The sequence below is a fragment of the Oryctolagus cuniculus genome, chromosome 13 (assembly GCF_051225735.1).
Source record: "Oryctolagus cuniculus isolate XC-2025 breed Fujian yellow rabbit chromosome 13, ASM5122573v1, whole genome shotgun sequence".
In the NCBI taxonomy this organism is placed as follows: Eukaryota; Metazoa; Chordata; class Mammalia; order Lagomorpha; family Leporidae; genus Oryctolagus; species Oryctolagus cuniculus.
This window is the reverse complement of record NC_142879.1, coordinates 79,118,055-79,190,143: the sequence shown is the minus strand read 5'-3', so window position 1 is coordinate 79,190,143 and position 72,089 is coordinate 79,118,055. Positions and strand designations below refer to the sequence as shown.

The 72,089-nt window shown below is 37.4% G+C and overlaps 1 protein-coding gene and 1 pseudogene across 3 annotated transcripts; both read left to right on the top strand.

Moving 5' to 3' along the window:
* Nucleotides 1-26,102: 26,102 nt before the first annotated feature.
* LOC103345171 (aldo-keto reductase family 1 member C1) lies at nt 26,103-47,927 on the top strand. Of its 2 annotated transcripts, XM_089312388.1 has the most exons (9): nt 26,103-26,243; nt 28,274-28,441; nt 29,271-29,387; nt 32,944-33,021; nt 33,416-33,538; nt 38,566-38,675; nt 39,437-39,602; nt 43,323-43,405; nt 45,324-47,927. In XM_089312388.1, the coding sequence occupies exons 1-9, from the start codon at nt 26,160-26,162 to the stop codon at nt 45,364-45,366; spliced, it is 972 nt and encodes a 323-aa protein (XP_089168514.1). In that variant the 5' UTR covers nt 26,103-26,159; the 3' UTR covers nt 45,367-47,927. The 2 variants fall into 2 exon arrangements, with proteins under 2 accessions (XP_089168514.1, XP_089168515.1); XM_089312389.1 differs by lacking the exon at nt 43,323-43,405.
* A 13,460-nt stretch (nt 47,928-61,387) lies between these two features.
* Nucleotides 61,388-70,657, top strand: LOC149122689 (aldo-keto reductase family 1 member C1-like; annotated as a pseudogene). Its single transcript, XR_016218794.1, has 4 exons — nt 61,388-61,435; nt 67,746-67,855; nt 68,114-68,279; nt 70,571-70,657. The product of XR_016218794.1 is annotated as an aldo-keto reductase family 1 member C1-like (transcript).
* The last annotated feature ends 1,432 nt before the right edge of the window (nt 70,658-72,089 follow it).

Genomic DNA, 72,089 nt, shown 5'->3' with positions numbered 1-72,089 from the left:
CTTTTGTGGACTCTTCTGGATACCTTCCATTTGCCAGCTTATACTCCACTGTTCTCTAGTTGTTTTGTGTTCCTGGAATAACCTATTTCCATAGTTTTCCTTGCCTTCCAGTTTCTGGGTGGGTCCATTAATGGAAAGAATGGGCAGATTTGTAATGTGGAAGGACACAGACGTATACCACTTGAAATGACCATCAGGAGCTGGGGTGAATGGGCACAGCAGTAATCTACTAGAATATGATAATTCCATATAACCTGGGTCCAGTCTGTTTTGAAAGGCACAAGTAAACAACATAAATAAGTGGTTCAGATTTCAGTGCTACTTGCTCTCCTGATTTGCTTCTCATTTAACCTACATATATAACTCCCTGGAAAATTCCATATGATTTCACATCGAAGAGTGTAATTCTGAATTATTCCTGTGTAGTTTTTACCCTTTATGGAATTTTTATATCATTTCTGTGTTTCCTTTGTTCAGGGAAAACTGCAGTGGAAGAGGCATCACTGTTCATCTTTGTGAACCTCAAAGAATTTTCTACACTAGCGAATATGTCTGTGCCTCGACTGTGAGCTTCTCAGCCTCCAGAACTGTGAGAAGTAAATTTCTGTTGTTTATAAAAAGAAGAAGGAACTGTGCCTGAATGTGGCCTCCGTGGCAGGAAGAGAAAACGGAGATGCTTTTGGACTCTGCCTGTTCTGCATTATTTGTTTTTTCTTATCAATCTGTACAGAGGTCAGTCCTTAGATCCACCAGAGTTCATGCTCTAAGGGTCATTTCCATAGATCATGAATGTTCCTGAAGAGGTGCAAAACACAGAGCTGGGTGGGGAGGGGATTTGTTGTTCAGAAGAAAGTATTAACCTTGATGGTTGTTTCGGTTAGGGTAGAATCAAGTGAAAAAAATCTATATTCAAATTAGCTTAAACCTCATGAAGTATTTACCACTGTGGTCTGAGTTACAAATAAACCTAGTTGAGAACAACAACAACAAAAAAAGAATTTCCTTTATTTAGAGCTGAAGATTACAATCCTGTATACACAGAAGTCAAGCAAACTTGAAAATATCTGCTAAAGTTTTATCAATACTGACTGGACTCCTAGCCCTAAATACAAGTGTGTGGTGCTGGTGGTGAATTACTCTCCAGTTTTCAGTAATTATGACTGATGCGGAAAATATTCCTTGCTCATGGGTCCAAAGAATCAATATCATTAAAATGCCTAACTACCTAAACAATCTATGGATTCAATGCAATTCCTGTCAAAATACCAATGGCATTCTTTACAGAGTAAGAAGAACAATTGTAAAATTCATGTGGAATCACAGAAGACCCCAGTAGCCTAAGCGATCCTGAATAAGAGAAACCAAGATGTAGGCATCACAATACCTGACTTCAAAGCATACTGCAAAGCTATAGTAATTAAAATAACTTGGTACTGGGATAAAAACTGATACATGGATCAATGGAACAGAATAGAGAGCCCAGAAACAAATCCATGTACTTACAGTCTACTGATTTTTGACAAAAGTGTTCAGACCATACAGTGGAATAAGAATAATACCTTCAACAAATTATGCTGGAAAAACTGGGTGTATATATGTAGAAGAATGAAACCATATCTCTTACCGTATACAAAAATCAACTCAAGATGGATCGAAGACCTAAATTTAAGATATGAGACTATAAAGTTGATGAAGGAAAATCCAGGGGGAACACTCCACAACATTGATGAAGGCAACAACTTCTTGGATAGGACCCCCAAAGCACAGGCAACAAAAACAAAACTAAATAAATGGGGCTATAACAATCTCATAAGCTTTTGCACAGCAAAGGAAATAATCAGTGAGTTGAGACATCTGATAGAAGGAGAAATAATATTAGCAAACTGACCATGTGACAAAAGATTAATATCCCAAAAATATCAGCAACTTAAAAAAGCTCAACAGCAAAAAGCCCCTAATACAGTTGAGAAATGTGAAAAGGACTCCAACAGACAGTTTCCAAAAGAAGATATACAAATGTCCAACAAATACTTGAAAAAATATTTGACATCACTAGCCATTAAGGAAATACAAATCAAAACCACAATGAAATTTCACCTCACCCCTGTCAGAATGGCTAAAACCCTAAAGCCAGAGTGTACCAAATGCTACCAGGATGTGGACAAAAGGGTACACTTATTCACTGTTGGTGAGAATGTAAATTAGCACAGCTGCTTTGGAAAGCAATGGGGAGATTCCTATAAAAAACAAGAAATAGACATGCCATATGATCCAGCAATCCCACTACTGGGTATATACCCAAAAAACTTGAACAAAAGGTACACATGTACAATCATTTTTATAACAGCACTGTTCACAATAGCCAAAATTTGGAACCAACCACAGTGTCCACCATCAGATGAATGGATAAAGAAAGTGTGGTATATATACACAATGAAATATTCAGTTAAGAGAAGAATGAAATTTATTTATTTATTTGAGAGGTAGAGTTACAAAGAAAGACAGAGAGAAAAGTCTTCCATGTGATAGTTAACTCCCCAAACGGCCACAATGGCTGGAGCTGAGCCAATCTGAAGCCAGGAGTCAGAAGTTTCTTTCAGGTCTCCTACACAGGTGCAGGGTTCCAAGAACTTGAGCCATCTTTTACTGCTTTCCCAGGCCATAGAAGACAGCTGGATTGTAAGAGGAGCAGCCATAACATTGAACCAGTGCCCATACCTGATGCTGGCAGAGCAGGCAGGGACTTAGCCTACTACACCACAGTGCCATCCCCAAAAAGAATGAAATTCTACCATTTGCAGCAAAATGGATGCAACTGGAGGACGTGATGTTGAGTGAAATAATCTGGACCCAAAAAGACAAACACCATGTTCTCCCTTATATGTGGGAGCTACAATTTAAAAACCAAGCCAGACCAAAGAAAAAGTCTGTGTATCAATATTGTTATGAATATAGTTTTAAACAGATTCATTTATTTGAAAGGCAGAATTTGTGGGGAACCGCAGACTGGCCACCTGTGGGAACTTCCTCACTTTGCTGTTTGCATGGCCTGTTGTAACAACTTGTGCAAAACAAGTTAAGGAAGTGCTGGCTGCTGAGCAAAACAAGTCAAGGAAGTGCTAACCACAGGATGTCCTGAAGACACACAAACAACCCCAATGGAGCAAGATGAACTTTCGTCCTGAGGCACTATGTGCCCTTCGACTTGATTGGACTGTGCCTGCATGGAGTGCATGTGAACAGACTTGCCATTGGCTGGGAGCATCCTGCTAAGGGAACCTTGGGTATATAATGGGGATAGTATTGTGTAGGAGAAAGAGGGCTTGGCTTCTTTTCTTTCATCTTGCATCTGGATGAATAAAGTTCCATGAGAACCGAGTAAGCAGTGATCGTGTCTTTACTATGCTGGACTCTCGCGGGCGAGCGTCCGGCAAGAATTACAGAAGCAGAGAGAGAGAGAGAGAGAGAGAGAGAGAGAGACAGAGAGACAGAGAGGGCTTCCATCTGCTGGTTAACTCCCCAAATGGCTCCAACGGCTGGAGCTGGGCTGATCTGAAGCCAGGAGCCAGGATCTTCTTCCAGGTCTCCCACATAGGTACAGGTCTCCCACGTGGGTGAGTCACTCTGTACTGCTTTTCCAGGCCAGGGAAGAAGCTGGATCGGAAGTGGAGCAGCTGGGACTCAAACCAGCACCCAGGTGGGATGCCGGCACTGCAGACAATGGCCTTACCTGCTATGCCACTGTGGCTGCCTCTGCAAATACAGTTTTTTAAAACTTTGTTTTGTACCTTTGTGAAACCAATGGTTAAGAATGTTACACTACTGAGTTTTAATGATCTGTGATTCCTTTAAATTATACTATGTATGAGTGAAATGGATATTCCCATCAAATTATTTTATGTGTATATTTTTACAGCTATAGACATCACATATTTCATAATTATAACTTTAGAAACATGGTGATTCTTCTCACCAGGCCTGCCCTCCCACCCACACTCACTCTTCTTTTTCCTCCCTCTCTTATTTCCACTCTTTTTTTTACTAAGATCTATTTTCAATAAACTTAGACACATATGATTAACTCTATGTTAAGTAAAGAGTTAAACAAGTAGCATGCCAAACAAAAACAAAAAAACAAAAAACCCAAAACTGTTCCTCAAAGGCAGATGTGTTTACTGCCTATTCTAAAAAAATTGGTGCCCTGACTGAATGATTCCTAGACTTCTACTCTTTGAATGTGAAAGTATCATCGCACTGATTCAATTCATCTTCTGGAAATTGATTCACAAGGATTAACACAGCAATATTACTTGGTTACAGATATTGTCATAAGTAATAAACTATTATTCCTTTGTCCAGACTTTTCATGACTTCTACCAGAATCCATGAAATTATGACAAGCTCTTCTGCTAAATGATAACTTGGGTAAAATCTTAATCATTCCATTTCATGATTTTTTCATTTTTTGATCTTGACATAAAGAAAAGCCAAGCAGCGAGGGATGATAACAGGTATGTTGGGGAAAATGGTGAGCCAAATTTTAAATAGGGTGATCATTGAGAGTAATTGAAAAATATGCAGTTATGATGAACAAAAAGTCTGTATTTACAACAGTGTCCTCACTTCTACCCTAGACTACGTACATGCAAACTCCTTGATCATGTGCAAAGTTCTTATACATGTAGAATCCCACACTCAGGTGTATGTAAGATAATAGTGTCAAGCAGTTTTATTTAGACTAAAGATTCTGAGTGAGTATAATTTTGTGATCAATTGAATCTCAGGTGTAGCTTGTGTCTTTAGATAATGGGAATGGTGAGAATGAGAACAATGCTACTCTTTTGCACTCATTTGATGAACATATTGAGCATTTTCAGTGATGAAGGGTCTCTTCATTAAAAGGATTCCAATCTATTGAGATGATAATATGCATCTCCAACAATCAGATGCTCCAAATATTTGTGGGTATTTGACCTATGAACTTTTTTTTTTTTTTGACAGGCAGAGTGGACAGTGAGAGAGAGAGACAGAGGGAAAGGTCTTCCTTTGCCATTGGTTCACCCTCCAATGGCCGCCGCAGCCGGTGCGCTGCGGCCGGCGCACCGCGTTGATCCGGTGGCAGGAGCCAGGTGCTTTTCCTGGTCTCCCATGGGGTGCAGTCCCAAGCACCTGGGCCATCCTCCACTGCCCTCCCTGGCCACAGCAGAGAGCTGGCCTGGAAGAGGGGCGACCGGGACAGAATCTGGCGCCCCAACCGGGACTAGAACCCGGTGTGCCGGCGCCGCTAGGCGGAGGATTACCCTAGTGAGCTGCGGCGCCGGCCCTGACCTATGGACTTTCACATTTTCTTTTCCTAGTTTTCTCAGTGTTTTTATTGTGGAAGAATTCTGAATTTTGTCAAATGCCTATTATGCATAAATAGAAATGGTCATGTGTCTTCTTCTCCACCTCATTCTTTAATGCAATGTATTATATTTATTGAATTTTATATATTAAAACACATTTGAAGTCAGAAAATAACTCAAACTTAGTATTGTGTATAATTTAAATATGTTCCTAAATGTAATGAGCTGGAATTTTCTTAAGGGTTTCCACATAAGTATTCATGCAGAATATTGGTCTGTAGTTTACATTTCTAGTAGAAATCTTTCACTTTAGTATCAGAACAATCTTGATCTCATAGAATGAGTTAGCCATTGTTTCCTTCCATTTCATTTTGGAAGTTATGGAGAGAATTGGCTTTATTTCTTAAATATTTAGTAGAATTTGCAGAAAAAGTACCTAGCCCAAGACTTTTCTTTGCTGAGATTTTGGTTACTAATTCAATCTCCTTTGTGTCACAGATCTATTCAGAAGACTCATTTTGCTGGAGCAAAGCCAAAAGCTTATGATAAAATAAAATGAGTTATACCCAAATTTCAGTACACATGAGTTACTGTCCTTTTGTTTTATGAATGCCAAATTTTTGTTCTGTGTTCTATCATCTTGCAATCTCTAAGTGCAAATTTTTATAGTGTGTAGAATATAGTAAGAGTCAGATGATGATAGTATTTTTTCTTTAAAAAATTATTTAAATATTTAAAATTTATTTAAATATTTAAATTTAAAATAAATTTATCATTTATTCATGTTTACTATTTTGGGAAATTGAAATAATTCTGTTTTAATTTTTTTGTCCTTCTATGTCCTTATTTAGACACAGAGATTCAAGGTAGGAATTGAAGAGCCAAAGTGACTCTATTTTGAAACAATAAAAAGCAGCCTCCGTTTCCCATAGCAGACCTGAGTCCTTGTAAAAGCAGGCATTCAGGCATTCCTGAGATATCAAAGCTTATCCAGGACAGCTAGCTCAGCAGACCAAGGGCAGCTGAGTAGAGATTACCAAATGAGGTAACTCCCTGAACCCAAGCCAAGCCAAACGGAGACCCCCCCCCAACACTGCCCTGCCCAATCACAAAAGGCCCCACACCCTAAGCCCTTGCTGAGGTATCTTCCCTTTAAAAGTGTCCTTGAACAAAGACCTGGTCCTTCCTCTGATCTCCACTGCATTGGCTGGTCAGATGAGGTCCCTGTCTCTGCTTGTACTTTTAAAATAATCCTTGCTTTTGCATTTCGGTGTGATCGGGTAGCTGATAGCTTCCTGGGGATCCACTTATCTGGGCATTATGAATCATTTGTGTTCTGCCTTGTGCCAACTTCACAGAGCTGGACTGATAATCATGAACATGCATAGTGAGTCTGAATGGACCAAATTAGGACAATAGGTGTTTCACTGAAAACAGAAACTGGGAATCATAGGGACCACTCAAGGCCTTCGTTCAATCTTTGAGAAAGTATATTCCTTTACTAATGTTTGCCACAAATGATCAATGTTAACATAATCCTAATAAGATCAAAATTAAGAAAATAAAGACTTGTGCTGACATCTTTTTTTCTTTTTAAAGATTTTTTTTCCTTTATCTGAGATGTAGAGTCACAGACAGAGAGAGGGAGAGACAGAAGGGTCTTCCATCTGCTGGTTCACTCCCCAAATGGCCAGAGCTAGGCCGATCTGGAGCCAGGAGCCAGGAGCCAAGAGCGTCCTCCGGGTCTCCCATGTGGGTGCAGGGGCTTAACCACTTGCACCATCTTCCATCTTTCCCAGGCTATAGCAGAAAGCTGGATTTGAAGAGGAGCAGTCAGGACAGGAACAGAGCCCATAAGGGATGCTAGTACAACAGAGACTTAGCCCACTATAACAAAGCATGGCCCCATGCTGACATCTTTCTCACTGAATTTGAAGTTAAAAATTCAGGAATGCATGGCATTGCCATTGTTGGCTCAGAGAGCTAACAACAGAGTGATTTTGTCCTGGACATGGTAAAATGGGTTCAACTGAAACAAGCTGGATGAATACCTGTACTTTTACACAGATGAGTTCTTTGGGATTTATGTGTTGAGAATGTGACAATTTTTTATAAAAATATGTAAGAAACACCTGTACAATAAAAGTGTTTATTTCTTGACAGAGCATTATATTTCTGGTATAATCTAAGGCATTTCCATTACTTTGATTTAACATTGTTTTGCCTACTTGTTCACTCCTCAAATGCCCACAATGTCCTGTACCTGGGTAGACTGAACTGGGAGCTGGGAAGTCAATCCGTCTCTCATGCAGATGACAGTGATCCATATTTGGGTCATCAACAGTTACTTTTTAGGGTCTGCAGTGGTAGCAGGTGCAACTGGAAGCTGGAGCTGGGACTCAAACCCAGGCACTCTAGTATGAAACACAGATGACATCACCTGTGGGCCAAATGCCTACCCATCAATTTCTTTTCTCCTAGATTTGCTACTAATCCTTTATCCCCATGATATCCAGACTTCTGCCAACTATTTTGGATTTCTCAGATAGTTGCACCTTACCTGATGGATTAAAAATATTTGCTAGTCATGTTTGTGGTAAAGGTGAATACAACGGAACTTCTAGCAAGTGCTTAACACCCTAAATATCATTTCAAGCTGCATAAGACAGTGCGTGGCTTCTTTAGATTTTTTATTTCTTCCATTGATAGTTAATTGATTGTTCCCTCTTTATTGATGAAATTTTGGATTATGGTATCTTCTGAGTTTACCTTGGTTTGTTTTCCTGATTTACTAATATTTTTCTTCTCTTTTGAATTTTGGATATTTCTGCTTGGATTTATGCCTTAAACTAACCTTGGTATCTGTCTATTGATCTATTTGGAACTTCTAGAATCTGTCACATTTACTGCTACATTAGCCTGGGTGCAAGAATATATAGGAGGCCTGTGCCGTGGATCAACAGGCTAATCCTCCACCTAGCGGCCCTGGCACACCAGGTTCTAGTCCCAGTCAGGGCGCCGGATTCTGTCCCGGTTGCCCCTCTTCCAGGCCAGCTCTCTGCTATGGCCCGGGAGTGCAGTGGAGGATGGCCCAAGTGCTTGGGCCCTGCACCCGCATGGGAGACCAGGAGAAGCACCTGGCTCCTGCCTTTGCATCAGCGTGGTGCACCGGCCGCATCGCGCCAGCCATGGCGGCCATTGGAGGGTGAACCAACGGCAAAAAGGAAGACCTTTCTCTCTGTCTCTCTCTCTCTCTCACTGTCCACTCTGTCTGTCAAAAAAGAAAAAGAAAAGAATATATAGGATTCCCTCACACCAAGATATCCAATACTAGTATAGTGACCTGCGTTTCTTCTGTATTTTTTATTTGATTTAAATTTTCTGTAGACAGCATAAAAAAACCTGAAAACATAGGCAGGATCATCCTTAATTCCATCTGAAGGTGATTTAGATGCTCTGATCACTTCCTCCATTTTCTGCTTCTATTCCTTCCCTGTTGTATTTCAGAGATATTAACAACATCCCTTTCTATGCCATTGTGCTCCAGGAGAAATCAATATTCATAGCAGCATGAATTTTTCCATGTTCACATGTACAGTGTTTGAGTGTTGGAGGGGAACCTGAAAACCTATTTGAGTCATATAATGAGTGAAAGCAACAGACAGCAAAATGAGTAAAATGTAAAGTCAATATAAAAATAACTTTATCATAAAATCAGCTTATATCAATCAATAAGAAATCTTTAGATTACACGAAAACTCAGAAGAGCCTTTCTTTGTAAACATGGGTTTCAATCATCTGCTGGAGATTTATCCCATTATTCCTCAATGAGTGCAATTTTACCATGTCCAGAAGTAAATGACTCCATTATTCTTGCTCTGATAATTAGAAAACTCCTCCATATCAAGTGTCAATAATTTCTATTAACCATCCACCAATTAAGATAGGTAAAAAGAAAAAAATGTTCTCTGTTTTCTTGAATTTATATCATCTGGACTAATTCAACATTGATCTTTCTTGGTGAATATTTATTGAAGAGTCTGGTACCTAACAGATACAGAATCATAGGCTTTTGTTTTCCCTCTGGTTGTCATTCTCTATTTATATGGAGATATTTATTTTCCCAAGTATTTCCTGGATTCAGGTCCACATACTCCAACTGTTCCTGAATGTCTGCTCAGCTTCAGAGGGAAAAAGTTGGCTTCTGCCATAAGGTGGCAAGGTCTAAATGGAGATATGGAAGAGCAACAATGAAGAAGACTACAAGTAATTTCTTATAAGAATGAGTGGTGGGTGCCAGGTTTTAGCTGTGTTTGACAAAGACTCTATCAAAGATTCTTTTATTATCCTCCAGGGTACTGGGATTTTCTCACTGACTGTCTCTGGAGTATTTCACCACATGACACCTGGATGAAGGGCTACTGCTCAAATGTACTAGAAGTTAGTGCAACCTAATTACATGATCACAAATTTGGAAAATGCCTTTTACTTGGGCCATAATTGCATTTTGTTCTGCCAGCAGAACCAAACCGAAACTTCATAGATAGCTGCCTAAAGTAGATAGTAAGTCTCCACGGGTCTGATAGAGACAGCTTGTAACTCACACTCCTGACAATTCTGAATTTCATGTCACATGAGTGTCACAACACGAAAAGAGAAGTGGTATTTTTTACATATATTAGAATTTATTTACCACAAAATCTTCATACATGATAGAAAAGAAGAAATAAATAAACTTTTCTCTTTTTTCCAGAAAATGATCAAAATAACAAATATTCCTTCCTAAAACATGGAACACTGACCATGGCTCAGGTTTGTGAAGATGTAAAGAAAATTTGTATTTTTCCAGTTAACATAAGGGGAATCAATTATGTTGATAGTGGCAATAGGAACAAATATAGCTAATAAATATTTTGAGTGATTTATGTGTATCAAGTAGAATTCTAAATCAATCCTCACAAGCAGTCATAAAATCTATCAAGTAGGTCAAGATTGGAGTACTGAGAGAACATTCAGGCCATACTGCATCATTTTGAAAATGGCGATGATGTTAGAAGTTGTATGAGAGGAGGCTTATGAAAGAAAGATATCCAAATAGCCAACAGACACATGAAAAAATCTTCAAGATCACTAGCAATCAGGGAAATGCAAATCAAAACCACAATGAGGTTTCACCTCACCCCGGTTAGAATGGCTCACACTCAGAAATGTACCAACAACAGATGCTGGAGAGGATGTGGGGAAAAAGGGACACTAACCCACTGTTGGTGCGAATGCAAGCTGGTTAAGCCACTATGGAAGTCATTCTGGAGATTCCTCAGAAACCTGAAGATAACCCTACCATTCAACCCAGCCATCCCACTCCTTGGAATTTACCCAAAGGAAATGAAATTGGCAAACAAACAAGCTGTCTGCACCTTAATGTTTATTGCAGCTCAATTCACAATAGCTAAGACCTGGAACCAACCCAAATGCCCATCAACTACTGTTGATGATGATACAGAAACTGGATAAAGAAATTATGGGACATGTACTCTATAGAATACTATACAGCAGTCAAAAACAATGAAATCCGGTCATTTGCAACAAGATGGAGGAATCTTTAAAACATTATGCTGAGTGAATTGAGCCAGTCCCAAAGGGACAAATATCATATGTTCTCCCTGATCGGTGACAACTAACTGAGCACCCAAGGGGAAACCTGTTGAAGTGAAATGGACACTATGAGAAACAGTGATTTGATCGGCTCTTGTCCTGACTGTTGATGTACAATGTAGTACTTTATCCATTTTAATATTTTCTCTTTGTTTTGTTCTAGTACTATTGGTTGAACTCTGTGATTAACACACAATTATTCTTCGGTGTTTAAATTTTAACTGAAAAGTGATCCCTGTTAAATATAAGAGTGGGAATAAGAGAGGGAGGAGATGTACAATTTGGGACATGCTCAATCGGGCTTGCCCCAAATGGTGGAGTTAGGAACGAGCCAGTGGATTCCAATACAGTCCCATCAAGGTGGCATGTACCAATGCCGTCTCACTAGTCCAAGTGATCATTCAGTTTACAACTGATCACACTGATAGGTCTAAGAGTCAAAGGGATCACACAAACAAGACTAGTTTCTGCTAATACTAGCTGATAGAATAAAAAAGGGAGAGAACGATCCATCATGGGAAGCGGGATACACAGAAGACTCATAGAATGACAGATGTACTAAATAGCACTCTGGCCTGAGAATCAGCCTTTAAGGCATTCAGATCTGGCTGAAGAGCCCATGAGAGTATTTCAGGCATGGAAAGCCAAGACACCCTGGTGGGCGGGGGCGGAAAGAAGACTTAAATGGAAGATCTCTGCGAGTGAGATACCAGTGGAAAGAACGGGGCCATCAAAGAAGGAGGTACTTTTCTCTGAAGGCAGGAGAGAACTTCTACTTTGACTATGACCCTGTCGGAATAAGATGGAAGTCAGCAAACTCAAAAGGCTTCCATAGCCTTGGCAACTCATGACTAGAGCCTAGGGTGATTACTGATGCCATAAACAAGAGTGTCAAATGGTTAAGTCAACAACAGGAGTCACTGTGTACTTACTTCTCATGTGGGATCTGTCCTTAATGTGTTGTCCAATGTGAAGTAATGCTATAACTAGTACTGAAATAGTATTTTACATTTTGTGTTTCTGTGTGGGTGCAAACTGATGAAATCTTTACTAAATATATACTGAATTGATCTTCTGTATATAAAGATAATTGAAAATGAATCTTGATGTGAATGGAATGGGAAAGGGAGCGGGAGATGGGAGGGATGTGAGTGGGAGGGAAATTATGGGGGGGGAAGCCATTGTAATCCATTAACTATACTTGAAAATTTATATTTACTAAATAAAAATAAATTATAAAAAAAGAAAGAAAAATATGAGATAAGGCATGTTGCAGTCCCAGGAGAAATTATGAGGAAAAATCAGAGATGTTTAGGGAAATTTTTTGAAGTTTCAATTATGGTGTTACATGACGTTTATAACCTAACAAAATTTTAAGTAAAACCTTCCTCATTCTCTATTGATTTAGGAGTACATTCTTCACAAAGTAGAAGCTGTCTCAATGTAGCCTCCACATGCAGGAGAAGACAATGGAAGCAATTTATAACTTTCCTGTCTCTTCTTCATTAGTTGCTTTTTCTTAGCACTAAATATGGTGGTCAGCCCTGAGATCCACTGGGACTCAAACTTTCATGAAATGCCACAGCATTTTTCATAGATTCTGAATATTCCTGAATAGGTGCAAAATGGATGAGGAGGTATTGTAAAGACAAAAATTATTAACTTTTTGGGTTGTTTTGGTTAGGATATACTCAGGTCAGACTACCTGTAATCAAATTAGCTCAAATACCATAAAATGGTTACTGCTGTAGACTGAATAAAAAGTCGAATTAATTGACAACAGATAAGAATTATGTTTATTTGGGGCTTATGATTACAATCCTGGAAACACAGAATTCAAGTAGCCCTGAAAATGATATTAATATTTTACAAAATAGTGGCTGGTTTCCTATCTCAAACAAAAGGGGGGTTAATTATATCTCCTATTTTTTTAATGTCTATTAATAAAAGAATAAATTTCATATATTTCATAGATATAATTCTAAGAAGATAACCATACTTTTCTTCCACAATACCCTCTCTTTTTCTCTTTTTCCTTTAATTTTTGAAGTCATATAATTTTTTTTAAACTTTTATTTAATGAATATAAATTTCCAAAGTACAGCTTATGGATTACAATGGCTTCCGCCCATAACGTCCGTCCAACCCGCAACCCTCCCCTTTCCCACTCCCTCTTCCCTTCCATTCACATCAAGATTCATTTTCGTTTCTTTTTATATACAGAAGATCAGTTTAGCATACATTAAGTAAAGATTTCAACAGTTTGCTCCCACACAGAGACATAAAGTGAAAAATACTGCTTGAGTACTAGTTATAGCATTAAATCTCAATGTACAGCACACTAAGGACAAAGATCCTACATGAGGAGTAAGTGCACAGTGACTCCTGCTGTTGACTTAACAAATTGACACTCTTGTTTATGGCATCAGTAATCACCCTAGGCTCTTGTCATGAGCTGCCAAGGCTATGGAAGCCCCTTGAGTTCACTGACTCTGATCATATTTAGACAAGGCCATGGTCAAAGTGGAAGTTCTCTCCTCCCTTCAGAGAAAGGTACCTCCTTCTTTGATGACCCATTCTTTCCACTGGGATCTCACTCGCAGAGATCTTTCATTTAGGGTTTTTTTTTTTTTTTCCCCAGAGTGTCTTGGCTTTCCATGCCTGAAATAGTCTCATGGGCTTTTCAGCTGGATCCGCATGCCTTAAGGGCTGATTCTGAGGCCAGAGTGCTGTTTAGGACATCTCCCATTCTATGGGTCTGCTGTTTATCTCACTTCCCATGTTGGATCATTCTCTCCCTTTTTGATTCTATCAGCTAGTATTTGCAGACACTATTTTTGTTTATGTGATCCCTTTGGTTCTTAGTCCTATCATTATGATCAATTGTGAACAGAAATTGATCACTGGGACTAGTGAGATGGCATTGGTACATGCCATCTTGATGGGATTGAATTGGAATCCCCTGGTATGTTTCTAACTCTACCATTTGAGGTAAGTCAGCTTGAGCATGTCCCGAATTGCACATCTCTTCCCTCTCTTATTCCCACTCTTAGATTTACCAGTGATCACTTTTCAGTTAAGTTTCAGCACTTAAGAAGAATTGTGTCTTGATTACAGTATTCAACCAAAAGTATTAAGTAGAACAAACAAAAAAAATACTAAGAGGGATAACATATCAAGTTGCTCATCAACAGTCAGGGTGAGGGCTGATCAAGTCACCGTTTCTCATAGTGTTCATTTCACTTTAACAGGTTTCCTTTTTGGTGCTCAGTTAGTTGTCACCTATCAAGGAGAACAAGTGGTATTTGTCCCTTTGGGATTGGCTTATTACACTCAGTATAATGTTTTCCAAATTCCTAACAGGGATCACTTTTCAGTTAAAATTTAAACACCTAAGAATAATTGGGTGTTAATTACAGAGTTCAACCAATAGTACTAGAACAAAAAAAATACTAAAATGGATAAAGTATTACATTGTACATCAACCGTCAGGACAAGAGCCGATCAAATCACTGTTTCTCATAGTGTCCATTTCCTTTCAACAAGTTTCCCCCTTGGTGCTCAGTTAGTAGTCGCTGATCAGGGAGAACATATGATATTTGTCCCTTTGGGACTGGCTCAATTCAATCAGCATGATGTTTTCCAGATTCCTCCATCTTGTTGCAAATGACCGGATTTCATTGTTTTTGACTGCTATATAGTATTCTATAGAGTACATATCCCATAATTTCTTTATCCAGTCTACTGTTGATGGGCATTTGGGTTGGTTCCAGGTCTTAGCTATTGTGAATTGAGCTGCAATAAACATTAAGGTGCAGACAGCTTGTTTGTTTGCCAATTTCATTTCCTTTGGGTAAATTCCAAGGAGTGGGATGGCTGGGTTGAATGGTAGGATTATCTTCAGGTTTCTGAGGAATCTCCAGAATGACTTCCATAGTGGCTTAACCAGTTTGCATTCCCACCAACAGTGGGTTAGTGTCCCTTTTCCCCCACATCCTCTCCAGCATCTGTTGTTGGTAGATTTCTGAATGTGAGCCATTCTAACCGGGGTGAGGTGAAACCTCATTGTGGTTTTGATTTGCATTTCCCTGATTGCTAGTGACCTTGAACATTTTTTCATGTGTCTGTTGGCCATTTGGATTTCCTCTTTGGAAAAATGTCTATTGAGGCCCTTGGCCCATCTCTTAAGTGGGTTGTTTGTTTTGACGTTGTGGAGTTTCTTGATTTCTTTGTAGATTCTGGTTATCAACCCTTTATCTGTTGCATAGTTTACAAATATTTTTTCCCATTCTGTTGGTTGCCTCTTCACTCTCCTGACTGTTTCTTTTGCAGCACAGAAACTTCTCAATTTAATGCAATCCCAAATGTTTATTTTGGCTTTGACTGCCTGTGCCTCCAGGGTCTTTTCTAGGAAGTCTTTACCGGTACCTATATCTTGCAGGGTTTCTCCAATGCTCTCTAATAATTTGATGGTGTCGGGTCCTAGATTTAAGTCTTTAATCCATGTTGAGTGAATTTTTGTGTAAGGTGAAAGGTAGGGGTCTTGCTTCATGATTCTGCACGTGGAAATCAAATTTTCCCAGCACCATTTATTGAATAGACTGTCCTTACTCCAGGGATTGGTTTTGGATCCTTGATCAAATATGAGTTGTCTGGAGATGTTTGGGTTGATTTCTGGTGTTTCGATTCTGTTCCATTGGTCTATCCATCTGTTTCTGTACCAGTACCATGCTGTTTTTTTTCAATTTTTTAAAGATTGTATTAATATATTTGAGAGGTAGAGTCACAGAGAGATGGACAGAGAGAGAGGTCTTCCATTTGCTATGCTTTTTTGATTACAACTGCCCTGTAGTATGTCCTGAAATCTGGTATTGTGATGCCTCTGGCTTTGTTTTTGTTGTACAGGATTGCTTTAGCTATTCGAGGTGTCCTGTGTCTCCATATGAATTTCAGCATCATTTTTTCCGGATATGAGAAGAAGGTCTTCGGTATCTTGATTGGTATTGCATTGAATCTATAAATTTCTTTTGGGAGAATGGACATTTTGATGATATTGATTCTTCCAATCCATGATCATGGAAGATTTTTCCATTTCTTGGTATCCTTTTCTATTTCTTTCTTTAAGGTTTTGTAATTTTCATCGTAGAGATCTTGAGCGTCCTTGGTTAAGTTTATTCCAAGGTATTTGATTGTTTTTGTAGCTATTGTGAATGGGATTCATCTTAGAAGTTCTTCCTCAGCCATGGCATTGCCTGTGTATACAAAAGCTGTTGATTTTATACCCTGCTACTTTGCCAAACTCTTCTATGAGTTCCAATAGTCTCTTAGTAGAGTTCTTTGGGTCCCCTAATAAAGAATCATATCATCTGCCAAGAGGGATAGTTTGAGTTCTTCCTTCCCAATTTGTATCCCTTTAATTTCTTTTTCTTGCCTAATTGCTCTGGCTAGAACTCCAGAATTATATTGAATAGCAGTGGTGAGTGGGCATCCCTGTCTGGTACCAGATCTCAGTGGAAATGCTTCCAACTTTTCCCCATTCAATAGGATGTTGGCTGTGGGTTTTTCATAGATTGCTTTGATAGTATCGAGGAATGTTCCTTCCAAACCCAGTTTGCTTAGAGTTTTCATCATGAAATGGTGTTGTGTTTTATCAAATGCTTTCTCGGTGTCTATTGAGATAATCATATGGTTTTTCTTCTGCAGTCTGTTAATGTGGTGTATCACATTGATTGTTTTGCGCACATTAAACCATCCCTGCATACCAGGGATAAATCCCACTTGGTCTGGGTGGATGATCTTTCTGATGTGTTGTTGCATTCTATTGGCAAGAATTTTATTGAGGATTTTTGCATCCATGTTCATCAGGGATATTGGTCTGTAATTCTCTTTCAATGCTGCATCATTTTTCTGGCTTAGGAATTAAGGTGATGCTGACTTCATAGAAAGAATTTGGGAGGACTCCCTCTTTTTCGATTGTTCTGAATAGTTTGAGAATAATTGGAGTTAGTTCTTCTTTAAATTTCTGGTAGAATTCAGCAGTGAATCCATCTGGTCCTGGGGTTTTCTTTGTTGGGAGGGCCTTGATTGCTTTTTCAATTTCTGCCTCAGTTATGGGTCTGTTTAGGTTTTCTATGTCTTCCTGGTTCAATTTCGGTAGGTTTTATGTGTCCAGGAATCTATCCATTTCTGATAGGTTTCCCTGTTTGCTGGCATACAAGTCCTTGTAGTAATTTCTGATGATTCTTTTTATTTCTGTGGTGTCAGTTGTTACGTTTCCTTTTTCATCTCTGATTTTATTGATTTGGGTTTTTCTCTTTTTTTTTAGTTAGTTGGTCCAATGGGGTGTCAATTTTGTTTATTTTTTCAAAAAACCAGCTCCTCGTTTGGCTGATTTTTTGTAATGTTTTTTGATTCAATCCTGTTGATTTCTTCTCTGATTTACATTATTTCTCTTCTCCTACTAGATTTGGGTGTGGTTTGCTGTAGGTTGTCTAAATCCTTGAGGTGAATTGAAAGCTCATCTATTTGGTGCCTTTCCAATTTCTTGATGTAGGCACCTATTGATATAAACTTTCTTCATAACACTGCTTTTGCTGCATCCCATAAGTTTTGGTATGTTGTGCTGTTATCCTCATTTCCTTCCAGAAAATTTTTGATTTCTTTTTTAATTTCTTCTATGACCCATTTTCATTAAGGAGCATGTTTTTCTATCTCCATGTGTTTGCATATGCTCTAGGGATTCCTGAGTTGCTAATTTCCAACTTCATTCCTTTATGGTCTGAGAAACTGCATGGTATGATTCTAATTCTTTTGAATTTGCTGAGACTTGCTTTATGGCCTAGTATGTGGTCAATCCTAGAGAAGGTTCCATGTACTACTGAGAAGAATGTAAAATCTTTAGCTGTAGGATTGAAAGTTCTGTATATATCTGTTAGATCCATTTGGGCTATAGTGTCATTTAAATCTACTGTATCCTTGTTGATCTTCTGTCCTGTTGATCTATTTCTGAAAGTGGAGTATTGAAGTCCCCCAGTACTATTGTATTGGAGTCTAAGTCTCCCTTTAAGTCCGTTAACAAATCTTTTAGATAAACCGGTGCCCTGTAGTTAGGTGCATATACATTGATAATTGTTATATCTTCCTGTTGAATTGATCCCATAATCATTATATAGTGTCCCTCTTTGTCTCTCTTAACAGTTTTTGTGGTAAAGTTTATGTTGTCTGATATTAAGATGGCTACGCCCGCTCTTTTTTCATTTCTGTTGGCATGTTATATAGTTTTCCAGCCTTTCACTTTCAGTCTGTATGGATCTTTGTTGGACAGATGTGTTTCTCATAAGCAGCAAATAAATGGGTTTTGTTCCTCAACCCAATCAGCCAATCGGTGTCTTTTAACTGGACATTTCAGGCCATTAATGTTCAATGTGCAAAGTGGTAACTTTGCCCTGCCATTTGCCAAAGATAAGTTCTAATATATGCTTTGAACTCCCTGTGATCTTTTGCTGTGAGGTTTCCTTCCTTTACCTTCTTTCATATTGATGACCGTGTTTCTGTGTTTCTGTGTGTAACACATCTTTAAGCATCTTTTGCAGGGCTGGAAGAGTGGCGACAAATTCTTTCAATTTCTGTTTTCTATGAAAAGTCATTATTTCACCTTCATTCACAAATGATAGCTTTGCAGGAAATAATATTCTGGGCTGGCAGTTGTTTTCTCTTAGTACCTGGGCTATATCTCGCCATTCCCTCCTAGCTTGTAGGGTTTCTGATGAGAAGTCTGCTGTGAGTCTGATTGGAGATCCTTTGAGAGTAATCTGACGTTTCTTTCTTGCACATTTTAGGATCTTTTCTTTATGTTTCACTGTGGAGAGCTTAATTACAACGTGTCGTGGTGAGGATCTCTTTTGGTCGTGTTTATTAGGGGTTCTGTGAGCTTTCTGTACTAGGATTTCTCTGTCCTTCTCCAAACCTGGGAAATTTTCTGCTAATATCTCACTAAAAAGGCCTTCTAATCCTTTCTCCTTCTCCATGCCTTCAGGAACTCCTAGAACCCTAATGTTGGGTTTTTTAATAGTATCCTGAAGATTCCCAATATTTTTTAGATTTCTAATTTCCTCTTCTTTTCTTTGGTTTGATTGTATATTTTCCTGTGCTCTGTCTTGTAAATCTGATATTCTCTCTTCTGCTTCACCCATTCTGTTTGTAAGGCTCTCTAATGTGTTTTTCATTTGATCTATTGAATTCTTCACTTCATTACAATTTCTCATCACTATCACAGTTTCCTGTTGTAGTAGTTGTTTCATTTCATTTTGATTCCTCCTTAATATTTCATTTTCATGAGAGAGATTTTCTATCTTGTCCATTAAGGATTTCTGTAGTTCAAGAATTTGTTTTTGAGAACTTCTTAATGTTCTTATCAATTTTATGAGATCTGCTTCTTGCATTTCTTCTATCTCATCATCTTCATAATCTTGAATTGGGGTGTCTTTTTCATTTGGGGGCTTCATAGTGACTTCCTTGTTTTATTATCTTGGTTTTTGCATTTGTTATTTGGCATATTGGAGATATTTGGTTTCTTCACTGTGGTGCTTTTTCTTGTTATACTATGACTCTAGATTAAGTGGACTCTCTGTTTTTGATGGAGCCTTGGAGGCTTGAGATGGGTGTGGCCTGAGAGCTCTGTTTGGTGTGCCAAAGGTGACACTCCCAGGTTAGGTGTGGTTGATCTCTCTCTCTTTCTTTCTTTCTTTTGATTCAAAAGGGAAGTAATTCCGCACAGCTGAACGAAGTTGGAGGTAGTTTATCAGGCAAATGATATACCCACAGTATCAGAGATCAGAAGCTCTTTCCCAAGGACCACACAGGGAATCTGTTCTGCCCTCAGAGTGGGCTCAAATTCTCCTTCAGTCTCCCACTGGATTGCCAAAGTTACGGAATTGTAGTGTCTCTGGAGAGTACTCACGTGAATTCTGTGAGTTCTCTCCCCCATCGTCTCTTTTTTCACAGTCTCAGTTCAGTAGCACCACAAATTTACTAGGTCCTAATCTCCTGTTAATTTGCCCCGCCCAGAGTCAGATTTTTCTGCTAGGCTCAGGGCTGGTGCAGACCTGAGGTCGCTCTGCTTATGACGTATGTCCAAGATGGCGCCTGCTCTTTGTCTTGCTCGCCCTTGAGAGGTGAGCGGAGAGAGGGAAACCCGTGTCCGTAGCAGTCACTTTCTCTCTCTCTCTCTCTCTCTCTCTCTCTCTTCTAGTTAGCCTGGTGAACTTCTCCCCAGGGTCGTTCCCTCTAGTCTCCTCTTTCCGCTTTCCTGCCGGTGTCTCGGGCTATTGAGGTTCGGCTCACCTTGCGTTCCAGCGCTGGTGTGTTGAGTCTGCCACTGGTGTCCTGAACTGTGGGCTCCCACGCTCTCCACGCAGGTCCACTGTGAATCACTCTTTCCGGAAGAGTTTCTTCTGCTGTTTCTTCCCCTACTCTTCCTTGAACCTGCAGTATCTCCACTTTTATTAAACTGTCTCTCCCCGGACTATCAGTGTGCTCCCTTCCTATTCCTCCATCTTATCTCCTACATATAATTTTTTTAAAAAGATTTATTTATTTATTTGAGAGGCAATTACAAGATAGAGAGAAGGAAAGACAGAGAGAGAGGTCTTCCATTTGCTGGTTCACTCTTCAAATGACCACAACAGCTGGAACTGGGCCTATCAGAAGCCAGGAGCCAGGAGCTAGGAGCCAGGAGCTTCTTCTTCTTCCTTTTTTTTTTTGTTTAAAGATTTATTCATTTATTTGAGGGCAGAGTTACACACAGAGAGAAGGAGAGGCAGAGAGAGGTCTTCCAGGTTCTGATTCACTAGCTAGATGGCTGCAACAGTCGGAGCTGCGCTGATCCGAAGCCAGTAGTCAGGAGCATCTTTCGGGTCTTCCACGGGGGTGCAGGGGTCCAAGGACCTTGGCTTTCTTCTACTGATTTCCAAGGCCATAGCAGAGAGCTGGATTGGAAGGGGTGCAGTGAGGACTAGGACCGGCTCCCATATGGGATGCTGGTGCTGCAGGTAGTGGCTTTATCCGCTATGCCACAGCATCATCCCCAACCAGGAACTGCTTCTGGGTCTCCCAGGTGGGTGCAGGGGCCCAAGAAGTTGGTCATAAGCTGTATTACAAGAGGGGCAGCCATGGCACAAACCATCACCCATATGGGATGCCAGAGCCATAGGCAGAGGCTCAACATACTCTGCCACAGCACTGGCTCTGAAATAACATAATTCCAATTTACTTTATTTTAACAGACTTAATGCAACACTAACCATAATGTTCAACAAGTGAAAATTAAGACAATTACTGTCCCACAATTAAGATTGATGCAACGGGCAGGTGCTATGGAGTTCCGGGTAAAGCTGCCACCTGCAATGTGGGAATCCCATATGGGCACTGGTTTGAGTCCCTGTTGCTCCACTTCCAATCTAGCTCTCTGCTATGGTCTGGGAAAGCAGTAGAAGATGGCCCAAGTCCTTGGGCCCCTGAACCCATGTGGGAGACCCAGAAGAAGCCCCCGGCTCTTGCTTCTGACTGGCTCAGCTATGGCCATTGTGGCCAATTGAGGAGTGGACCAGCAGATGGAAAACCTCTCTCTCTCTCGCTCTTTCATCTCTCCTGCCTCTCATTCTCTTTATGTGTAACTCTTTCAAATAAATAAATAAACATTTTTTTTTAAAAAGATTGATGCAGAAGGATCAAGCTGTCTTCTAAAAAGGGGATTGAATACAGATTCAGGAAACAAGCAGTGTTTACACATAATATTGTAGGAGCTAGTGATTTTTTTTAGGGATACAGAAGCAAAGTCGTGTTCACATCTTTATGTACTCAGGTGGATATATACAAAAAAGCTCAATTCTAAACTTCACCTGCAGACTTGCCTGATGTCATTTTTAGCAAGAGACCCTCAACTGCATTTTGAATTTCCTAAAATCAATGCTCCACAGTTTAATTTTCTTTCAAAAATTCTTAATTTATTTCAAAGAGGGGAGCAGATTACTCATCTAGTTTCATCTCCTGAATGTGCACAACATCTAGAGCAGGGTCAGGAAAAAAGCCTGGAGCTCGGAACTCCTAGTCTCCCATATGTGTTTCAAGGAATCAACCAATTGAACCATCACTTGTGGCCTATCAGAGTGCATAGCAGTAGGAAGCTGGACTAGGGGGTGGATTGGCACATGAACTCAGGCATTCTGTTATGGGATTGGGTGTCCCAATTGGCTTCTTAAGCTTTGTGTCAAGCCCAAACCTTTAATTTTCTTTTTTTTGACATCTTGTACCAAGACATCCAGAACAAGGTAAGCTGTAGATGCTGTCCACTGAGAGTCAAAGACTTCTCTCACATCTCCTGGTTCTTCCTTCTTCAGTACACTGATGTTATCCTGTAGGTAGGAGAAGATAGTCATGGTAAAACACTGAACTGTGAGGCTTGTGTGTTTAGCAAAATACTTCTGATCTCTGTGTATGCCATTTCAATAGATATTTACACATATTATACCATGTGTAGGTAGAACACATAGAAAACCATTAATACAAGGATTTAATCCAAAGGCTAACCAAAAATTGTGAGCTCAAGAGAGATAGAGCATGTTGTAATGCTCCAGACACACAAACCAGGTTAAGCCAAGATATATAAGGATTTAAATATCTATCACATAGGAACAGATTGGTAGAATTTCGTTGTGGATAAGAAAATAGAAAAGAAGTTGGATGCTTTTGTTGAACTGTGCATATTGTTTTATTTGTAACCCCAAGTGTTATAAGGTTAAAGTAATAATTACCTAAAAAGTAATAACCAAAAAGCCAGTATTTAATTTGATATTGAAAAGTAATAATTAAAAGTCAAATGAAAGCAATATGTAGTAAATTAACTAAGATGATTATTAACAAAAAACATTAATTCAACCTGTGCTTATTGGAAACATGATAATTCAATAAGCACTAACCTGCAATGAAGCTGTAGAAATAGAATAAGTGTATAAGGGAGCAAAGAATTCAGTAAGATCAGAGATCCCAGAAAATAAAGAACTATAAATCTCTAATGCAACACTGATTAAACACATTTTTGAGTTCATTCATACATGACCTTATTTGAAGTGATGTGTTAGTGTTCACAAGCAAAATTCATGTCAATAAAGTATTTTTGAATTATTTTATTTCCCAGATAGTTTACTAGTTCGAAATAATACCAATGGGTTGTTTGAGTTTCTCTTGAAACCTAAGTCTTTAATGAAGCCATGCTTCTGAAAATAAGTCAATTTTTATACAACCTGCTTATAAAGAAAATAAATATTTGGTTTTTAATTAAAATGTCCAGAAGGATTTTACAAAAACAGGAATAGCAAATAACCAAAACAATTAAAATAGTCTTAATAAGCAATGGGAGGCTCCAAACCCCATCAAAATCAATAGAGTATCTAAGGCACCTCAGGTTCAGGTGATACAATCATCTAAGAGTTCTGATAACCAAATATATGATTTTTGCCAGTTTGAGAATGTGAAACCAAAAGGTTAATGTCCAATAATTATTATTTTGAATAAGAATGAAGAAAACCCAATAGTTGATAAACCAGTGACACTGGAAATCACGTTCTGCCTACCATTTGTGAAAGATGAGGAAATTGATGCCCAGCAAGAAACTTAGGAGGCACCAGTTAACTTTTCAGCTTCCTAATCTATTTCATTAGAGTAGTACATAATCTAGATTTTAATATTCATAGGCTAGTAAGCCAAGTATGAAGTGTTTCAGAGATGTGAATTTGAAAAAAAAAATTCCCATCAAATCTCCAAAGGCAAGTTGGAAATATGCAATATTTTGCTGTTTTAATTCCTTTATACCTGTGTTGAAAAACTTAGTTAATATGTTGATTGACTTACACATTTTTTTCAATTCCATCTAAAAATATTAGACCAAATTTAAATGAGAAAGTTACATATAATAATCCTTTTGAGCACCTTAAAGGTCATGATACTTAATGGGGACCACCATCTCTTGGAAGAAAAAGATATCTAATGTCCAGTTCAGGAAGAAAGCTCCAGAGTAGATATTCAGGGGACTCCACTCTTCACCAGGGAAGATGATGCTCACATATTTTAAAAATCTCTGAAAAGCTCACAAACAACAGTACAGCACATCCTAGATTTGTGACTAACGAGAGCATGTAAGGCTGTCATTTTCAAGTATAAAAGATTAGTGTTCTATTACCCAATCTGTGCAAGACACCTAGTTATGGAAGTTCACATTTAAGGCACGGAAATTATCAGAAGCCCACCAAAGACATAAAAATAACATACTTTAGGGAACAGCAGGTTGAAATGTAGAAAAGGCTGGGAAAATTATGGATATTATGGATTATATTACAATTCTCTAAACTGCATTATGAGAGATACCAAGTGAGGAATTTGGCTTTGACTGAGACATTTTTATTATTTATTTAATTTGTTTCAATTTTATTAAAAGCAGACAGAAAAAAAGTGGCATATACACAGAGATCTAGAGAGAGAGAGAGAGAGAGAGAGGGATCTTCTACATGCTATTTCATAACTTGAATGACTGCAACAGTCAGAGGTTGGTCAGGATGAACCAGGAGTCTGGAAGTTAATATGGGTCTTCCACATAGGTGTCTTGGACTCAAGTACTTGAGCCATGATCTGCTATCCCTCTTGGTTCACATAAGCAGGAAGCTGGATTAGAAATGGAAAAGCCTGTTCATTAAATAAAAGTTAAAAAAAAAAGAAATGGAAAAGCCTGGACTAGAATCAGGTCCTCAATATGAGATGTGGGCATCCCAGGCGATGTCTTAACTGCTGAGTCAAAAGCTATGTGAACTAATGATAAATATACTACTCAAACAGTACTCTATACTTTGTGTGTCTGTGTGGGTTCAGTCTGTTGAAATCTTTACTTAGTATATACTAAGTTGATCTTCTGTATATAAAGATAAATGAAAATGAATCGTGATGAATAATGGGATGGGAGAGGGAGTGGGAGATGTTACAGTTGCAGGTGGGAGGGAGGTTATGGGGAAAAAGCCACTATAATTCAAAAGTTGTACTTTGGAAATTTATATTTATATTTATTAAATAAAAGTTGAAAAAAAACTTACTACTACTAAAATAGGATTTAGGGTACACACTAGGAAATTCCATTCTATTCAGATTGTCAAGGAAGAGCTTTTCTCTGTTTATAAGGACATATTTGGAATATTGCAATAGTGATAAACATAATTTTACAAGACAACAAAATAGCAAATTTTAAAGTTGAGGATGAAAATTTGAAAATGATCTCTTTAGTCATATTCCTAATTCTAAAGTGTGTGTGTGTGTGTGTGTGTGTGTGTGTGAGTGTGTGTGTGTGGTATAAGACATCTAAATGAATGTTGTAAGTAATATATGATATTTATGGAAAAAGTAAGAGAATCAAAACAAAAGGAGAGGGGCTGGTGCTGTGGTATATAGTAGGCCAAGCTTCCACTTGAAGCGCAGGCAACAATATGGTGTCCCAGTGTATGTCCCGTCTGCTCTTCTTCTGATCCGGTTCCCCACTTATGGCCTGGGAGACCAGTAGAAGATGGTCCAATTGCTTGTGCCCCTGTCGCCACGTAGGAGACCCAGAAGAAGCTCCCGGCTCCTGGCTTTGGATTGGCTCAGTTCTGGTCATGGCGGCCGTTAGGGAGTGAATCAGTGGATGGAAGACTTTTCTCTTTCTCTCTCTGTCTGTCTGTCTGTCTGTAACCCTGCCTTTCAAATAAATAAATGAAATCTTTTAAAAAATGGAGTGCACATACCCAGAATGTTCCATTATAACAAATGGCCTGTAATTATTTAAACTAATAATAATTTACCATAATAGGTATAATATTATAAAAACAAGTGTTTTCCTTATTACCATATCATGGTTCACTTAAGATAAAAATTCACTTTCTTGTAAAAAAATAACGGGTTGAAATACTCTTCACAGTGTTTGAATTTGTTTTAGATCCATTCTGTCCACATGCCATTGGTTAATGATTGCACAAGTATTAGGTCATTCACATACTGGTACTATCTTCTGAAGGCCTAAGAAGTGAAGACGTGTGACTGGCTACACTGAGAAGACAGAAGGAACTGTGCAGTTACCTAGAGGAGACAATGGATTCCAGACGTTATGTGATGGAATTAAATGATGGTAACATCATACCTGTACTGGGATTTGGCACTGCTGCACCTATAGAGGTAAGTAAGCATAGTGTTCTTAGGATTGAATGTAAAATGAAATAGAATGTATATTAGTGGAAACCAACCTCAGTTTTGGAGTTACTTAGTTATCTCTTTAAAGACCCGATTTCCAGTGTCTCTGAGCAGGGGTGGGGGATGGTTATGTTCTAAGTTTCACCAGCCTGGAGCACAAGACAGAGGGTACTTAGATTTAGTTCTGCATCAGGTTCTGATCTCTTGATCACCTGTTGATTTTTCTCACCAGTACTGGATTCCCCCCTTTTTAATCTTTCCCAGTTTGGCAGAAAAGATGAAAGTCAAGTCAAGAAGCTGTCTTTTTAAAGGTTGGCAGCCATGGGAGTGGTTTCTTTTCCATTTCATGGCTGAAGAATTTTTTTCTCCTTCCAAGTAGACAAGATAGATGGAAATTTCTGTGGATGAACTACTGGGATAGATCATTAATAGAGTCCGGGTCAACTGCTCTGGGGTAACCTTGAGAATCATGCTGTAAATAGTGGACATGGGTTAAGCAGATTTTCTCATGTAGTACTGTCTTATCTGGGAAAATACCAGAAAGGAAAACATAACATGTTAGAGGATAATTGGAACATAATAAGAGTATGTCTAAATTACTAGTCCTCATTAATGTATGCTGTATTTAAGGAAATTGGTATCTGGGGCTCTCTGAAATGAAAGTCAGTATAGTGGATAATTTATTAGAGTGAGGAGGATTTTTAGGACTAATATTATCCCTAGGTCCTGAAATGGTGTAACAAAGGACCAATTACTTCAGAATTGAAGTCCCCATTTTCTCCTGTCTTTGATAAAAGGAAATCTTAAAGTGGCAATTTTGGAGACATGTGACAAGACTTGGTTATTTTCAGGGCAATGTGTCATGAAGGGCATGGATAATGAAGGACAATAGCAGACCTTTAGCCTTAGTTCATTTCTTTGCCTTACCCCCAGGTCAGCACCGGATTGGTGTCAGGAGAGAACAGTAGCATCCAGTATCTACTTTATTTGGATTTCATTAAAAATAATCAATTTCTCAAATTCTTAAAGCAAATGGTGTGAGCTTGATTTCCTTTCTGATCAATACACTGTCAATACACTGTCAAATCTTTATTGAAATTTTGTAGACATAACTAAAAGTTTTAATTTTACCCTAATTATAGCCACTCTAAAGTAAGTGACTTTGATTTTAAGACTGACACCTAATTTAATTATCCCTTGCATGATACTGTTAAGTTCTTACACATAAATTTATATCCTTTAATTATGCATTTTTACTATGACTGTTTAGTTTTGTGATGCAAACCAAGTGACTGTGTAGAAAATATTAAACATAATTTACTGATGTCTCTTGAATTATTTATTTTCATAGTGGTTCCTGGCTAGCATCTGTGAACATAATTTACCCCATTCCTTAACTGGTAAGGATGGTGGCTGCATCAGAATTCTTTTGAGAAATGAGTTTAAGTGTAACTGCTTTACTGTGGGAGTGTGCTTACTGTGTTTTCCCATGGGAGAGTGGTGCAGAAGGCCTACATAATCTGCCTCCAGTGAATAGTTAGGAATGAAATCTCAAGACTTCATTTAAGCAGCATTCCTCATGTGTTGTCATCATTCCATGATGGAGTAATGTGGTGTGTTCCGTATGACTACACTGCAAGGGAGCTCATAGAAGCTTGTATTGTGTTTCTTCTGTACTTCAATCTATATGCAATTTTGCTGTACTAATTTTACTTTGTAATGTCAGCATGTAAATAATAACTAGATGAAAATTCTCCGAGTCCTTCCAGCAAATCCACAAACCTGAGATATGTTATCAATCAGGTATTGCCTGAATCTTGTAAATTTCCTGGGATGACCAGCTATTGCTATTAAGTACAAAAGACCTAGACAAATTGGAGTGGATTCCTGATCCCAAATGCAGAAGTAATCCAAAGCTTGAGGAAAAGCTGATTCTTAGAGAGGTCACTGGCACTGTCTGAGTGAAGTGAATCTCACTCCTGGATCTCCACATACTGTTTTTGTTGCCCCTTTAGGTTCCTAAAAGTGAAGTTCTAGAGGCCACCAAATTAGCTATAGATGCTGGGTTCCGCCATTTTGATTCTGCTTTCACATACTTTAATGAAGAAGAGATAGGACAGGCCATCAGGAGCAAGATTGCAGAGGGCATTGTGGAAAGAAAAGACATATTCTACACTTCAAAGGTATTTTGTATATGTTGTTCAAGTGTGTAGTAATTATTGCTTTAATTAAATCTCATATGTAGAACAGATAATTATATGACTAGATCAGTAGCTGTCAGTGAATTTTGATTATTATTATGGTTATAAATTTGATTCACACATAATGATATATAACATCCATTCTGAAAAGAGAATGAGAGATATCTAATCATTTCTGTGTGCAGTTTTAAAACTTTAAAGTGATGTCCTCTTATTTATCTGAGCCTACTTCGTAGCAGTATGATTTAACAAAGGTCCATAGAATAAGAGAGCCACTATCAGATTATGACTCTCCTTACCTTCTTTCCTCAATTCATTATTCTGAATAAAATTTTTCAGTTGTATCAATAAAAGAAAGCGTTGTAAGAAACCTCTTTAGATATTAAACATGATTTTGCTAAGTGCTTTGTAATTGTGTGTAACACATTTATATCTTCAAAACATTTCCCCCTCTGTCATGTTACTAATATTGACAATAATTCTTTGTCAACCAGTAAAAAGAAGGGAGAACTTAACTGTTTGTATACCTTGTAAATTCTATCTAACATTTTTCAGAATATGGACATTATATTACCTCATAAAATATATTATCTATTGAGTAAATTTCCATTGTTCAAAATTATCAAATGTATGCATTGTAATTTCACTTGAATAGGTCAGATAAAAGGATATTCACTACAGAAGAGAGCATTTTTTCACTGTGCTGGTCAGTCTCTAACTAATAGATTCACTTCCCAATATCAGGTGAAGGAAAAAATAAATTTGATTAATGTATTAATCCAGCACAACTTTCAATAATTAACCTTTGCAGCTTTGGTGTACTTTCCATCGACCAGAGCTAGTTCAGCAAAGCTTGGAAGAATCATTGAGAAAAGTTCAACTGGACTATGTGGACCTCTACATTATTCATTTTCCAATGGCTTTGAAGGTAGGCAATTTGAATGAATAAATCTTTTTCACTTCAGCTATTGGCATGGATAGTTATCAGTAATGGGCCCTCATTTTTAGTCATGATTGAATTAAAATTATATAAATGTGTGAGAACTTAATTCATGTAAGTTACAGAAACTATTCAAGACATCCAATGAAAAGAGCTTACTAGATTTTGTAATTATTGAGTCCAAATCATGGATAGACATGTTGGTTTGAAGTAGTCTTCAGAAATGACTTTGCATTCTGCATTTACTTGACTTTACTTTTACATGACTTTACTTTTACATGACTTTTACATGACTTTACTTCTGCATTACCACAGTGTCCTAGACTTTTGGTCAAGTCTTTTAATTTGGTGGCAAATATGGCATTGAGACAAAAAGGCTCATGGTCATTGGTTCTCGATAGCTTCTCTAAATCTTACAGCATCAAAATTAATCTTTATAGCACCTTGATTGACTGGGGTTTTCTCATGTACTTGTCCTTGTAAAACATGAGTTCTGGGAGAACACTGACTCTTTTTTTAACTTTTATTTAATGAATATAAATTTCCAAAGTTCAGCTTATGGATTACAATGCCTTTTTCCTGCCCCATAACTTCCCTCCCACCTGCAACCTTCCCCACTCCTTCTCCCCTTCTATTCACATCAAAATTCATTTTCAAGTATCTTTATATACAGAAGATCGATTTAGCATATATTAAATAAAGCTTTCAACAGTTTGCACCAACACAGAAACACAAAGTGAAAAATACTGTTTGAGTACTAGTTATAGCAATAAATCATGATGTACAGCACATTAAGGACAGAGATCCTACAAGAGGACTAAGTGCACAGTAATTCCTGTTGCTGACTTACCAAATTGACACTCTTGTTTATGGCCTCAGTAAACCCCCTAGGCTCTTTTCATGAGTTGCCAAGGCTAGGGAAGCCTTTTGAGTTCGCCGACCCTGATCATATATAGACAAGGCCATAGTCAAAGTGGAAGTTCTCTCCTCCCTTCAGAGAAAGGTAGCTCCTTCTTTGATGACCTGTTCTTTCCACTGGGATCTCACTCACAGAGATCTTTCATTTAGGTCAATTTTTTTTTGCCACAGTGTCTTGGCTTTCCATGCCTGAAATACTCTCATGGGCTTTTCAGCTGGATCTGCATGCCTTAAGGGCTGATTCTGAGGCCAGAGTGCTGTTTAGGACATCTCCCATTCTATGGGTCTGCTGTGTATTCCACTACCCATGTTGGATAATCTCTCCCTTTTTTTTTATTCTATCAGCTAGTATTTGCAGACACTAGTCTTGTTTATGTTATCCCTTTGTCTCTTAGTTCTATCACTATGATCAATTGTGAACAGAAATTGATCACTTGGACTAGTGAGATGGCATTGGTATAGGCCACCTTGGTGGGATTTAATTGGAATACCCCGGCACATTTCTAACTCTACCGTTTGGGGCAAGTCAGCTTGAGCATGTCCCAAATTGTACATCTCCTCCCTCTCTTATTTACACTCTTATATTTTACAGGGATCACATTTCAGTTAAGTTTCAACACTTAAGAATAATTGTATATGAATTACAGAGTTCAACTAATAGTATTAAGTAGAACAAAAAATACTAAAAGGGATAAAGTATTACATTGTACATCAACCGTCAGGAAAGGGCTGATTAAGTCACCATTTCTCACAGTGTCCATTTGACTTCAACAGGTTTCCCCTTGGGTGCTCAGTTAGTTGTCACCGATCAGGGAGAACATATGATATTTGTTCCTTTGGGACTGGCTTAATTCACTCAGCATAATGTTTTAAAGATTCCTCCATCTTGTTGCAAATGACCGGATTTCATTGTTTTTGACTGCTGTATAGTATTCTATAGAGTACATATCCCATAATTTCTTTATCCAGTCTACTGTTGATGGGCATTTGGGTTGGTTCCAGGTCTTAGCTATTGTGAATTGAGCTACAATAAACATTAAGGTGCAGACAGCTTGTTTGTTTGCCAATTTCATTTCCTTTGGGTAAATTCCAAGGAGTGGGATGGCTGGGTTGAATGGTAGGGTTATCTTCAGGTTTCTGAGGAATCTCCAGACTGACTTCCATAGTGGCTTAACCAGTTTGCATTCGCACCAACAGTGGGTTAGTGTCCCTTTTTCCCCACATCCTCTCCAGCATCTGTTGTTGGTAGATTTCTGAATGTGAGCCATTCTAACCGGGGTGAGGTGAAACCTCATTGTGGTTTTGATTTGCATTTCCCTGATTGCTAGTGATCTTGAACATTTTTTCATGTGCCTGTTGGCCATTTGGATGTCCTCATTTGTAAAATGTCTATTGAGGTCCTTGGCCCATCTCTTAAGTGGGTTGTTTGTTTTGATATTGTGGAGTTTCTTGATTTCTTTGTAGATTCTGGTTATTAATCCTTTATCTGTTGCATAATTTGCAAATATTTTTTCCCATTCTGTCAGTTGCCTCTTCACTTTCTTGACTGTTTCTTTTGCAGCACAGAAGCTTCTCAATTTGATGCAATCACAATAGTTAATTTTGGCTTTCACTGCCTGTGCCACATGGGTGTTTTCCAGTAAGTCTTTGCCGGTGCCAGTATCTTGCAGGGTTTCTCCATCAAATTGAGAAAATCCACAACAAAAAAAGAAACAACCCTCTTAAGTGATGGGCCAAGGACCTCAATAGCCACTTTTTTTTTTGACAGGCAGAGTTGACAGTGAGAGAGAGAGACAGAGAGAAAGGTCTTCCTTTGCCATTGGTTCACCCCACAATGTCCGCCAAGGCTGGCGCACCACGCTGATCCAAAGGCAGGAGCCAGGTACTTCTCCTGGTCTCCCATGGGGTGCAGGACCCAAGCACCTGGGCCATCTTCCACTGCACTCCTGGGCCACAGCAGAGAGCTTGCCTGTAAGAAGGGCAACCGGGACAGAATCCGGGGCCCCGACCGGGACTAGAACCTGGTGTGCCGGTGCCGCAGGCGGAGGATTAGCCTATTGAGCTGTGGTGCCAGCCAGATATTTCTAGCTCTCTGTTGTGGCCCCGGGAAGGGAGTGGAGAATGGCCCAATTGCTTTGGCCTTGCACCCGTGTGGGAGACCAGGAGGAAGCACCTGGCTCCTGGCTTCGGATTTGTACAGTGTGCCAGCCATAGCTGCCATTTGGGTGGTGAACCAACGGAAGGAAGACCTTACTCTCTGTCTTTCTCACTGTCTAACTCTGCCTGTCTATATATATATATATATATATATATATATATATATATATATGATTGCAATAGAAAAAGTTCCCTAGATAAAGCTATAGGTTCTGGAAAACAGTACACACACACACGCACACACACAGAGAGAGATACACACACAGAGTTTTGAGAGAATAGAGGATATCTGTCATCAAAAGGCATTATTTTCCATTGTGCCTGAAAGTATTTTTAAATGAGTGGGTAGGGGATGTTGTTGCATCTACGTTACAAAGGTTTAGTGTCTCATCCTAGGTATATCTAGGAGCATTTTATGGGTAGATACTTCAATTTTTCACCATCACTTTAATGACTGCTTCTATTCCAGCCAGGAAAAGAATATATTCCAAAAGATGAAAATGGAAAAATAATATATGACACCGTGAACCTCTGTGCCACATGGGAGGTGAGTTTGAGGAGATACACAGAAGAGAAAGCCAGGGAGGGAGAGTCAGGTCATCTTCCTCCTTTTGAATGATATTCACAATTCTGGAAACAGAAATTCCTGATTTTGAAATTGGCTGTTTTGCTGTATGATGGCAAAGTATACACTATTGGGATAAAAGAGTAAGAAATGGAAATCAGGACAAAGCATATGTTTTCCTCTTTAGGTTTTTAAGGAGGACATACTAATATTTTTTTCTTATAGTGTCTACGTTGTTCTTCCCCTCTCCCCCCTTTTTAACTAATGTTTCTCATCAGGATGTTCAATGTTAGTTATCTTGTCAGCATTAAACAATGTTCTTATTAACAACACTTCTCATTTGTAAACATCCTTCAATCATTCTTCACTTTTACAGGCCATGGAGAAATGTAAGGATGCAGGGTTGGCTAAGTCCATTGGGGTGTCTAACTTCAACCGCAGGCAGCTGGAGATGATCCTGAACAAGCCAGGGCTCAAGTATAAACCTGTTTGCAACCAGGTGAGGGCCTTCAGCCTCCTTTCTTGGTGTTTCTCATTCTGTGCTTCCTGTTCTAGGGCTAGGTGTTCATTTCTACTCCCCCCTTTTTATACATTTGTGGAAAGACAGATTCTTTTTTAAACTTTTATTTAATGAATATAAATTTCCAAAGTACAGCCTATGGATTACAATAGCTTCCCCCCAAAGACGTCCCTCCCACCCGCAACCCTCCCCTTTCCCACTCCCTCTCCCCTTCCATTCACATCAAGATTCATTTTCGTTTCTCTTTATATACAGAAGATCAGTTTAGCATACATTAAGTAAAGATTTCAACAGTTTGCTCCCACACAGAAACATAAAGTGAAAAATACTGCTTGAGTACTAATTATAGCATTAAATCTCAATGTACAGCACACTAAGGACAAAGATCCTACATGAGGAGTAAGTGCACAGTGACTCCTGTTGTTGACTTAACAAATTGACACTCTTGTTTATGGCATCAGTAATCACCGTAGGCTCTTGTCATGAGCTGCCAAGGCTATGGAAGCCCCTTGACTTCACTGACTGTGATCATATTTAGACAAGGCCATGGTCAAAGTGGAAGTTCTCTCCTCCCTTCAGAGAAAGGTAGCTCCTTCTTTGATGACCCGTTCTTTCCACTGGGATCTCACTCGCAGGGATCTTTCATTTAGTTTTTTTTTTTTTCCCCAGAGTGTCTTGGCTTTCCATGCCTGAAATAGTCTCATGGGCTTTTCAGCTGGATCCGCATGCCTTAAGGGCTGATTCTGAGGCCAGAGTGCTGTTTAGGACATCTCCCATTCTATGGGTCTGCTGTGTATCTCACTTCCCATGTTGGATCATTCTCTCCCTTTTTGATTCTATCAGCTAGTATTTGCAGACACTATTTTTGTTTATGTGATCCCTTTGGTTCTTAGTCCTATCATTATGATCAATTGTGAACAGAAATTGATCACTGGGACTAGTGAGATGGCATTGGTATATGCCACCTTGATGGGATTGAATTGGATTCCCCTGGTATGTTTCTAACTCTACCATTTGGGGCAAGTCAGCTTGAGCATGTCCTGAATTGCACATGTCTTCCCTCTCTTATTCCCACTCTTATATTTACCGGAAATCACTTTTCAGTTAAGTTTCAGCACTTAAGAAGAATTGTGTCTTGATTACAGTATTCAACCAAAAGTATTAAGTAGAACAAACAAAAAAATACTAAGAGGGATAACATATCAAGTTGCTCATCAACAGTCAGGGTGAGGGCTGATCAAGTCACCGTTTCTCATAGTGTTCATTTCACTTTAACAGGTTTCCTTTTTGGTGCTCAGTTAGTTGTCACCTATCAAGGAGAACAAGTGGTATTTGTCCCTTTGGGATTGGCTTATTACACTCAGTATAATGTTTTCCAAATTCCTAACAGGGATCACTTTTCAGTTAAAATTTAAACACCTAAAAATAATTGGGTGTTAATTACAGAGTTCAACCAATGGTACTAGAACAAAAAAATACTAAAATGGATAAAGTATTACATTGTACATCAACCGTCAGGACAAGAGCTGATCAAGTCACTGTTTCTCATAGTGTCCATTTCCTTTCAACAAGTTTCCCTTTTGGTGCTCAGTTAGGAATGACAGATTCTAAGAGCAATGTCTCTGTTTAGAAGGGAATATAGGACTTTCTCTTGGGTATCTAAATGATAAAGACCTATATTGAAACTTTGGCAGAGCTTTAGATCTGAATTTGTATAAGAATCCGAGGAGGTAAAATGGTTAAGGAAGCTAGCAGTTCTTAAAGTGACCTTCTGGGGGAGGGTGTTCTTATCCTTGAGTTATTAAGCATGACCAGAGTTCAGATGTGTGCATGTGATGTGGAGGGAAAGGAAGATGATACACTCCTGGAATAGTCAGTAATCAGGAGACACTGAAAATAATATCAGGTAGATAGACCATAAGGTTTGTGTGTATTCAAATGCTTGAGTTTTTCTCTTGATATCTGCTTTTAGATGTCTCAGTCACAGTCACAGGAAAGTGAACTAGAAACTGAAAAACTCATGCAGGTTAGAGGTTGAATGTTATCTGTTTATGATGATACCAGTGGTGCATGACTACTCTGATACTTTTAGGAGAACCAGAGTCAATCCTATGCCTGACTCTATCTAAATCTGTATCACCTACCTTGTTTTTGCCATCAAGTACTGTTCAAGCACATCTGTTCTGTGACTGATTCTGTGCTCTAACTTACATTTTAAGATCTATTAGTCTTGTTGTACAGATTCCAAATTAGAAAAATATAGCTTATAAAATTGACATTATGATTTAAAAATATAATATCAAGTTGTTGTGGCTTAGAAGTTTATACTTCCACCTTCAGTTCTGGCATTCCATATGGTTGCTAGTTTGAGTCCCGGCTGCTCCACTCTGATCCAGCTCCTTGTTAATGCATTTGGGAAAGCAGTGGAAGATGGCACAAGTAATTGGGCTCTTGCACCTATGTGAGAGATCTGAATGAAGCTCCTGACTCCTGGATTCAACCTGGCTCAGCCTTGGCCATTTTAGCCATTTGTATTTTCTGCCTTTCAAATAAATACAAAAATCTCAAAAATATACATATAATATTTAATGTTTTTCATATTATTATCACTCCATTTTTATTATGAAACTTTCAAACATTCAGAACTTTTTAAACAATTTTGAGAAAATCCATATTTTCCCATCTGCCATATAAAATTGTTGACATTTTGCCATGTTGCCAAACGTATGTAAATATATGTGGCTTTTAATAATATGCATAATAATTTACTGAACTTATTCAAAATAATTGGGAGACATGACTACTCATCTCTACAGACCTCCAGAACGTTTAGGAATGAATAGTGTTTTCCCTCAAAGTTATGTTTCCATATTATATCAAAGAAATGTGATGATTGTCATCTGATATCATCATAATATACAATCGTATTAAAATTTTCCATTGTTTTCCAATTGCTTCCTCTACTGCTTGATTCTTCAATTGCCCACAATGTCCATTACTAGACTGGGCCAAAGCAAGGAGTTGGAAAGTCAATGAAAAAATCCCATACATGTGGCAGGGATCCAAGCACTTGGGTCATCACCTGCTGCTTCTCAATGGCTGCACTGTCAGCAAATCAGAATTAAAAGCTGGAGCTGGGGAACAAACCTAGGCATTCTGATATGGGAAACAGGTGACTTAGCCTCTAGGCCAAATGCTGCCTATCAATACTTTTTCTTGTAGATTGATTACAAATCCTCACCCATCCCCATTATAGCCAAACAGATTTTGTCAACTATTCCGGATTTCTCAGACTATTGCCCTATATTGACAGGTAATGTTTTTTCCATTCCAATTTTTTGTCCTTTAGAATTTAGATCTGAATACTCTATTATTTCAAGATTGAACAGGAAAATAAGCTTATCATGTTGTATTTCTCAATTTGTACTGCACAGGGAATCATTGAATGATGGGTTTTCTCAGTATTATAGATAGTATTTTCTTTTTTTAGATCTTTTGCTTATTTGAAAGGCAGAGGGGAGAGAGAGAGAGAAAGAGAGAGGGAGAGAGGGAGAGATTCGCTCTGGTAGTTCATCCTCAAGTAGTCACAATAGCTATGGCTGGGCCAGGCTAAAGCAAGGATATTGGCTCTCCCTCCAGGTCTCCTATATGGGTGACAGAGCACTCACTACTTGAGCCATCTTCTGCTACTTTCTAGACAATTACCAGAAATATGGATCAGAAGCAGAACAACCAAGACTCAAACCTGGGCTCAGATATGGAATGCTGACCTGAAATCGGCGGGCTAATCCACTAGATCACAACTGGTTTTCTTTGGTCACTTGGTTAACCCACCTTTCTAAGCATTAAGTTCCCTTCCTCCAGTACAATTACTAATGATCGTTTGAGTGTTAACAGTCACAAGGCAATTTGTATTACAAAACTATTTTCACATAATATTTTAATATCCTTTTATCTAAGTTTGCCTGGATTGGTTATTTCATTAGAATTTGTAAACACTGGTCCAGGCGCCATGGCTCACCTGATTAATCCTCCGCCTTGCGGTGCTGGCATCCTATGTGGGCGCTGGGTTCTAGTCCTGGTTGCTCCTCTTCCAGTCTAGCTCTCTGCGGTGGCCCAGGAAGGCAGTGGAGGACGGCCCAAGTGCTTGGGCCCCTGCACCTGCATGGGAGAACAGGAGGAAGCACCTGGCTCCTGGCTTCGGGTCAGCACAGTGCCAGCCGTAGCGGCCATTTGGGGGGTGAATCAACGGAAGGAAGACCTTTCTCTCTGTTTCTCTCTCTCACTGTCTAACTCTACCTGTCAAATAAAAAAAAAAAGAATTTTTAAACACTAATTTTCATTTTTAACTACCATTGTACTTTTCTCATATTACATTTAATGTAAAAATATTTCTATGATATTCTGCAATTATTCCTCTGTGATGGAGCAACATTAATACCTTCCTTTTAATTAATAATGTTCTTAGAAAGAAGTTAATATAATAATCACCACCAGCAGGGGAAAATAGTTTTTCCTCTTGCTTTCCCTCTCTATGCCTTTTATTGTGGACATGAGTTTTTATTTATTCTGTGGATTAAACTTGATTTTCCTCATTATCCATTATGCTGAAGAAATCTACATTAATATCACTAGCAGGATTCCTAGCAAAATAATTCTTTTGTTCAACAGGTTTGCTGTCATGAATCTTTGAACAAATACTAGTTTTCTGGCACAATTCAATGTCAAATGTTCAAAGAATTCCTTCTTTTTTCCAAAAAAGGAAAATTTCTTACTGAAAAAAATGTTAAACAAATATGATCTGGTTCATGTCAGGAATTTTTTTATCCTTGCAGGTGACAGCAATTTTAATATTCTTTAAAATATGATCCCCAGAAGTTGATAATGTCAATTTAAATTTTGTTACTCAGTTTTTCTTTTTGTTTCTTTTCAATTTTAATATTCATATTTCATATCAATATTTGTGTTTTCAATAATCTTAAACTTTTTGTGTTGCCTATCTACAGGTGGAATGTCATCTGTATCTCAACCAGAGAAAACTACTGGATTTCTGCAAGTCAAAAGACATTGTTCTGGTTGCCTATGGTGTTCTGGGAAGTCAAAAATATGGAGAATGGTAATGTGCACACTAGCAAACTTATCTAAAACACCTTTGCTGTTGAAACGTTTGCATTCATAGTATAACTACTTTTCTGGCATTAACTCTGAAGTGTTGTAGTACAAGGAAGAATTTGCATTTCTTTTTTAGAAAATAATTTATTCAGTATTAACGTGAGCAGATTTCATGTATTCTACATATACAGATTTAGGAGCATAGTGATACTTCTCATGCTACCCTCCCTCCCGACCACACTGCCACCCTCTCTCCTCCTTCCTTTTTTATTCTTTCTTATAATTTTTATGATGATCTACTTTTGGCTTATTTTATAGTCATAAGACTAAATTTACTAAATAATAAATAATTCAATAGATAGTCAGCAGAAAATAACACTGCTCCTCAACAGTAGGGACAAGGGCTGTAAACAATCAATAGATCTCAAAATACCAATTTTGTGCATCCATATTACATGTTTTTTGTATTCTATTAGTTACCATAGAACAGGGAAAATGCATTCTATTTGTCTTTCTGGGACTGGCTTATTTCATTAAGTATAATGGTTTTCAGTTGCATCCATTTGGTTGCAAAAGAAGGATTTCATTGTTTTGGATGGATGAGTAGTTTTTCATTCATTAAATCCCAGATGACAGTGGTTCTGCTGCCTGAGACCACATTTGAGTAGCACTGGTCTGGAGTAGGCACTGTAGTCTGTTTTGGAATCCTCCTAACAAACCAAATACACGAACTCAGAAATTCAGCATTGTTGCCTTTCCTCCTAGGGTGGATCAGAACACTCCGGTTCTCTTAGATGATCCAGTTCTTGGTGCCCTGGCAAAAAAGCACAAGCGAAGTCCAGCACTGATTGCCCTTCGTTACTTGCTACAGCGTGGGGTTGTGGTCTTGGCCAAGAGTTTCAATGAGGAGCGAATCAAAGAGAATTTGCAGGTGATGAGTGGGGCTGTGGGCACTGGGGCTCCTACAGTATCCATCACGTGTGTCCTCTTTGTAGGCACTCAGGATACCTTTGTGGTATCTTGGTGTCCCTGTCATCTCCTGTGTGTTTCTTTTTATTGCCCACTTGTAAGTGTTTTCTTTTGCTGTAGAGGAGGGAAGCCAACATGCCTAGATTGAATTGCAAGAGTGCAGATTCTGAGGTTTGTGTTTCAGCGTGAATTCTGAAATTTATTGTATAGTCCTGTCAACTGGCCACTTTTTTTTTCTTCAATTCCTTAAATAAGGTAGTTGAATTGGTTATTATTCTGCCTACAATATTTTCAATTTTATTTTGTATTTCCCTTAGTTCTCATGTAGTTTAAAATTTATATATTTTTCACTCTGTTTTATCTAGTCTGGCATCTACCCAAGTCTTACTATTTTAAAGAAATTTTTTTATTGTAAAAATGGCGACAGCTGTAATACAATTAGCCATGGTATTTGTAAAGTATTATCTCTCTAATGTAGTGATAAAATTTAAAACGCTTTTATTATAATTCAAAACTTTATAGTTTGAAAATTAACTTTGACCACCTGAACTCAGTCCAGTACTTCTCTTTTAGTCTGCAACCTTTATGTATTGCTAATTGAGTCTCTGCTGCCTTTGATGGACAATGAGTGAGCTCTGACTCAGAAATTTATTGAGCCACTCTCTGTTCTGGTTCAGTTCTCCCCATAGAATTCTTCACCTTTTAGTAAATTATATCAGGATTTACATCATCCCATTTCAGAATACTAAAGCACTGTGTGGATATTTGCAAAGCCTACTGGCAACAGATACACAGTTACTTCTTTTAAATTCTATCATTCAATGTAAGTTACAAGGCATGCCAGATTTAAAAGGTGGGAAACACATTAATTCATAATGGAGGAGAGTGAAATTCACTTAACACGAGCATGGATGCGTGAAATTTAGGGTGACATTACTATAAAACAACCTATCATATTGATATATTCTCAATATCATATTTTAGAGTCAGAGCTATTTGTTGAGCCATTTATTCCAAGATGTGCCTTTGATTTCATTCTCTGTATAGTCTTTTTATGAACAAAAGTTAATTCTCAGTGTCATCAAATTATTCATGCCTTTTTTGTGGTTGATGAGTGTCCTGTTTTGTCCTATATAGGGAAAAGTACAGTATTATACTATATTAGCTTACAGAATTGTTGTTGTCTTTCCTTCCAAATTTAGACTTAAATTCCATTGTAATTTATATATATATGTATATGTATATATATATTACTTGGAATAAAGGTACAAATATAAATATATATTTACTAAATGAAAAACAGAAATACTTAGCAACAATAACATTTCTGGACTCTGTTTCTCTTCAATGGGCTGACTTACTTTTCTGTACTATCTTAATTATATTGGAAAATGCATTATGTTGTGAAGAGTGGTAACATTTCTCCTATATCCTTTTATTTATTTTAAAAAAGATTTATTTATTTAATTTGAAGGCAGAGTGAGAGAGAGAGATAAAGAAAGAGAGTGAGGGAGCGCGCGCATGTGTGAGAAATAAAAAGAGAAAGAGAAAGAGAAAGAGAGAGGGATATACATCTTCCATCTGATGGCTTACTCCACAAATGGCTGCAATAGTCAGGTCCAGACCACACACACTGGCCAAGACGCAGATATTCAATAGTTTTATGTGGGGGGCATGGGTCCAATTACTTAGCCCATCTTCTGCTGCCTTCCCTTTCATATTAGCAGAAGGTTGATTCAGAATTGGAGCAGCTCAGACTGGAACCAAACTATACAATATGGGATGTGGGTATCACAAGTGGCAGCTTAACTCTCTGTGCCACAAGCCAGCCTCTGTGTTATCTTATTGAAGAATACCTGGGCTATTCTTCACTGATGATTCATTGTAAATAATATTTACAATGACTTTATCAACTTCCACCTAAAGTCCTTAAATGGTGTGTATTGAGACTGTCAATCAATTTGGAAGAACTGGTTTTTGATTGACAATATGTGGATCTTAATGAATGATTGTGGCATCAAATTATAATCATTTATTTTTTCTTTTCATATATTTTAATACATTTCATAATTTGTCCATTAAGTCATTTTACTCACATATAGTCTTATTTCTTATAAACCTGATAATTTTGAGGTATTGCATCCCTGTTCACCTTAACCAAAATATGGAATTCACCAAAGTGTCCATCATTAGGTGAACTTATAAAGAAAATGTGGTATATCTGCAAATGAAATCCTGTTATTTGCACAAAAATTGCTGAACAAGAGCATGCCGTGTTAGCTGATAAGTCATGTACCAAAAGACACATGTTGCATGTTCTACAAAATATATGAGTTAGAAAAAGTTAAAGAAGAACACAGAATGTTGATTATTAGAGTCAGGAAGAGGCAGAAGGAAGATAGGAAGTTTGGATGAAAAAGTAGGGGAATTTGAATTTGGTATGGTTTATGAATTGTGACCTTCATGCTGATATCAGATGTTAATAATAGAGAATGCTGGGTTTGGGTTATACCCAGTACAAAAACACTTTTTTGTTTTGTCAATTTAAAACCATTATGAAATAAAATTTCCAAAACTGACAAAAATGCAAAAAGAATTTTAAATATGCAAATGAGGTTCAATATTAAAGTAATGAAAGTCTATTTGCTAGATTCATTTAGTGTTAAGCTTCTGACATTTCTTGTTCTCTAACTCTTTCTCTGAATCCTCATTTTAGGGTCCTAATAAACAACCTATCAGGCAGCCATTTGTTTCAATGTTATCAATTATGACAATATATTTGATCTTTAAAGCACCCCCAAGTTAGACAATCATATCCTCCTCAAGGAAGTTCTCCTATCCTTTGCACACAATGTCATTGCATTTGAATTATGTTGCGAGAATATTTTTCACATTCTAGATGTTAATGGATGGAATACAAAAACCCAACTATCTCTTTGCAACTTAGTAAATACAATAATCCAACAATCTCTACGTAACTTGGTAAATTATCTTATATATTTCAAAAGTATTCCCCTAGATTTTCTAGATTCTATAATACGTGGTCCATTTATCTTTGTACTTTGTCAGCTTTGATTCATCTCCAGCTTCTTTTGGGATCTTTTGGCTGTAGTTTTGTGCAGTTGAAATTAACTAAATATAGGAATTGATTTCTATTTACTTTTAGCTGATATTCATTAGCCATATGAATGTTTTCCTGATGTCTTTAATAAGTTTTGGAAACTTCTTAGATATTTATGTATTGTCCTTACATCATTCAATGTAATTCTTCTGGATTTTCTATCTTGGTGAAACACAGCAGAAATTATAAAAAATATTGGCTGGTGCCTCAGCTCACTAGGCTAATCCTCCGCCTGCGGTGCCGGCACCCCGGGTTCTAGTCCCAGTTGGGGCACCAGATTCTGTCCCGGTTGCCCCTCTTCCAGTGCAGCTCTCTGCTGTGGCCTGGGAGTGCAGTGGAGGATGGCCCAAGTGCTTGGGCCCTGCACCCACATGGGAGACCAGGAGGAAGCACCTGCCTCCTGGCTTCGGATTGGCACAGCACGCTGGCAGTAACGTGCCAGCCATAGCAGCCACTTGGGGGAGAACCAATGGAAAAAGGAAGACCTTTCTGTCTCTCTCTCTCTCACTGTCTAACTCTGCCTGTCAAAAAATATATATATATATCTTACTTTTTTGATAGGTTTTTGAATTCCACTTGACTCCTGAGGACATGAGAGTCCTAGATGGTCTGAACAGAAATATTCGATATGTTTCTGCGAGTTTGTAAGTGCCTTTAGCATATATCTTGCCACAACTTATTTTCTGAGAAGGAATGTAGAATGAGTGTTGGAAGTTACCTCAACATCAGAAAACTAGAGGTTGGGACCAGCGCTGTGGATTAGCCGGTAAAGCTGCTACCTGCAGTGCCAGCATTCTGTATGGGCTCCAGTTTGCGTCCTGGCTGCTCCACTTCCTATCCAGCTCTCTGCTATGGCCTGGGAAAGCAGTAGAAGATGGCTCAAGTCCTTGGGTCCCTGAAGCCACGTGGGATACCTGGAAGAAGCTTCTGGCTCCTGGCTTTGGATTGGCACAGCTCTGGCTGTTGTGGCCAATTGGGGAGTAAACCAGTGGATGGAAGACCTCTCTCTCTCTCTCTCTCTCTCTCCATCTCCCTCTCTCTCTGCCTCTCTCTCTCCCTCTCCCTCTGTCTCTATGTGTAACTCTGACTTTCAAATAAATAAATAATATAAAAAAAAGAAAGAAAGCTAGAGTTGAACAATGAGCCTGGTATGAGACAGGAACTTTCTGGAATTGTCTTCTCAGTTTCTCAACAGACTCTGGCTACTGACATAGGAACTGGTTGAGAGAGTCCATGTCAGTGTGGACTTTTATACATCCCCCACTGTGCTTCTCATTCCGTGAAACTTTTCAGATCAGGAAATACCATTGTTGAATCAACATCTCCATAAAGACCTCTGTAATCTAGAGTATTTGATAGACATACACTATGGATATTATCAATGTAGCTTCTTCAGTATTTTCAGAATCCAGTTAATATCATCTTCTAGGAACCTGATGAATTCCTTCACAGATTGAAGGCATTTACATTAGCACTGTGTTCCATGCCTAAATTCCCATCATCTTCCTATGGAATCATTGATTGGATCCTATCCATTTAATGTTTTGAATATTGTCATATTCCTCCCTTCTGTTTCATTGTATGTTCATCCAAGATCCCCAAAATCACAATTGCCTGCATAAAGGTTGGTTTTGATTTGGTCAATGGAGCCCTTAGTTTTTATTCTGTGAAATATAGAGATCTTAAATTAGTAGATAAGTTATGGGGAAGATTTGAAAATGAATGGAAGAGTACATAAGCAAAAAAGCCATAGAGAGATTTTGTAGTCAAAAAAATTGTTACTTCTTCATGTTTGAACATGATGGAATATGAGGAAGTGTATATATTGTTATTTATGGTATGTACTAATATGTATTCTTTCCATCTGTGGTAATTTCAATTCATAATAATAATAAATGTGATGATTTATGAAAAGGGGTTAGCTCTATGTAAAAATAATATTACTGAAAATTTGTAGTTATGGTTATCAAGGCTGAGTGTTTTATTAATATAGAGAAAAATGAAGAATAAGTAGGGCATAATGTAAACAGAGAGATAAGCCATTTGTATTACTACTACCTCTTTAATTATTCAATAATTATTCATATTTATAACCCTATATATTTCATTGTTACTATATAGTACATATCAAAAATGGACTCTAAACTCCATAGTCATAAAACTCTCTCTTATAAATGACATTATTTCCACTTGTGAATCTAACAGTATTTTATATAATGGACAATCAGTAAAAGAGAAATTTCTAGCATCAACTTGAATTTGAAAAATGATAGGACTTGATATCACTTGGCTTTATTGCTATATCTGGCTTAGGGGGAGGAGTATGTTTAAATTTTGGCTCTGTGTTGTTTGTTAAATTTCAGGAAGAAGTATAATTTGAATAATTTTGTTATAGTTATTAAAGTACTTATTTTAAGGCAGTCATCATGAGAGTAAGAAAGGTATAATCTTTAACCAGTAAGAGTATACAATGATTAATCTCCCTAATGCCAGTTACAGAAAAATCACTTTGTAATTACCATGTATATAGAGTCATTAAATGCATTTTTTTTCTCATTTTAGTTTGAATGGCCACCCTAATTACCCATTCTCTGATGAATATTAGCATGGAGATCTTCATCATGACTTCTACCAGAAGCTCCTGCATGCATCTTGTGATATGGCAGACATCTCACACGCTGATGATTAGAGACCTCTCTTCTGGATAATCCATGATGCTAAACACCTCACAAGAAGCTAGAGTTAAATCCACAGTAGAGGAAGCATGTACACTAAGTTTTTGTCATTTTCCTAAAATAATTAATTTTGCGTTCTTTAAAGATTCTGATTTACCACTGACTTTGTAACTTAACATGATTTCTTTCCTTTGGCTTCCTTATTCCCCAAACTGATTTTCCTGGAAGTTTAGAAACCATTGGTGGGAGATTCGAGCCATTCCATTGACGCTTCTGGAGTTGAGCAGGCAGAGTTGTTGGCCTGTAGGAAAGTAGCTGATAGTAAGCATTTTCCAGTCAGTTTTTCTCCAGTGCTTCAAGGAAAAATAGACCCTGCATAGACCCTGGAAGGTAAGGCAATACTACAAGGATGACCAAGAACCCAGGGGTCCCTTTGAGAAGCTCAAGCATGAGAGGTGTAGAAATTGGGGAAATAGGTATTCTCTTTTTCTTTCTGAAACTTCATTTTTAAGAATTTTATTTAAGGTATGCAAATTTCATATACTTCAGGTATACAGATTCAGGAGCACAGTTGTACTTTCTACGCTACTCTCCCTTTCACCCACGCTCCCACCCTTCTTCCACCTCCCTCTTCTATTCCAATTTTTATTTTTTTCTAAGATTTATTTTATTTATTTGAAAGAGTTACAGAGAGAGGTAGACATAGAAAGAGAGCGTTCTTCCATCCACTGGTTCACTTTCCAAATGGCCGCAACAAACAGAACTGAGCTGATCTGAAGCCAGGGGCCAGCAGCTTCTTCCAGGTTTCTGTGTAGATGCAGGGGCCCAAGAACTTGGTCCGTTTTCTACTGCCTTCCCAGGAAATTAGCAGGGAACTGGGTGGAAGTGGAGCAGTAGAGACTTGAACTGGTGCCACATGGGCACTGCAGGCTGGAGCTTTAACCCACTGTGCCACAGCACTGGCCCACTGTTTTTATTTTTTACAAAGATCTATTTTCAGTTAACTTTATACTCTTAAGATTAATCCTATGCTAAGTAAAAAGTTCAACAAATAGTCTGAAGAAAAAAAAAATACTGGTCCTGAACAGTCAAGACAAGGACTATTAAATCGTCGCATTTCAAAGTGTGAATTTCACGCTTACAGATTGCCTTTTAAGTACTCTGTTATCACAGATCAGGGAGGACATATGGTATTTGTCTTTTGGGGACTGGCTTATTTCACTAAGTGTGATGTTTTTCAATTGCATCCATGCTGGACTTGGTTGGGGAAGTGAATGTGAGCCAGCTTGACTAAATGACTAGGAATCAGACAAAGGGGGAAATTGAAGGGAAGAATATTTTGTGTCTTGCACACACATTAGTAAGTTTGCCTTATTTTTTATTTGAAACATTTAAGAGAATAAGTTATATAAATTCATATTTATTTTTAGACTGAGGAAAATGTGATGAGTATGGAGTTGAGCACATCTATGTTTGGAAATATTGATAAGAAGATTAGTAGACAAGACTAGGGGACTGATTTTATAAGCTGTATGACAGGTGGTGTAGGAAAGAAAGATATGGGATAAAAATATGGATATTGATAATTGGTATTTTAATAATTATATCCTGAATATCAAAGAGCAGTTTTCATAGTTAATTGATGAGCCAGGGCTGAGGGTCAGACTCTTCAATTTAGATTTCCAGGAAATCCAGTGATCCTGCTTTTCTGTTGTGTTCCAGAAATTCAAAAACAAAACAAAACAAAACAACAACAGAAGAACACTGACTTACTGAATTGCCATAAATATCAAATCTATGTTCATCACTTTTTTCAAGTTAAAAAATAAATATCAACTTCAATACTATCAGTAATTACTTTAATTGTATGTGAATTTAATTTATAAATCAAAAGAAAAATAAAACAACAGAGTGAATGGACAGCAACAGGATTCAACTATTTGATGTATAAGAGATTCACTTTAGATCTAGGACCACAATAGTTTGTACCTGTAATATATAGCTCATGAAACTAGTAATCAAAAGAGAACTGTGTCAGGTTTACTAATGTCAAAGTAAATATAATTTAATTTAAAAACTGTGGCAAGAAATAAAAGCCTTAAATGTTGAGAAATTAGTCAATCCATTGAGATACATGTAGCTAAGTAAAAAAACATATGCAACAAATACCATAGCTCCAAAATTTATGAAGTATACATCCAGAGAACTGCAAGAAGAAAAAGGGATCACTACAATACTAGCCAGAAATATCAATATTCAACTTACAGCAATAGTTAGAACAAGTAGTAAATGAATGTGGACATAGAAAAAAGAGCATCATAAACAATTATATGACAACAATTAAATAATCTAAAGCAAACAATCAAATTTATAGAAACATACAGTATTGATGATTGAAAATGAAGAAATAGAAAGCTTGCAAAGACCTCTATCTGGCAAGGAGATTGAATCAAAGCACAATACCCACCCCACCCCCCCCAACAAAGAAAAACTCATAACCAGTTGCTTCATTAGTAAATTCTACAAAAATTTAAAGAAGATTTAATGTCAATCCTTTTCAATCCCCCTCTGAAATTCCAAAGGAAGAATCACTTTCTAAGTCATTCTACGAAGCCAGCATTGACATGATATGAATGTTGGGCAAAGATGTGATCAAAGAAAGAAAACTTTAGGTAAATACTCCTTGTCACGACTAATACACATATTCTCTACAAAATAATAATAAACCACATTCAATAGTATGATACAGAATGTAAATCATGACCTAATAAGATTCATCCTGTAATATAAGGGCTACCCAATGCACAAACATCAATCAATCAATATGACACATTAGTAAGATGAAGGAAAAATCTTCAGAATATCTGAATTGAAGCAGAAAAAGCATTTGAAAAACTTCAACATAAATCCATGGTAAAACTTTGAAACACACTAGAAAGAAAAATAATATTTCTCAACTGAATGAAGTTCATATGTTACAAAACTCACCACTAACATAATTACTGACATCATAAATAAGAGTGTCGATTGTTAAATCAACAATGGGAGTCACTGTGCACCTACTTCCCATGTAGATCTCTGTCCTTAATGTGTTGTACTATGCAAATTAATGGTAAAACTACTACTCAAATAGTACTTTATACTTTGTGTGTCTGTGTGGGTGCAGTCTGTTGAAATCTTTACTTAGTGTTTACTAAGTTGATCTTCTGTATATAAAGATAATTGAAAATGAATCATGATGAAGAATGGGATGAGAGAGGGAGTGGGAGATGGGATGGTTGCGGGTGGGAGTGAGGTTATGGGGGAAAAGCCGCTATAACCCAAAAGTTGTACTTTGAAAATTTATATTTATTAAATGAAAGTTGAAAAAAAAGAAAACTGAAAACTATTTCCTGATGATCAATAACAAATAATGTCCATTTTACCACTTCTATTAAACAACATACTAATTTAAGTAGTAGTAATAGAGAGATCTTGTAGGAGATGATATTGATAGTTATTGACTTATTTCTCTGATTTTTATTTTTTATTTTATTATTTTTTTTTATTTTTTTTTATTTTTTTATTATTTTTTTTTTATCTTTTATTTAATGAATATAAATTTCCAAAGTACGTCTCATGGGTTACAATGGCTTTCCCCCCCATACCGTCCCTCCCACCCACCACCCTCCCCTTTCCCACTCCCTCTCCCCTTCCATTCACATCAAGATTCATTTTCGATTATCTTAGTATACAGAAGATCAGCTTAGTATACCTTAAGTAAGGATTTCAACAGTTTGTTCCCACACAGAAACATAAAGTGAAAAATAATAGATGATTTTTTTTTTTAATGATGATGAAATCAGATCAGACCTATTGTCATGTTTAATCCCAGTGAGAGTCAAGTTGGGAATTGATAGTTTCTTTTCTTTTTTTTTTTTTTTTAACAGAAGATCAGTTTAGTGTACATTAAGTAAAGATTTCAACAGTTTGCACCCCCATAGAAACACAAAGTGAAATATACTGTTTGAGTACTCGTTATAGCATTAAGCCTCAGTGTACAGCACATTAAGGACAGAGATCCTACATGAGGAGTAAGTGCACAGTGACTCCTGTTGTTGACTTTACAAATTGACACTCCTGTTTATGGCATCAGTAATCTCCCTATGCACCAGTCATGAGTTTCCAAGGCTATGGAAGCCCCTTGAGTTCTCCGACTCTTATCTTGTTTAGACAAGGTCATAGTCAAAGTGGAGGTTCTCTCCTCCCTTCAGAGAAAGGCACCTCCCTCTTTGAAGACCTGTTCTTTCCACTGGGATCTCACTCACAGAGATCTTTTTGCCAGAGTGTCTTGGCTTTCCATGCCTGAAATACGCTCATGGGCTTTTCAGCCAGATCCGAGTGCCTTTAGGGCTGATTCTGAGGCCAGAGTGCTATTTAGGACATCCGCCATTCTATGAGTCTGCTGAGTATCTCACTTCCCATGTTGGATCACTCTCCCCTTTATTTATTCTATCGGTTAGTGTTAGCAGATACTAGACTTGTTTATGTGCTCCCTTTGACTCTTAGTCCTTTCATTATGATCAATTGTGAACTGAAATTGATCACTTGGAATAGTGAGATGGCATTGGCACATGCCACCTTGATGGGATTGAATTGGAATCCCCTAGTATGTTTCCAACTCTACCAATTGGGGCAAGTCAGCCCGAGCATGCCCCAAATTATACATCTCTTCCCTCTCTTATTCCCACTTTTATGTTTAACAGGGATCACATTTCAGTTAATTTTCAACACTTAAGAATAACTGTGTGATAATTACAGAATTAAACCAGTCATATTAAGTATATTTCTCTGATTTGAGTGTTCTATGTGAATGAACAAAAAAACACCTTAAACTAATACAAGCTGAAGATTAGTGGACAAAGCTAGGGGACTGATGTTATAAGCTGCATGACAGGGGGCATAGGAAAGAAAGATATGAGATATAAATATAGGTAGGTGGGAGATAAATCACTATTTTTTCCCTGGGAGGAATTTTGGAGAAATAGCTGGGATGTTTCTGAGGATTCTTGAGAGGTTTTAATTATGGTTTTATATGAAATTTATAATCTGATGGAATTTTAAGTAATCCCACCTCGATCACCCTTGATTCATGGAGTATATTCTTGGGTGAAGAAATTGGGGCTTAATGTACCCTCCAGATGCTCAAAGAGACAATGGAGGCACTTTGTGACTTCCCTGATGTTCTGCATTATTTGTGTGTTTTTTTTTTTTCTTATCACAGAAGACTAGGATCAACCCTTACATTCACTGGGGCTCATGATCTTGAGAGATAACCCAGTGTTTTAATAGATTTTAGAATGTTTCTGGAAAGGTAAAATATGCAAAAGGGGAAAGATTGAAAAGAGAGAGAAAATTATTAACTTTGATGGTTGTTTTCATTCATATAGGGTTGGGTCAATGGCAGTAACCAAAAAGACGGATATTATATGGTTTCCCTGATCCGAGGTAACTAATCGAGTACCTGAAATGTAATGTATTAGAGTGAAGTAGACATTTTGAGATTTGATGATTGTTTACAGCTCTTGTCTTTTCTGTTGAGGAACAGCATTTTTTTTCTATTCATACTATTTGATGAATTCTATGTAGGGTTAACTAACTGATCATTACATAAACTGAGAAGAGATCTTTGTAAAAATTAAGTGTGGGAATGTGAGAGGCTGGAGGAGGAAGGGTTGGAGCATGGGTGGGAGGGAGGGTAATGGGGAAAGTGTCACTATGTTCTACTTAATACCATTGGTTGTATATATAAAATACATGAAACTTGTATAACAAATTAAATTTAAAAATATTATAAGCAGATTAGCTTAAATTCCATGAGATTTTTACCAGTATATACTGAGTTAAAAAGCAACCTTGTTTAGAACAAAGAATAACATTTACTGAAGCTGCGATTCTAGAGACGTAGAATGCAATTAGCCTTGAAAATGCGCCCAAGGTTTAGAAAACAGTGTCTGACTTTCTAGCCCAGACTTCAAGGGGAGATGGTGGTTAATTACATCTTCTGGTTTCATTAATTATGATTGCTTTCTTTTCTTTTTTTTTTTTTTTTTTTTTTTGACAGGCAGAGTGGACAGTGAGAGAGAGAGACAGAGAGAAAGGTCTTCCTTTTGCCGTTGGTTCACCCTCCAATGGCCGCCGCGGCCAGTGTGCTGTGGCTGGTGTACCACGCTGATCCGATGGCAGGAGCCAGGTACTTATCCTGGTCTCCCGTGGGGTGCAGGGCCCAAGTACCTGGGCCATCCTCCACTGCACTCCCTGGCCACAGCGGAGAGCTGGCCTGGAAGAGGGGCCACCGGGACAGAATCCTGCACCCCGACCGGGACTAGAACCCGGTGTGCCGGTGCCGCTAGGCGGAGGATTAGCCTAGTGAGCCGCGGCGCCGGCCCATGATTGCTTTCTTAAAGATCATGTTTAAAATTGACTGTATTCAGTTTCAGGAATCAAGGGGAATTTTTACAGAAAACTCTTAGAGACACTAGAAACTTGTTTTAAAGTGATATAACTGAAGTCTAGTTCACAAGGTCTGTGTGTACTCAGGTGGGAATATATAAAATAGCCCACCTCTAGGGTTCAGCTGTAGACTTGCATGATGTCAGTTTTTGCAAGAACTCCTCAATTGCATTTTGAATGGCATAAGTAAAAACTGTACCAGCTTAATATTTTTTTAAAATATTTATATGTTCATTTATTTAAAGTCAGAGAGATCAGAGAGATGATAGAGATAGACGGAGTAAAGAGAGAAAGAGAGAAAGAGATCCCATGCATTGGTTCATACCCAAATGTCCACAACGCCTGGAGTCCAGTTAAAAAAATAGGCAACACGTGAATAGGAACAACAAACTACTAACAGACAAACGAAAATATGATCAGGATAATTAGCCATCAGGGGAATGCAAATAAAAATCACAATGTGGTGTCATTTCACTCCAAGTAGAATGGCTATCATCAAAAAATAAAATAAAAATGCTGGTGAAAATATGGGAGAAAAGTACCCTAATTCACTGTTGGTGGGAATGTAAACTAGCACAATGGTTATGGAAGACAGTATGGAGATTCCTTAGAGATCTGAAAATAGATCTATCATATGATCCAGCCATTCCACCCCTAGGAATTTTCTCAAAGAAATGAAATCAGCATATGAAGAGTTACTTACACCTCCGTGTTTATTGCTGTTCAATTCACCATGACTAAGATCTGAAATCACACAGATGTTCATCGACAAAGCAAAGGTGGTATAAATACACCATGGAATAATACTCAGCCATAAAAAATAACAAAACTTTTTGAAGCCAAATGGATGCCACTGGAAATCATTATGCTTAGTGAAATTAAGACAAATATCATATATTTTCTCGAATTTGTGGCAGTTAATATAGAACACAAAACATGTGTGGGATTGAAATGGACATCTTATGATATGATTATCATTTTTGGTCCTTGTTTATACTTTTTGGCACTGTGATCTTTCTGCTTTTAATTTTTCATTGTGTGGTTAGTGGTGAATTAAAACTGAGTATACAGTGGATTAAATTATATCTTTGCAAAAATAATGAAATGGAAAAAATGGAAGGTCTGAGATGGTTTTGGAGAGTGAGAGGGGGAGGGAAGGAGGTAGCTATGAAATCTATTCTCTTTATATAATAAAAAATTAGAAAAACTTTAAAAATTCGGTGCCTGTTATCAAGTATTTTCTTCTAAACCTCTTCTACCTGCATGTGCAATCACCACTGGGACCATCCAATTCTTCTGGATCTTGTCTCACAAGGAATAACACAATACTATAACTTGGCTACAGATATTTTCATTATCTTTAAACTTTGCAGACTCAGACACTTCATGACTTCTAAAAGAATCCATAATGACGAGTTCTGCTGTTAAATGATTTGGGTAAAACTTTATTCATTTCATGATTCATTACCTTGATATAAAAAATAAAGCAAGGATGGATTTAAGGTAGCACTGGGGAGTGTGGTTGGTAAAATTTTAGATAGGTCATCAAAGAAGATACTGCTATGATGGTCTAAAATGCCTAGAATTGTAACCAGGTCTTGATTCCTATCCCAGAATATGTATATGCAATTGCTTAATTATGCACAGAATCATTCAGGCAAGCCCAAACTTATAATAAAGTGTATGTAAAATGAGAGTAACATATAGTTTTATTTAGATTAAAAAATCTGTGTGTGGGGCCGGTGCCACGGCTCACTTGGTTAATCCTCTGCCTTGTGGCGCCGGCATCCCATATGGGCAACAGGTTCTAGTTCCTTTTGCTCCTCTTACAGTCCAGCTCTCTGCTGTGGCCTGGGAGGGCAGTGGAGGATGGCCGAAGTGCTTGGGCCCCTGTACCCGCATGGGAGACTAGGAGGAAGCACCTGGCTCCTGTCTTCAGATTGGCGCAGCGCTGGCCGTGGTGGCTATTTGAGGAGTGAACCAAGGGAAGGAAGACCTTTCTCTCTGTCTCTCTCTCTTTCACTGTCTGTGATTCTACCTGTCAAGTAAAAAAAAAATCTGTGTGTAAGAATTGTAGTTCAAATGTTATGGTCAACTGAATCTCAGTTGTGGCCACAGCTCTTAGATCATAGGAATGGTTATGGTGAGAACTGTGTTGCTATTTTACATTCAACAGATACACAGAGCATCCTCAGTGATGAAAAACTTCTCCATTAAGATGATTCTAATCTGCTTAGAAGAGAATATTTGTCCTTATTAACCAATGTACATAGTATCATATTATTCGTGGGTATTTAACCTATGGTCTTTTATTATCTCCTAGTTTTCTCAGTGTTGTTTTGTTGTGGAAAGATGTTGAGGTTGTCAGGTGCTTCCTCTGCATCAGCTGAAATGATCATATGGATTTTTTCTTGCTGTCACTCTTTAATGTGGTTTATTATGTGGATTGGACTTTTGTATTAAACCACATTTGAAATCAGGAATTAAGTCCAACTTGGTGTTCTGTATAATTTTTAAATATGTTCTTGAATTTGATGAGCTAACATTTTCTTGAGAATTATCACTAATTTATACAGAATATCAGTCTGAAGTTTTCAGTTCTTTTCTTTTCTTTTTAAACTTTTATTTAATAAATATAAATTTCCCAAGTACAGCTTATGGATTGCAATGGCTCCCCCCCCCCATAACTTCCCTCCCACCTGCAATCCTCCCATCTCCCGCTCAATCTCCCATTCCATTCGCATCAAGATTCATTTTCAATTATCTTTATATACAGAAGATCAATTTAGTATATATTAAGTAAAGATTTCAACAGTTTGCACCCACAAGAAACACAAAGTGTAACTAGCTCTTTTCTTTTTACTTTTCTATTTAAGCAGAGAGACCAAATTTCATGTATTTAATGTATGTAGTTTTAAGAGAATAAAAATAATTTCTGATAGAGATTTTTGACTTTACTCATAGAATGAGTTTGGCATTTTTTTCCTGCTATTTCACTTCTGATGAGATGAAGCGAAGTGGTGTTATTTATTTAAGTATTTGGAAATGTAACAAGGAAATGTAACAAGTCCACAATGTTTCTTCTCTAGGATTTTTGGTTACTGATTTAATCCCATTCATATTACAGGTCTATTCAGATGATTGTTTTTGCTGCAGCAACTTCAAAAGCTTATGATAAAATAAAATAAGTTATACACAAATTTCAATTCATCTGAACTGTTGTCCCTTACCACTTTGTGTTATAAAAGCCAGTGTTTCCTGGGGCCGGCAATGTGGCATAGCAGGTAAAGCTGCCTACCACATGGGCACCAGTAGTGTCCTGGCTGCCCCACTTCTGATTCAGCTCCCTGCAATTGTGCCTGGGAAGGCAGTGGAAGATGGCCCAAGTCCTTGAGCCCTGGAACCCATGAGGGAGAAAGAACAAAGTTCCTGGCTCCTTGCTTTGGACTGGCGCAGCTCTGGGGGATTCCACTTGGGTAGTGAACCAGTGGTGGAAGACCTCTCTCTCTCAGCCTCTGACTCTGTAACTGACTTTCAAAGAAATAAACACATCTTTTTTTTTTTTTTTAAAAAAAAGAAAGCCAATAGTTTCATGCTTGTGTTCTGACATCTTCCAATGACTGTCTAAGAGAAAATTTTTATAGAATGTGGAAAGCAACAAGAGTCAGATAATGGTAGTGTCTTTCATTTTTCATTGTAAAATGCATTTTTTATTCATGCTTATTGAATCAGGCAGTTACAATAATGCTGTTTCTTTTTTTTTTTTTTTTTGCTCTTCTATATCCTTATGTAGACACAGAGATCTGAAGGTAGGACATGTCTGTTCTGCCTTGTGCCAACTTCAGAGCTGGGGTGACAATTATGCCCATGCATATCAGGTGAACCTGAATGGTCCAAACAATTCGAGGAAGTGGGTGTTTCAGTTGTAACAGAATCCTGGGGACCTTAGGTACCACTCAAGACCTTGATTGTTACCTTTGAGATAGAAGATTACCACGAATGACCAATGTTAACATAATCCCAAAACAATGGATTTCAAGAAAATAAAGACTTGTGCTGACTGAATTTGTAGTTGAAAATTCAGGAATGCTTGACATTGCTGATTCAGAGAGCTAAGAGACAAGTGATTTCTTCCTGGTCTCACTGAAACATTAGTGCATCATATGGTAGACCCATATGTAGTTTTTTGAGGAATCTTCATACTGTTTTCCACAATCGTTATATTAATTTCACTCCCACAAACAGTGCATTAGGGTACCCTTTTCTCTACAATCTTCTCATACCTTATTATTATGTTTTGATAACAGCCATTCTCACTTGGGTGAGTTAATACTGCATTGAGCTTTTATTTTCACTTCCCCAATGGCCAGTGATCTTGAGTAGTTTTTCCATGTGTCTGTTGGCCATTTAATTTTCTTCTTTGCAAAATATCTATTCATATCATTTGCCAATTTCTTCTTTACAAGATGTACTTATTTTTGAAATTCAGAGTTGCAGAGATAGATAGATAGGGAGATATGTTCTATTTACTGGTTCACTACCCAGATGACCGTGACTGCCAAGGCTGGGCGAGAGAGAAGCTAGAGCCCAGAGTTTCATCCAGGCTTCCCATATAGATGGCAGAGGTCCAAACACTTGGACTATATCCTGCTGCATTTCATAGGCTATTAGCAGAGAAATGGATGGAAAGTAGAGCGGTTGGGACATGAACCGGCACCTGTACGAGACGCTGCCAAGGCAGGTGGTAGCTTCTTAACCTGCTCCATCGCAATGCTGGCACTTTCTTTTGCCCATTTCTTAACTGTATTGTTTTTTCATTATTGTTGATTTCATTCCTGTTCTTATGCATTTTGGATATTAATTTTGTTATCTGATGCATAATTTGCAAATATTTTCTACCATCCAAAGCATTGTCTCTTAGATTTGTGATTTGTTTATCTGCTGTACAGAAGTTTTTAAGTTTGATAAAGTCCCATTTGTTTATTTTCACTTTTATTCCATGTGCTTTCGGAGTCTGACTCACAAATTCATGCCTATGCCAAAGTCTTACAGTGTTTCCCCTGTGTTTTTTTTTTAATTTTATTTGAAAGAGAGAGAGAGAGTGAGAGAGAGAGAAAGAGAGAAAGAGAGGGAGGGGAGATCTTTCATCTGCTGATTCAACACCAAATGGCCTCAATGGCCTGGACTGAGCCAGACCAAAGCCAAGAGCTAGGAGCTTCATTCAGGTAGCCCACAGGAGTGCAGGGACCCAAGTACTTCAGCTATGTTCCATTGCTTTCCCAGACACATTATCATGGAGCTGGATCAAAAGTGGAGCAGCCAGGAATCAAACCAGTTCCTACAAAGGAAGCTGGCATTGCAGTCAGCAGCTTAACCCATTATGTCACAGCTCTGGCCCTTTCCCTGTGTTTTATTACAGTGATTTGATAGCTTTGGGTCTTTAGTTTAGGTCCTTGTTCTATTTTGAACTGATTTTGTATACAGTATAAGTAAGGTATGAGTCTTATTTCAAACTGCATGTACATCCAATTTTCCGAATACTATTTGTTAAGGACACTTTTATTTCTCCAGGGAATTTTTTTAAACACATTTGTTAAAGATTAATTGGTTGTAGATGTATGGATTTGTTTCTGAGGTTTCTTTTCTGTTCTGTGGGTCCATATACCCATTTTTATTCCAATATTGGATTGTGGGTTATAATAGCTTCATGGTATGTTTTGAAATCTTGTATTATGATGCCTCTGGCTGTTTTTATTATTAAGATTGCTCTGGTTATTTGGGGTTTTTTATTTCCATTTTTTTTGAAAATTTATTTTATTTATTTGAAGGGTAGAATTACAGAGAGAGTGAGAGAGAGAAAGAAAGAGAGAGAGAGAACAAGCAGAAAAGAAATATTTTATCCACTGGTTCACATCACGAATGTCCAGGATGTTGTAGGCTAGGACAGGCCAAAACCAGGAGCCAGGAACTCCATTCAAGTAACCTACAATGATGAGAGAAGTCAGAGTACCTTGACCATCTTCTGTTGCATTCCCACGTGCACCAGCAGGGAGCTGGATCAGAAAGATATCAGCTGACACTTGAACTGGAAGGTCTAACATGGGATGTTGGTGTTGAAAGTGGCAGCTTATGAGGCCGGCGCCGTGGGCACTAGGTTAATCCTCCACCTGCAGTGCCAGCAACTCATATGGGCGCCAGATTCTGTCCTGGCTGCTCCTCTTCCAGTCCAGCTCTCTGCTCTGTCCTGGGAAAGCAGTGGAGGTTGGCCCAAGTGCTTGGGCCCCTGCACCTGCATGGGAGACCAGGAGGAAGCACCTGGCTCCTGGCTCCTGGCTTCAGATTGGTACAGCTCTGGCCATTGCAGCCATTTGGGGAGTGAACCAACGAAGGGAAGACCTTTCTCTCTGTCTCTCTCTCTCACTGTCTGTAACTCTACCTGTCAAATAAACAAATAAAAATATTTAAAAATTTTTTTAAAAAAAGAAAGTGGCAACTTAATCTGCTGAAAATAACATTGGGTCCTGCCATCTGAATGTTAAAATCTTTTCCTTCATTCTGTTAAGAACATTCTCAGTTTTGGATAGGGATTATACTGAACCTTTTAATTCATTTGGATATTATGACATAATGACATATTTGACATAATAACATTATTTATTCTTCCAATCTGTGGAACCTGGAAGAGTTTCTATTTTGTCTATGTGTCTTCTAGTATATTTTTTAAAGATTTATTTATTTATTTGGAAGTCAGAGTTATACAGAGTAAGAAAGAGAGGCAGAGAAAGAGAAAGAGGTCCGTTGGTTCACTCCCTAATTATCCACAATGCGTGGAGCTGCGTTGATCCGAAGCCAGGAGCCAGAAGCCAGGAGCTTCCTCCAGGTCTTCCACGTGGTGCAGGGGCTCAAGGACTTAGGTCATCTTCTACTGCTTTCCCTGGCAATAGCAGAGAGCTGGATTAAAAGGGGAGCAGCCGGGACTTGAACTGGCACCCATATGGGATAATTTCACTTCCTCTTTTCCAGTTTGTATCCCCTAGATATTTTGCTTACATAATGTCTTGAGTTAAATCTTCCAGAGCTCTATTGAATAAAATTGAAGAGAGTTGACATTCTTGTTTTGTTCCAGATCTTGCTGTAACTGCTTTCAGATTTTCATTGTTCAGTATGATATTTCTGTTGGCTTGTCATATATCGCCTTTACTGTGTCGAGGGGTGATCATTCTATACCCACATTTTAAAATGATTTTAACATGACAGCTATTGTATTTTATTAAATGCTCTCTAGAATCTATTTAGATACTCATGTGGTTTTTATTGATGCACTGCATTCTATATTGATTTGTATAAGTTGAACCATCCCTGCAGTATAGAGATAACCTCCACTTGGTCAGGATGAATGATCTTTTTCATGTGTGGTTGGATTTTATTTGCAGCAATTTTTTTTCAGAATATTTCATCTATGTTCATGAGTAATATTAGTCTATAGTTCTCTTATTTGTACCATTTTCTGGTTGTGGGATTAAGAGAATGCTGGTCTCATAGAACAAATTTGGAATGATTCCCTTTTAATTGTTTGGAATATTTTGAGAAATATTGATGGTAGTTCATCCTTGGCAGGTTGGTAGAATTCAGTAGTGCATGCATCTGGTCCTGGGCTTTTCTGTTTGGGAGGCTTTTTATTTCTGATTCTATCTCAATCTTGGTTATTGGCCTGTTTAGGTTTTCTCTATGTTTGTGCTTGAATTTTGGTAAAATATGTATCCAGAAACCAATCCATCTCTTTTAGGTTTTTGAAATTTTTGCATATAATTTTTCCTAAACATTCCTGATGATAATTTGTGTTTCTATGGCATTGCATGTAACATCTCCTTTTCACCTCTAATTTTATTAATTTGAATCTTTTCCCTTTTTTGGTTAGCCTGGGCAGTGGTCATTCTTCATTTCGTTGATCCTTTGTAATGGTTTTGATTTCTATTTTCTTTATGTATTCTCTAAATTTTATATTTTATTTCCTTTTACTTATGTTGATTTTGCTTTGTTCTTGTTTTTCTAGGTCATTAAGATGCATTGCTAGTTTATTTATTTGATACATTTTCATTTTTTGTAGGCACTGATGTAATAAACCTTCCTCTGAACATTGTGTTAGCTGTATTTTATGTGTTTTGATATGCTGTGTTTTGATTTTCTAAGCACCAAGGACATTTTTAATGTCCCTTTTGACTTCTTCTATGGCCAATGTTCTTTCAGAAGCATGTTGCACAATCTGCAGTTATTTACATAATTTTTAAATTTGTTTGTTGCGAATTTTCAGTTTTGTTCATTGTGGTCATTAAATTTCTATAATTTCCATCTAGAATGACTCTAGAATGTTCGTCAACTGATGACTGGGTAAACCACTAGACGATTGCTCAACCATAACAAAAATGAAATCAAGACATTTATGTCTAACAGATGCAACTGGATATAATTATGCTAATTAAATAAGCCAGTCTGAAAAAGACAAACACTGCATGTTTTATTTGTGAAGTTAGTATAGAACATGAAAATATGTGGACATCCTATCATTTCCTATATAAATATTTCTTAATTGAATCATACCATGTGAGAGACAATATATCTTTCCTTCCCCATACTATAAAAATTGTCATGGATCCTTCACTTTGTGATATTAATATCTATGTTTTCATAAAAATAAAAATATGAAATTATTAAAAATAAATAAAAGATACGTGATACAATTTTAAAAATTTGTTGAGGCTTGTTTTATGGTCTAGTATATGGTCTATGTTAGAGTATGTTATTTGGCCTAGTGAAAACAATGTGTTTTGTGCAGCTATGATTTAGAATACTGTGTAGCTATCTATTATGTTCATTTGATCCATAGTGTAGATTATATCTGTTGTTTCTTTGTTGATTTTTTTGTCTAGTTCATCTGTCCATTCATGAAAGTTGGGTTTAAGTGTATTCCAGTACTATTGTAGTGGAGATTATGTCTTCTTAAATATCTGTATCTATTTACTTTGTAAACTCTGTCAAACACAATCCAAAAAATGGTCATTATCATTACTTGATGGCATATTCACTTCTGATGTACTATTCAACATGGATTACTGTGTTTATGAGTAATATTCAAACAAATTATAAAAGTTCTGATGATATCTCAGGACACAGGAAATCAAAAAAGAAGGGATAAGTTTCATAATGTTTTAAAATTTAATTAAATTAAATTATCTAGTCTAACCAAATTTCTAATATAGCATAATTCTTTAATTAAATAATCTAGTCTAACCAAATTTCTAATATAGCATAATTCTTTAAAATTTACTCACTTTTTGGAACATCTTTTACAAAGATTTAGAATTATTCTAGAATTATTCTGAGTAGCTATTAGTGATACAAATGTAATCAGAAAGTCATGGAGGAAACACACATTTCCAAGAACTTCACAAAGTTGAGAAAATGCCATGGGCTTCTGGAGAGGAAACCCAGAAACTGACATTGTTCATGGTATGGAAACACCCTCAAACATTTAAACCTTTTATTACTTTATTCTTGTGAGTATTTTTCCTTGTCAAAGAGGCTTTTTTGTGTCATTTCCTTGAGTTAAGACATATCTCACCAAAATATACAGCCTATAGTCTCTGCAAATGTTTCATCCCTTGAGTTAAAACAAGCCATGAACTTGGAGTGTCGAGACATTTGTTGATAGTTTTCAGTGTTCTTCATTCCCTTAATGATCATAGAAAGTCTCACCCCCTAAAATGCCACCAATAATCTGATAAAGTCAAATGAATACCTCGAGCTTATATTTGAACTAAAATTGCAGGTAATCTCAAAGTTTTTACTCAGAATCATTCAGTGTGTGAACAATGCCTAGCTCACATTGTAAATACTTAAATAAAATTCTCTAATCCTCCTGCAGTCTTCTCTACCTCAACTTTCCTAGCCTTGGCAAATGTTGACTACATGCTTCACTTTATGGAACAGAATTTTGAAGTCACCTTTTATTTTTTTACACCCCATAGATACTCTTTGAGTAAGGCCTACCATCTTCAACTTTAAAATGTATCCAAACTTGTCTTTAAGCGTTTAACTCAGAGGCCTGACTTCCTTGAACAGTTTCCGATTAGAGGAGTAGAGTCAGAAGTTAAGGACTCAGTAAGTGTTCCCAATGAAGAGAAACTTCTCTAGTAATGATCAGCAGGGTGAAGACAGAAGCAAAATGATATTGATGAAACAAGTTGCTTTTCACATGGACATGGGAAATTACTAATGTACAGGTCCAAATAGTCTAACTGAAGTATTTCTAAGGATGTTTGAAGGCTTGGTGAACCAGCACTAGTTCAAAGTGTACTGAGCAGCAAAGAATAGGACATGGAATGAATACTTTAACCATTTTTGTTGATTTGCTTCACCTCATATAGATACAATTTTTACACTGGTTGAAAACTTATGACCTCAGAGAAAAAGATTCCCTTTGCTCTTCCCTTTTATTTATTTCTCTTTTTCTTTCCTCCTTTCTTCTTTTTTTGTGATGTATCCTTATATTGTAATCTTTTATTTTCCATGAAGAGTTGTTCAAAGATATCTTATATTTGAAACACATGTGCTCATTACATCTATAAAAATAATGGTTTTTCTACACATCAATGTCTATACAACCTTTAATATAAAAATTAGGGATAACAAAAAAGTAACATGAATATTTCTAATAAAGAACAATTATGAACATAGTTTATAACAAATGCTATTTATATGTGGTCAATCTTTCTCACATAAGTATCACAGAACATTGAAATGCTTTACACTGTGGTCAGCTTTGTGGCTCTACGGGTTAAGCTGCTGCTTTCAATGCTGGCATCCCATATGGGCACAGGTACGAGTCCATGATGCTCCAACTCCCCGCTAATAAGTTTGAGAATGCAGTGGAAGATAATCTAACTCCATAAGCCCTTGAACCATGTGGGAGACCCAGATGAAGTTCCCGGCTCCTGGCTTCGACTTAGCCCAGTACCAGCGAATGCAGCCAGTTACAGAATGAACCAGTGGATGGAAGATCTTGTCCTCTCTCTTTCTCTCTCTTGTTCTTCCTCTCCCTCTCTCTCTGTAGCTCTGCCTTTCAAATAAATAATCGTTAAAATACTTTACTTTAAAGTCATAAACTTGGATACCCAAGTTATGACAAAACAGTTTGTTTTGATTCTACTTGTAATCCATGATTATGTCAATAAATGAACAAATAAAATAATTTATCAATATCTTATGCCTAGATATATATATATAATTATATATGTCTATATATATGTTATGTTCATAAAACCGCATTGAATTAATGTGCACAAAATCATGCTTTCCACACAATGTTTTTGAAGTGCATGATGTATTTTCTCTCTTCACAGTACCATATGCATCCTTAATTTTCATATCTTGTCCATCCTCTTCACCTTTTTACAAAGCAGAACTAATATTGTAGAGCTCAACATCTATTGCTAATTGGTAGTCTCTTACCCTTTTGTGAGCACCAGGAACATTAGCAGGGAGCTGTACTGGAAGTGCAGAAGCCAGGACTGGAGCCAGCGCTCATAAGGGATGCTGGCATCACAGATTGCAGTTACATTACTGTTGTGTTTTGCAAGTTGATTTTATATACTGAAAGTTTATCAAATTTTTTATGGTTTCTAATATTCTCTTAGTGTAGTCTTCTGGGTTCTCTACATAAAGAACCATATGATCTGAAAACAGGGATAATTTAATTCCCTCCTTTCTAATATGTGCCTTTTGATTCTTTTTTCTTTACTAATGACTCTAAGACCTCCAGAATTATATTTTATAATAGTGGTGAGGAGATCAATCTTGCCTGGTAAAAGATCTTAGTGGGAATATTTCCAGCTTTTGCCAGTTCAAATAATATGATATTGGTATGATATGATATTGACTATGGGTTATTATATACTGCCTTTATTTTTGTGAAGTATGTTCCTTCTATAGCCATTTTAATGTTTTTATCATGAAAGGATAGCAGATTTTATCCAATGCTTTCTGTGCATTTACTGAGATAATCATATGATTTCAGTCCTTCAATTAATTGATATGATACATCGTGTTTATTAATTTGAAATATGTTGAACTATTCCTTCATCCCTGGGATAAAACCCACTTGGCCAAAGCATGACTGATCTTTTTGAGTAGTGAATTTGATTTTCTAGTTTATCAGTTTTTGTTTTTAAAATCAGCTCTTCATTTAACTGATCTTTTGTTTAGTTTTTAAAATTCTGTTTTGTATGTTTTTCCTCTAATATTTATAATTTGTTTCCTCCTACTTCTAATTTGTGGTTTAGTTTATCATTGTTTATCTTGGTCCTTGAGAGGATTTTTAGATTATATAATTGAAACCTTTCCAATTTCTTGATACAGGCATTCATCGTTGTATAATTTGCTCTTAACACTATTTTGCTGTATCCCACAAATTTTGATACATTATGTTTTCATTTTTGTTCATTTCAAACAATAGTTTTTATTTCTTTTTTATTTATTTTATGGTCCATTGTTAATTCAGGAGAATGTTGTTCAGTCTATGTTTATATCATTTCTAAAGTTTCTTTTGTTGTTTAATTGTAATTTCATTCCATTGTATCCAGAAAAAAGAACACGGCATATTTCAATTCTTTTTGAATTTGTAGAGACATGTTTTATGATCTAGTATATGGTCTATCCTAGAGAACATTCCATGTTCTATGAAAACAATATGTATTGTACAGCTATAGTATGGAACTTTCTGTAGATGTCTATGATGTCAATTTGGTCTATAGTGCAGATTAGATCTTTTGTTCCTTGTTGATTTTTCTTTTTTGTCTGACTGACCTGTCCATTGATGAGAGTGGGGGGGTTAAAGTCCCCAGAATTATTATATTGGAATTTATATTTATTTCCCTTTCGATTTATTAACTTTTCGTTTCATAAAACCAAATGCCCTAGTGTTTGGTAGATATATTTACATATTATTTTGAATGGGTTTCTAATCACTACATAGTGATCATCATTGTCTTTTTTAACAGTTATTGTCTTGAAGTGTACTGTGTATGTTATGAATAGTTATTCCTGATGGATTTTGATTTACGTTTGCATAGAGTATATTTTTCCATCCTTTGCTTTCAGTCTATGTGTATCTTTATTAAGGGCGTACGTTTCTTCTAGCAGCTTAAAGATAGGTCTTACAGTGCGTCTGGATCTTTAATAGGGGAATCAGCTCATTTATGTTCAAGGCTACTATTGATGAATAATTACTTGGTCTTCCCATTCTTCCATAAAGATTGCTATGGTTTCGTTTGGACCCCTTTTATTCTTTTTCTCAGGAGTTTTCTTCCTTTACATTCTTTCATGATGATTGTTGCCTTTCTCAGTTTCTGTAAAGAGTACAATCTTAAGTATTATTTGTTAGACTAGGTGAGTGGTGACAAATTCTTTAAATTTTTGCTGATCTTGGAAAGTCTTTATTTCCCCTTGATTTATGAATGAGAACTTTGAACTTCCCCATCCCCCACACACCCAATCCCCAGTTTCCAAGTCAGCCACTGGAGTTGTGATATCAGTGCTGGTTCTAGGAGCTGGCTGGGCATATTGACTTCTAGTCACTGCCCATAGTCAGAGCCCCGAGGGTTGCACTAATGCTGAGTGGAGGTTGTGGAACCCACAGATCCTGTCCAAGGGAATAGCTGTATATATGTATATTTTAAACTTTTTTATTATTTGACACATAGAGTTAGACAGTGAGAGAGAGAGACAGAAAGGTCTTCCTTCCGTTGGTTCACCCCCCAAAAGGCTGCTATGGCTGGACCTACGCCGATCTGAAGCCAGGAGCCAGGTGCTTCCTCCTGGTCTCCCCTGAAGGTGCAGGGGTCCAAGCACTTGGGCCATCCTCCACTGCTTTCCCCGGATCACAGCAGAGAGCTGAACTGGAAGAGGAGCAACCGGGACTAGAACTCGGCACCCATATGTGATGCTGGCACCGCAGGTGGAGGATTAACCATGAGCCACGGCGCCAGCCCCAACTCCAAATTTTTTTTATTTGAAATTTTAAACATTCAGGATATTTGATAATGCAGATATTCCATATTTATCTCCCAAACCCAAAATTGAAGATATTTTTTATGTGTCTAATGTTAGTAGGCATATAGCAATATGTCTTAATACATATCTACAACATTTTGCTGATCCTCTTGATACTACTTGATGTAAAGGACTATTCATCCACACAGACCTTGGAAAATATCTGCTGGGATAGAAGACACCGAACCACATAGTTATAGTTTCACAATTGGGTCTAAATTAGTTTTCAATTTCTTCTTCTTATCATTTAACATTTTCCATATTGTAATTTTCTTTGTTGTCCACAAATGTCTTTCTATAGTGCAGTAAAATTATAGTTCACAATAGAATTTGTTATGTTGGTCATGCTTGTTTTTTTCCTAGAATGGTCAGCAATCTTTTCTTCCTGTAATATCTAGACAGATTTTGGCAGATGTTCTATTTTTTTCTCAGATTGTTGCCTTATAGTAATATTTCTTTATTTTAACTTTCCATAAATGAGAAGTTAGATTTGAATGCTTTATTTTATTAAGATTTCTTTCTTATTTTTTGAAAAACATTTCATTGCAATTAACAGTAGTCAATTAGGTGATAATAGTCAACAAAGAATGAAATAACCCTTAACCGATTTTTACATAATGGATAAGTAGCCATTGATGACTTTTGTCTTAACTGATGATTGCACTGCTGTTTGTAAATAATTAATTGCATTTAAAGTACATTTTTGCTTTTGTTACTTGACATTTGCACCTTAAATCAGTATAAACCATAATAATTCCTGTAAGGTAGGAGTAGCATTAATACTTTCCCTTTAATTAGAAAGAAGTTAATGTTATAATCACTGTCACTAGGGGCAAATTTTTATATTCCTTCTTTCTCTCTTCCATTTTTACATATTGATAACTATGGAACCATGGATTTTCATGTACTCTATGTTAGAATTATTTTTACTCATTATACTTTGGATGCTGAAATCTATCAATACAATTCCTACCATATTGATATGTTAGTCCATTGGAGATGCCCTAATGAGGCTTTGAAAAAAGCTTGCTTTGTGGCATATTCAGTGCCAAAGATCAAAGAATGATAACCTTGTCCCAGAAGTGTTGATTGTCTGCTTAACACAGAAACAATTATTTAGCCACCCAAGAACTGAGCATGTATGTACTTCTTTTCATGAATTCATATTTTCATATTTCCACAAAGTATTAAATATTAAATTATTTCCACAAAATATTAAATTATTCGCTTTAAAAATTCTTACTTGAATGCCAGCGTTGTGCTGGATGTTGAGCCTAAGCTTGTGACACCTGAATCCCATATTAGAGTTATATTCCCAGGGGCTCCATTTCCAATCCAGCTTCCTGCTAATGTGTCTGGAAATGTACTAGATGACTGTAGAACTTGGGCCTTCCCCCCACATATAGGTTCTAGGCTCCAGGCTTCAGCTTGGCCCAGCCCTGAATGTAGTGATCGCTGTTGGACGTGAGCTAGCAGTTGGAAGGTCTCAACTTCAGTCTCTCTCTCTCACAAACAGTCTCTCTCTCTCTCTCTCCCTTTCTAATAAAATAGATGAATATTAAAAATAAAATTTAAAATTATATTTATAGATATGTCCAGTCTAAATATCATGTTACATTGTTTAGTTCAACTATATTTACTTTAAAATTTTCTTTAAAATTAATATTAACCTTTTATATAGTCATACTTTTCAATCTGTGGATTCCCACAGGTGGAATGTCATCCCTATCTCAACCAGAGAAAACTGCTGGAATTCTGCAAGTCAAAAGACATTGTTCTGGTTGCCTACAGTTCTCTGGGATCACACAGAGACCCTAAATGGTAAGAGAAAAACAGGCAAGTTTATGTAAAATATCATTGTTGATGAAATATTACTAGTTTTGCAGAGTTATCTATCAACTGGCTCAGGGGGGTGGCATAATTTGCATTTCAAGCAGGGTCAGATGATATTATTTTGGTGGCCCAAGAACCACTTTTGAGCAACACTTGTTCAGAATGGGTGCCCTAATCTGTTTTTGGACGCCTCTGACAGTCTGAAAACTTAGCCTCAGAAGTTAGCTTTTCTACCTCTCCTTCCAGGGTGGACCAGAGTGCTCCAGTTCTCTAAGAAGATTCAGTCGTTTGTGACTTGGCAAAAAAGCACAAGCGAACTCCAGCCCAGATTGCCATCCGCTACCAGCTGCAGCGTGGGGTTGTGGTCCTGGCCAAGAGTTTCACTGAGAAGTGGATCAAAGAGAACATGCAGGTGATGGACATGTGGGGCTGTAGGCACCATGGATCCTACACAGTATCTTTCAATGTGTGCTTCTTAGCAAGATGTCAAGACATCTTTAGGCCAAGTCTATTTCTCTGGTTTTGATGATGCATTTGAGATTTGTATGTATTTCTGACACATCAGGGCTAAGTAGAATTAATGGTGAAACAGAAAGCAGAGAATAGTGTTGCAGCATTAAATTGACAGTATACTCTGCAGTCAATCACAAAGAGGCATCTTGTTTTCCTTTTCTGAAATTAGGGCATCAGACTATGTAATTTTTGGTTTTTAAATTATGATCGTTTTATTTTTAATTTCTCAGAATTCATATAGTTTAATACCTATATATTTTTAGTTAGGTTTTCCTGTCTTGTAAAGCAGGTATTCAAGTCTTTGTTTAAACAGATCATGTTTCCGTTTTAATTAAGAGACTCTTATTATACCATTAGCTATTATATTTGTAAAACAAACACCTTCCACATAGAAGATTATGTGAAAGTATTATTTTTATCTGAGAATTGGGAAACCATTATTCTGGTGAGATCTAGCTACCATTCAGTAGGCCTACCCATAATGAAGTTATGGGGTAATAGGCAATGGATCCAAAGGGTATGGATCCTACCCAAATGAAATATCGGGAGATATTTCTCTGATCACTCTATCATGTTCATAGTTGTGTATTCTGGACTTTACCTTTGTATGAGATGCAGTTGTTAAAATGTGTTCTTGGGTCTTACATTGTGGTGAAGCAAGGTATGCCCCTGCCTGCAATTCCAGCACCCCATAGGAGAGCTGATTTTCGTCCCAGTTGCTTCACTTTCAATCCTGCTCCCTGGTAAAGTGCCTGGGAAAGAAGTGTAGGTTATAGTTTTTCTTCTCCTCATGGTGTATTTTCATGATCAAAAATTCCTACTTTTGTCTGTGACTGATGTGTCATGTTTTCCTATAGGGAGAACAAAATAATATTCTACTACACTATCTATAAAATTGTTATCGTTTTTCTTTCTAAATTATCATCTTAATTCAACTAGTATTTATTAAATACTGTTTGAAATACATATAAGAATCCACTGACCTGATGTGTACTTTTAAAAATAATATCAAGGAAAGGAATTTGGGACTTTGCTTGGGATGCCCATTGCCCATATTCAAATGCTTGGATTTGAGCCACAGTCCTGCTTAAATAGTATTCCACAATGTACATAAATACCACAATTTTTAACCCAGTCCTCAATTGGTGGACATCTGTGTTGATTCCATATGCTGGCTATTGTGAGCTGAGCTGCTATAAACATGGGAGTACAGACAACTTTCATATGCTGACTTAATTTCTTTTCGGTAAATTCCCAGGTTATACGGTAGATCTACTTACAGATTTCTTAGGAATCTCCACTCTGTCTTCCATAATGATTCGCCAATATTGTATTTTTTCTGGCTTGTGATAACTAATATACAGAGTACAAAATGTGTAATGGAAATTATCAAATTTGACATTTTTTTCAACTTTTATTTAATAAACATAAATTTCCAAAGTACAACTTTTGGATTTGGATTATAGCAGATTTTCCCCCCATAACCTCCCTCCCACCCACAACCATCCCCTCTGCCACTCCCTCTCCCATCTCATTCTTCATCAAGATTGATTTTCAATTATCTTTATATACAGAAGATCAACTTAGTAAATACTAAGTGAAAATTTCAACAGACTGCACCCACACAGACACACACAAAGTAGAGAGTACTGTTTGAGTAGTAGTTTTACCATTAACTTGCATAGTACAACACATTAAGGACAGAGATCCTACATGGGGAACAGGTGCACAGTGATTCCTGTTGTTAATTTAAATGAAATAACAGGCCATCAGAGAAGGAGGTACCTTTCTCTCAACGGAGGAGAAGAACCTCCACATTGATATGGCCTTGTCTAAAATTGACATTTTGAGATTTACTGTTTATAGCCTTTTTCTATACTCATGAGGAGCAGCCGTTATTCTACTAAAAAATAAGACCTTTTAAACAATCAAGTTGTCAACTTGTACAGTATCAATAATCTAGTAATGCATATTTTATTTTTGTCACTATTTATTTTTTCATTCCCTTTTAATTTCTATTGTTTGTCATACTTTATTGTTTCATTTTAATGTAATATTAATAAAAAGAGGAAAGATGTTAGGCCAGTGTTTTTGATTACTGTTTTTGTGAAGTCTTGAAGTGCTGAGAAGCATTTCAGGATTTTTCAGATTATCAGTATAAAAATGATAATAATTTCTGCTCTCTAATAGTTTTTTCAATTTCAGTTGTCTTCAGAGGACATGAACGTTCTAGATGGTCTGAATAGAAATCTTCGCTATGCTGATGGTGAAATCTAAGTTTTTTGGTAAAGGCATTCCCTTCATTTATTTCCTAAAAGGCATGTAGGATGGGTATTAGCTTCTATTCTTCAGCTATCCGTAGGCATGAACACTGGGGAACCCCTGTGTCGCCTAATTAAATGTCTGCAAAATGATGACTATTTCCTCTTTCCACAAACCTTCTCAATTCTTAACAGATTGAAGGTATTTTAAACCAATCTGTGGTCATAGGCAGTAATCTTTTTACTTAGCATGTTGGTTTATTTCATAAGCCAAGAAGAATATTTTCCTTCCAAGAATATACAAACTAAAATTTGCATGAACCATAATGTGCAAATCAAATCCTGACTTTTGTAAATGACTGATTTATTTTTGGTATATTTTCTAAACAAAATTGTCTTGAAACTTTGAGAATTTGGAAAACTTTAGCTTATAATGTTCATTATGTGAATTGCCTTCTTTTTTCTTTTTTAAAAAGATTTATTTATTTATTTATTTATTTATTTAAGAGGTATTGTTACAGAGAAGGTCTTCCATCCACTGGTTCACTTCCCAAAAGGCTGCAATGGCCAGAACTGTGCTGATCCAAAGGTGGATTGGAAGAGGAGTAGCTGGGACTAAAAACCGGCACCGATATGGACTGCAGACAATGCAGGTGGAGGTTTCATCTTCTAGGCCACAGCATCGGTCCCGTGACTTGACTTTTATTTATGGTAGTGGCTTATTTCTTTAAAATTGCTTATTTAAGTACCTAAAAGTGAGAGAAAGAAGTTTCATCTGCATTTTAAAGGAAATGAATACTATTTTCGTAGGTCTTGAAAGTTTATTTATGAGCATATTTTCTTGGGGAAAGAAGATAGATAAATGGGTATTATCATAATGTAAAATTTATTTGGTGAATTTTGATACACAATCATTAATAAAGAAATCATAAGGAAAACTAACCCAATGGCACTCTTTTTTTTTTTTTTTTTGGACAGGCAGAGTTAGACAGTGAGAGAGAGAGAGACAGAGAAAAAGGTCTTCCTTTTTCTGGTGGTTCACCCGCCAAGTGGCCGCTATGGCTTACACGTTGAGGCCAGTGCGCTGCGCCGATCCGAAGCCAGGAGCCAGGTGCTTCCTCCTGGTCTCCCAAGCGGGTGCAGGGCCCAAGGACCTGGGCCATGCTCCACTGCCTTCCCCGGCCACAGCAGAGAGCCGGACTGTAAGAGGAGCAACCAGGACAGAATCCGGAGCCCTGACTGGAACTAGAATCTGGGGTGCCATTGCCGCAGGCGGAGGATTAGCCTAGTGAGCCGCAGCGCTGGCCCCCAGTGGCACTCTTATGGCTTTGGGTATGCTAAGACAAATATCCAATGGTCCACAAGTTTTTACAATGTTCATTATAAATATCACTTCAGGAATAGATCAAAACATACTTTACTTGAGACAGTACTTTGTCTGCAGAAAT

Coding starts and splice junctions, on each gene's coding strand:
- LOC103345171 (XM_089312388.1), top strand. CDS start 26,160: ATGGATTCCAGACGTTATGTGATGGAATTAAATGATGGTAACATCATA. Junction 29,388..32,943: donor ATTTTCCAATGGCTTTGAAG/GTAGGCAATTTG, acceptor CTTCTATTCCAG/CCAGGAAAAGAATATATTCC. Junction 38,676..39,436: donor AGTCAAAAATATGGAGAATG/GTAATGTGCACA, acceptor CTTTCCTCCTAG/GGTGGATCAGAACACTCCGG.